Consider the following 67,627-nt stretch of genomic DNA (forward strand, 5'->3'; position numbering starts at 1 on the left):
AATTTTCAAAATAGAAACAAAATGTAATTCGGTATTACCTTTTCATACTAGAATTTCTAAAATAAGTCTTCGAGAATATATGTAACACATCTCAGAATGGATTTTTCAGAACGAATTTTCTGAAATAAGCTTTTAACGTTTTAAATTGAATTTCTTAACTAACTTTCAGAAACACATAAAAACGTTTTAAAATGAATTTTCGTTAACAGATTTCTTTTAATTTTTATTTTATTTTTTCAGACCGAACTTACTCTGTTGTTAATATGAGGTGCATTTAGTAATAATGGGCTGAATGAAGAAAAGCCCAATTCAAATAAAGATTTTAGGTAATTTCCCTTTAGTCTTTGTACTTTCAACTTACATATATTAGCTGTGATAGGTTTGTAATATTAAACCCCCTTTGAATTCATATCCTTTTAGAGTAAAAAATTAACAGCAGCTAGTATCAACGTAACTAAAGAAGACAAATATTAACAATCTAATCTTTAACATGATATTTTTAATATAATCTTCATTATTAATTAAAATTTATTAGCATAACTCATTGTAATTTAATGAACATCATTGAGATTCTATTTTGGTGATTTATTTCATTTTAACTTATTAGAAATTTGTTTGTTTGTCCTCTCTTCTCCATCTCCTGCACCTTGCGAATGCTAAACCATGGCGTCAAAGAACTCAAAAAAAAAATATATATATGACAGATACACAGTTCAAAGTTTTGGCAAGTAATAAACTTCAGAAGTCTGTGAGTGACAATTGAAAGACGAAAGAGCGGAAAAATGAAAAGGGCACAATGTATGGTTTGATGGTAGCTTAACTACGTACTAGAATGCTATGTACTAAACATTGTTTTTAAGGTTGTCATCATCATCTTCATCATCATCACTGATAAAAATGTTCCTGAATTAGTAGTACAGATACTAAGAATGAGTGATTTATGGTGAGATAAGTTTTGGTAACCCAATAATGATTCATTCACCCCATCATATACATATCTCTTAACTTATTTTCTCTCTATCTTTTTTTTTCTTTTTGTTACCACATCACATAACCGTTTGATATTCATCTCTCTCTACCCAAGGTGTGTGAGCCAAACCATTCTTTTTCCAGAAGTTAAAAAGAGGAAGGTGAAGTCTTCGAGCATGTGTGTATGTGTAGTCTTCAAAAGCAGCACTTGTTCCCGCCACAGGAAGTTAACATTTGGCGCAACGATTTTGACTTTGCTTGTGCTTTGGATTTGGATTTGGATTTTGATTTTCTTCTGCTACAAGTATGCCTCATTCTGAAATAAATTAATAATCTCTTGCCATCAGTAAGGGAAAATCTTTCCTCCTCAGGTTGAACTGCGCGGCATCATCATCAATGTCCCACGAACAACCATTTAATCTAACCATAAATAATGTAAAATCTTCCATTTTCTTATCATTATTATTACTGTGATTCACTGTTTTCTGCTAAAGAACGTGTGTTTCTATTTCTTTGACGTTTGCATTTTAGTTTTGACGTTTCCATTATGAGAAAGAAAAAGGGGCGATACATCATCTGATAAAGATGATATTTTTCACATCACTAGCTTTGCATTGCATTGCATTGCAAGATGGTCATCACAAACAATCATGGTATTAACAGTATAAGTCACTCACATGTTGTAAAAGCACAAATTTTGCAACCAATTGTTCGAGGTTCATAGTAGTAACCCAAAAAAGATGACAAGTGAAGTACAAATGCATGGTGAAGCTACTAAAACAAGGGACACAGCACACAAGTAGAAGAAGTAGTAGAAGTAGAAACACTAATGAGCAATAGCAATTAAATAAGAGCAAACAAACCCGACCAACAAAAACTAATGACCCCAAATGAAGTTGTTTGTCCTAATGAAAATAGAATTCTCATCAAAACTTATCTGCCCTGTCCTTTTTCTGTTCATGTGCTTTTCAAATTTTTTTGTTATGGTTGGTTGGTCCTCACTTGGCCATCATGACTTTGACAAACTCCTCATAGTTGATCTGACCGTCGCCGTCCACGTCGGCCTCGCGGATCATCTCGTCCACCTCCTCGTCGGTCAGCTTCTCCCCGAGGTTGGTCATCACGTGGCGGAGCTCCGCCGCAGAGATGAAACCGTTCTGATCCTTGTCGAACACGCGGAACGCCTCCTTCAGCTCCTCCTCCGAATCAGTGTCCTTCATCTTCCTCGCCATTAGGTTCAGGAATTCTGGGAAATCTATGGTTCCATTCCCATCAGCATCAACCTCATTTATCATGTCCTGCAGCTCAGCCTCGGTTGGGTTTTGCCCCAGTGACCGCATCACGGTCCCAAGTTCCTTCGTCGTAATACAACCTTTCAACACAAACAAAACAAATCTTCTTAGCTTAGCCCAAAAGCACGAAAACTATAAGAATTTTCTGGTTGAACATGAAAAAACACATCAACAATGTGCAGCCTAACATGCTGTATCATATGATGAACACTCAGATCTAAAATTTTGCTTTTCTGCTCAATTTACAATCCCCGGTTTTGATCAAAAGGTTTCAAGCACACATCAACAATCGTGGCAAGAATGTGCACTTGGAGGGTATAAATTTTATCATTTGCGTATAATCTATTGCCATACAAGACTCACACAACAAGCACTATGAGGGGTAAAAGAATTCCCTCCATTCATTATAACCACACACAACTCAACAATGGTAATCAAGAAGAGCATCAACACTTGATCAATCATAAATCCCAGTTTCCAATCCTTCTCAGAGATACACGTACCATGCAATTGCTATTTGATTCTCTCGGATACATTTTGAAAATCAAATAAAAGGAACCAAAAATGAACTCAACAAATAATAAAGGGGTCAATCCTGTATGAACAATTATAAACATACACTCTCACATATCTATTTTTTTTTTCCCTGTTAGATCAGTTATCACATCAATCACTTTCCTTCTCTCTGTCCTCTAAATCCACCTAAAATGGGGGTGGATCATGGATGTTTACTTTTTTCCATCCTATGTTGTGTTATTTACAAATCCAAATGTCACATCCACACAAGCAATTCCGACAGAGAAATCAAACACCCAGAAACCAAATCTCAACTCACACACGACCGAAAACACCCATGCCAACCAACCCCAAAAACCAATCACATCACATGCAATATCAGCAAAGGACAAAACGGGAAAAAAAAGGGGGAAAATTTCAACGAAAATGCAAATCCAATTCACTGCCACACCCACATAAATCAAGACGCGAAAAACGAAAGGAGAAGCAACCCAAAGAGGAAAAGACTACAAATTTATCAAAAAGAATCCAAAGGGTATGAAAAAACAGAGGAATTGAAATGAGATCTAATCCAAGCGAAAGAAAAAATAAATTAATTAAAAAAAAAGGGATCTGAGAAAAGAGACCATCGCCGTCCTTGTCGAAGAGGCTGAAGGCTTCCTTGAACTCGGAGATCTGCTCGTCGGTGAGTTGATCGGCCATTGGATTGAAGAGAAGAGAAGATGATGATACGATGGATCTATGCGCGTTGTGTATTATGTGATGTGGAAAAGGAGAGAAGAGGACTATGCTATTTATATGCTCTCACAAACGCCAACGAATAAGGGCTTCTCTTTCTTTTTGTGGTACTTAATTCCTTAATTCAAACATAATCAATCATTCTACAACCTCAATTATATGCAAGAAAAAGAAAAAAAAAAAAAACCAAACCTATCTCTAATTAATGCATTATTCTCTAACAATGCTACCATGTTCTACCAGATAAAACAAATGAAATCAATAAAGTTGACGATTTATTTCAAAAGATTTTGCTGATAATTTTTTAGATAATTTTGTTTTTCATTTAATTGTGTTTTAGCTTATTATGTCTTCTAATTCGAATTTAAAATTTTATTTGGATAAATAGAGAGTTTTATTTTAATATATATGAGAAATTGTTAAAAATAAACGAGGAAAATATATTTTGTATTAATAGTTGTAAATTTGTGCATTCATTCATCTAACGTTATTGAAACAGATTTCGATAACACGTTTATAGAAATATTGATATGTAACGTTTTGAAAATAAAATTATTTTTTGCATTTCGTTTTTTCCTCAATTTTCAGACAAACACCACTCAATTTACGTGGTCGTTTAAGATTCAAAGGTTCGATTATGATTGGATGTATCAAATATTTTCAAGACACATAATTTACGTTAAAAAAAACAAAAATAGAATATCATTTCTTAAGATTTTAATATTTTTTTATCAGTCCTGCGTATTTATTTATTTAATCTTTCTTATCCTTGACCAGATTTTTACTTTTGTTTCTTTAAAAAAACATTATATAATTTATTTGAACAATAGTATATTAATTTATGGATTTTATACTAAAATAACTCATTTCTAAAACTTTATATTTAATTAGTGTATAGTTAGGTCCTTTTACATATGAATATATATGACCAACCATGTTTGATAATGGAAAGACACATAATAATATTACTCATTTTGGTGATCATCAAATCTTTACTCATTTTCTCAGTTTGTTGGTTTTTACACACAACATGTTTTTAATACAATTTTTTTTCTCACTTATCCACTTAATCATGTTTATTCGTAAATAACCTCAATACCACCACTAAGTACATCCATAAAACTACAAAAAACCCTAACCAAACACTAATAACTTCAACCTAACCCAAATAACTTCTAGCAAAATCCAAATAACCTTATAAATGTTTAAACTAATCCAAAAACACTCATACAAATTCATAAAAATCCAAGAGCAACACAAAATTTAACAATGTTGAAAAATCATATATACAACTTCTATTAAGATTGCTTTTTTCTTTCACATAAAACACTATTTATTTTAACCATGAAACCCTAAACTCTAGCACAGTATCTGAAAACAACATTGCTTCAAAGAATGTTTACTTACACATCATAAAGACAAACATTAGAAACAATATCATGTTGAAGAAGTGTTTGCTTATTCAATGTTCAGAGTTAATCTTTTCTTCTGTTGAGTAGTTTTGCCGATTCCACAATTTCTTCCAAACCCCCAAAGCTACGTGGAGGTTCCTCATACTCAGGAGGAAGAAGAAGATCTTCTGGAAGAGGAACATCAAGGATCTCCGGTTCTTCAATTCTTGGTTTTTTCAGAAACATGGCATGCTCCAAATATTCATTACGAGTCGGAGATGGATTCAGCAGATCATGAAATGGATCAATGATTGGTTGTTTTACGGGGACGCTTCATGGAAAAAATAAAAGTCAAGAACATTTTCAGATGCAGTAATGAAAAGGGTGAAAGAGAATGACATGAATAATAGAGTGAAGAAGAACTATTTTGCAGCATTTGTGTATGATTTCAGAATCATCACCTCCATGGTTCTGCTGCACTTGGATTCTTTTCGCTGGTAAAACCGAAAAAGAAGAACAATGAAGAAGTTGAAGATTACAATGTATATATATGAAGAACATGAGAAAAATGATAAATGAATTCATGCAAGAACTGTATATGTTTTTCTAAAGAGACTTTAAAGAATCACATTATATATAGTGTCAGTGGTGAAACAGAAAAGAAGACAAAAACAAGAATGGTCAAAATTATGTACAACAGCTTCAGAAAACTGGTTTTGTTTGCACCATGTGTGTGTGATTTCAGAATCATAACCTCGATGGTTCTGCTGCACTGTCTTTTGGAATCTTTTTTGGTTTTTTGGGAGACTTGAAAAAGAATCAACAATGAGGTTCAAGATATGGAAAATGAATTCATATGCAAGAACAAGAACAGTGTTTTTCTAAAAATGACAGTGAAAAATCACCTTATGTAGTTTCAGTGGTGAAAGAGAAAAGAAGATGAAAACAAGAATAAAGGATGAAAAGAAGGAAAAAACTGAAAGGGTCAAAAAGATTAGAGTTCATGCATGAAAATGGTTTTTTTTTCTTCTTCTTCTTTGTAGAGATGAACCTCACCTCTTTGATGCATCATCTTTGCCTTTTGGAGACATCTCTTTGGTTGAAGCAGAAAGAGAGAAAAATGTAAAAGAATGAGTTGCAAGATTACGAATAATGCATGAAAGATTTCAGAAGATGGAAATGCAGTAATATAGGAAGAAGGTTCAGCCAGATTTAATCTTTTTTTTTCCTCCATGCAAAGTTGGTTTGAGTCTCTTTTGTATGATGTAATTACTTTTTTTCTAACATTTCTAAATTTTTATTTTTAATATTAATTTACTAGAAATAAATTTCACTTTTTAATTTTTTTTCTAAATCTTTTTGGCAAAAAATTTCTCCAAATATGCTCTTAATATTTGGACTTTTTTCATTGTAAAATTTATTAAAATAACCTGTAGAGTCTGAAGCCACAAGCAAAAACCTACTTCTGTCAGAAGTTTGTGTCAGTTGGTGTAATTATATTTGTTTGCAATATTTATTCATAATATGAAAAAAAATTATGAAAATATGCAATTTTGATTATATATATATATATATAACTTAAAACTTTGAAAATGTAACTATTTAGTAATTTTAGTTAAATGATATCAATTTTAGTTAAACAATATAATTAGTTAAATAATATCAATTTAGTTTCTATACACTAATAATGTTGTGAAAAAATTTTATATTATGATTGAACGGTAGATAAGATTTTTATGATAATTTATTACAAGATAAATTTATCATTTATATCAATTTTTTATTACACAAAAGTGTAAAAAACTATTTGTACTATCAATAAATATATACCGTTTTCAAATTATAAGTTTTGAAAAAAAATTAAATTAAATTTTTATACATTTTTAAATCATTAACTAATTAGAAATCACAATAAATTGAAAGAAAAATAAAAAAAATAGCGTAGAAATTAAAATTGATAATTTTTAAATATAAGTTACTTTCTCACAATATAGATGCACATGTTTCACTAATAATTAAAATATATCTAGAACACGTGTTAAAAAATTTGAGAAAGAATGACATTTGTCACATCAGTCTTATCTTAGCAATTACAACTCCATAATTATTATTTGATATAACATTATTATTTTGACTTGAATATAATATTTTATTATTAAAAATAGTTGTCGAAGTATAAATAGAAAGTGAGTGTCAATATAATATTTTTCATTTAAGAAATATTAATAAATAATTGAACTTCCAAGTATCTGATGTTTTGTAAGCATGCAATAACCATTACGGTAATATATATTTTAATTTAACACTAAAATAATGTTATTTTACTTTCACAAAAAATAATATGATTTCTATGTAAACTTTTTTTAGCTATTTTTTTTATCACAAGCTATTTTTAGCTATTACTCTTAATTGCTAAACAAACTTCATAAAAGTTTATAGATTTTGTTTGATTACTGCTAGATTTTTATTTATTCATTATTATTAGATTTTTTATTGATTACGTACAATATATATATATATATATATATATATATATATATATATATATATGAACGTTGTATTTTTTTTTTCTGTTTAATCATAAATTTTAATGAAGTTTTTTAGTTAAATTTGAAGCTGAAACTTCTTCTCTCTTCATTTATTTTTGACAGCGCCAAAGTTGAAGAGTTTGAAGTACAGAAGGAGAGAAAAAAAAAAATGGAGAACCTCGCAAATTCGTTTTCAGTGTTAGAACTCGACGCCGGCGATAGTCACGTTCCCACCACTGCAGGTATTTCTTTTCTCTTTTCTCTCTTTCATTCAATTTTCACTTTTTAGATTATTATTATTATTATGACTTTTTAATTTTGAAGCGTAGTTGATGAATTTTGGGTTAGGGTTTCACATGTTCTTATTGATCTGGGCATCTCGGAGAGAATCCAATGTTCTTTGAGAACTGTTTTTGCTGATGAATTTATGGAAATTATTTTTGTTCAATTTTTTGATGAAGTGTTTTCCTTGCATGTTGGCTGTTTAGTGCACTGTTTCAATGCTGGAGTAAGATTTTTTCATATGAAGTGAAATAACGAAGAATCAGTTCTGATTTATAGTGTCTTCATTTCTTCACTAGAGTGCTGCTGCAACAACATTAAAACACATTAAATATTTAAAACATCCATTTCATGCATTTGAAGCAAATGAAGATACATGCTTAGCTTCAAATGACCAAAATCAGTTGAATTTCACAAATCCTGGAGGATTATGGACATTATGATTCGCAATTTTCTTTCTTTTCCTGGTAGTAGTTCCAGTGCTCTTCCCGTTAAATTTTGTATGCATCAATCCAAAGTGTTTCTGGATCTTCAATCTAAACAAGAGACTCCACACTATTGAATGAGGAAGAGGTTGTGGATCTGGCTCCATGAAAAGGAGTCAAGTCATGCTTTCTTTTTGCCAACCACAATTTCAAGCACGAGTGGCTTGTAGTCAGCAGATTTGTAGTAATTGGCATTGTGATATAAAAGGGAGTTACTGTGAGCAGCACTCATGTTTGTTTGGAGAAGATGTAGAATTAGGCACGAAGAGACCATTTAGATTAGAATTGATTAGTTTTTTTTGTAAAATTGAGAAAAATATGTTTTTGGCCTCTCTAAAATATCTAAAGTTTAGTTTTTAGTCCTACATTTTTTTGTCCACTTTTGGTACCTTTAATTTGGAAATGTAGCATTTTTGGTCTTCCAAGTGCTTTATACAACATTTTGTAGAGGAAATGAAGAAAATTGATTTAGATAGTGCTCAAGGACCAATATTATACATGTAGCTAAGCTCTCTTAGTGGGATAAGGTTGTTGTCGTTATTGTTTTATTTGGAGGTCAGGTTGGTACTTTACTAGCTGAGATATTAGCTAATGCTGATATCTTCGTTAGTCATCTTGTTGCTCCCCATTTTTATCTTAACTTCATGGTTACATAAATTTCTCGGATGGATGCTTTCTAGTGGAAATATTATGTTAATTACTTTGTGAGTGAACTTGCAGCTATGTACTTTCATGGTGCAGGTAATAGTGACAAGGGAGTTAATCCTGACATTGGCGTTATACCAGTGAAGAACAAGAAACAAGATCAAGAAAATGCAGTGTTTCCTTCATGTGAATACAAGTTACCTCTGGTGTGGATTGACTTGGAAATGACTGGTACGCTTGTAGAAAAACAAGGAGGGTGCTTTACTTGTTTGTGATTGAAATTGCAAAACTAATTTAAAAAAGTATTTTTCGTTGTGGCTTTTTTTATGTTTGATCTGTATTGTTTACAAACCTCCAAATCTTTCAGCCACAAAGCTCTACATTTTTTATATGGTACCCATAATCTTAATAAATACTTGTCATAGATTAGTTAAGATGCTTCCCTTCATGGCTGTAAATCTACAGTTGAATTTGAGTAACTTAACTCAAATGAGCCTTTTTCCTAGCAATTTGGATAAGCTTTGTATTCTAGAAACATGTGCTTAGCGAAGGTGAATTTTTGTTTAGTATTCTATCTTTCCTAGGATTATTTTCTTTAAGAACCTGCTTTCCAGAGAGTAGTTCCTCTCTTTTCTAAATGAGCCTATAGAGTGTGGACAAACCTTATAATATACTTCAAGTTTATCCATGTAACATTTACTCTTTTTGGATTTACTAACTGGACTCCTTTTACCTTCTAGAAACATGTCCTTTCTTGTTTGAGCGAATGTCAGCCTAAGATCTGAACGTTATTCGGATTCATTTTCACCCTCCTGATTTGTTTATTATTATATTTCACAGCTTGGTATCATTTCTCTGTGTTTTAGATTTTATTGAGTAGAATGCACTGGCCTCTTACATTTGATTATATATTATTTTGTGGTATTTAATTGTGCTCACCAAGTACACTATATTTTTTAGTCACAAACTGTGTAGTCTGTTCTTGGACAACATAAGAATTGTTTAGTGCCAGATGATTTTTTTTTCTATTGTTTTATTTATCAATAATTGCAATAACAGCAATATATAAACTGTTTTGTGCAGGTTTAAATATTGAAGTGGACAGAATACTGGAGATTGCTTGTATAATTACAGATGGATATTTAACCAAAACAGTGGAGGTACTTAATTCAATGTAACAATTTCCATGTTCGATTCTGTTTGTTTTGTTGTTGTTTCCATGCATCACTGTATTTTGAATGAGTTTCTACATTCTCTGCATAATAACATTTGTCTTTTTTACTTTTTTCCTCTCTGTTTATATGTTAGGAAAAACTTGCTTATTCCATAGACTTTCACATGTTTGCCATAACTGTTTTCTAGGGAAATAATTACTTTTCTCTTGGAATGCTCTCCCTAGGAGTGGGTAATAAAAAGATGGTTCCTTCAAAAGTGTTAATGGATTTTATGCCATTAAATAATCCTTAGCTTTCCTGTGCTTTCTTTTCGTTGTTTTGGATATGCCCTTTAGCTCTATCAACTACTTCATTGGGTACTTTGGTGGCTTTTCACCCTTTTCACTTTTATTCAAAGGAGGGGAAATGCTATTTAATCTATTTGTTAGGAATTAACAGAGGAATTCCAACCCCACATTAAGCATTTTCTTAAGTATCTTTGCCAAATAAATTATTTGTCTTTGTCCTACTCTTTTTTGGCAAAGGATGAAATGTTGATTGCATTTGGTGAAATGTTTTGTATGATCCCTTTAGTGTGTGTATGAAAGAAAGTGTCTGCCATTTTTAGGGTCCCGATTTGGTCATCCATCAAACTAAGGAGTGCCTTGACAGGATGGGGGAATGGTGTCAGAATCATCATGCATCTAGTGGTAAGCGGTGGATGCTATATTTTGATACTTTACTTTTTATTCATAGAAAAAAGTTATTGGAAAGATGTCCGTGGGGAGTCTAAGATATCCTTCAAAACAGATAAAATAATTCATTATGTTATGGAATATGAAGACATCTGAGACTCAAATACTGTATTATTCATGAGTTACTGATTGGTTGTTTTTTCATTACTTTATTTGGTCCTTTCTCTATTTCTGTTGAATCGGATTTTAAATGGCAGACTAACCATTTTCAATGAATTTAGGATTAACAAAAAAGGTGCTACAGAGTACCATTAGTGAAGGAGAAGCTGAAAAGCAGGTTTGTGGTAATTATACTATGTGGCAAGCTCTCTCTTTTGTAGGAACTTACTTTCTATTAATTATCATATTAAATGGATACTGTATTTTTATACATATTCAATGAAGTTGAAATAATGTTATCCCTTTCGTATTGACAGATAAAATAGTTAAACTTGTCTATCAGGATTAGAGTGACAGAACATGACAACCTTCTATTAAATATGAGTATCATATAAAGAATAAGGAAAATTATGTGTAATAGTTTGTTGGGTCAGCTGTAAGTTTTTTGAGCTGAGACTATTAGCAGGGGAAGTTTGTAGTAGTTGGCAGGAAAGTTGTATAATTTTTGTGTGCGAGGGTTCAGGTTTCACAAAAGACTTGAGTCTAATTCAATCGAGAACTGTTTCTGAGTGAGGAGTTCTTTATGATCAATAAAGACATTCTTGTTTCTCTAGTCATTGTTTCTGGATCCAAATTCGATCCCAGTTCCATCAGAGTCTTAGTGTGCAAAAGGAAATTAAATTTCTTATTGTCCTTCACAAATTTCATTAAAAGTATAGGTAGTCCATGCCCGGAAACTTTTGGCTGCTGTGATTTTTTTCCCTACCAGAAAACCTATTATCTATCCTCAGATAATTCTTGATATTGGCACGAATAGCTGAATAAATGCATTCTAATTTTACTATAAGCAGTCTATGATCTGGTCATTAAGTAATTTATGATTTATTTAAGTAGTTCTAATGCTATACAGTAATCAGCAGAGTTCCGTTGTTGCCATTCTTCTAGGTTGGTGATAAATAGGACAAATGGTTTCTTCTGTTGTGTTGTCCATGCCGTGATGTATGTAATATTACAGGACAAATTTAGGTTAGAATTATCAAGCGATAATTCTTTTCTCTACAGAATGGCCTATCCTGTACTTACCCTTTTAAAAGCATTGGTGGAACCACGCCACAATTATAGTAGTTGAAAAGCCCAATGCCCTACAAATCCGATACTTCCGAGGTGGGATTCAAGTCCCATACCTTGCAATTGGATCCGAGCAAACAATAAGTATGCTAGAGACAAAACCAGTTGGCATTTGGCATCCTACTCCTGCATCAAGGCAATGATATCACTTCGAGTCATATGGGAGTATTCATGATGGATCCCCCATGTGATATTTGCTTGTTGTGTTGGAAGTGTCTGTAAACTCATCTTTTTTTATTTCTTCTGTGTATTGCCACTTTTATCTGTGACAAATTGAAGTACTACCTTTGGTCTTTACTGGAATGCAATGACCGAATGTCTTTTTCTTTCTTTGTTTTATTAATTCTTTCAAGTTGTGATGACAATTTGTAATATTTTGCAAAACTGCAGGTTATTGAATTTGTAAGGAGACATATTAAAGTTGATTCGTACACGCCTCTCTTGGCAGGAAATTCAATATATGTTGATTTTCAATTTCTAAAGGTATTGGTTCTGCCATTGTAACTTATAGATAGAAGCTGAAGTATCATTAATTTCTAAATTGTAATTGCCATGTTTTTCTTTAAAGATTATGATGTATTCTGTATGCCTTGGATTTTATTTATTTTTTTTGTAAATTTCTGGTGTAAACTATTAGTACACTGTCAAATTTAAACTTTTTAAATAACAAAATATTGCAATGCCCAAATATATTGGGTATTATTAGTATATGGTGCTTGCCAAGTCATGGTAATTAATTATGTTGATCAAAATAATACATCAGAGCACTTATGAAGCTTGCACATCTGGTAAAAGACCGAGTTTAGATGCCACCTGAAATTATCATCTGAGTATATTATTGAAAGCATATAGTGCTGTTTTTATTTGGTATGTCTTTATGTTCTATTTTTCCTCTTGGAAATATTCCGTTAACTGTCATAAGTGGATCAACTTTTGCAGAAATACATGCCAAAATTGGCGAGTCTATTCTCTCATGTACTTGTTGATGTTAGTAGTGTTAAAGCTCTCTGCATTCGCTGGTATCCCAAAGGTGAGAAATGATACAATTAATATATAATGAAAATTTATTTTATATTAGTGCTTAAATCATACTGAGTTTTTTTTTGTTTTTTTTTTTTGTATTTGTTATGAATTATCAGTAGTTTCTTGACCCCCGTAAAAATAAGGCATTGTAAAATATAGATTCCATGCTGAGTTAAAATCCGTGAATTTAGAAATATTATGTTATAGCGTAAAGGTGCTTAGAAACTTTGCAAGGTAACTAATGCAAGTGCATGTAGATTAGATATTTTTTTGTTGCTTTAACTTTGAAGTTTGGAATCTCACCAGCTATCCCTTTTGCTTTTGGGTTTGATTTGATCGTAGCTTGTTACTTTGTTTTAGTTATGACTATTCTTTGCCTCCAGTTGTAATCTTAAATGGTTTGCATGTTTTTCAGTTTCACAGTTTTAATCATACTAATTACGTCATTTATGTTTTCTAAGCGGAGTTGTGGAGTAATTACTATTATTAATCAATGAGAGCTGAGAAAGAATCTAGGACTTACGAACTATAAAAAGGTTTGTCATTTGTGCAGATCAGAAGAGAGCACCTTCAAAAGAAAATAGACACAGAGCCATGGATGACATTAGAGAAAGCATTGAGGAACTTAGATACTACAAGGCAAATATTTTTAAGCCTAAGTCCAGAAAGTGATCGGGTTCCGGAGAACCACCGTGTGAATGGTTATGGGCTACCTTCCAGTTCAAGTGTAAATGGCTCGACATTTTCGATAGATTGTACTTTTGGTAGTTACTGCAAAATCGCATTTAAATCTTTATCGGAAACCCTCATGTTTTCAACAACTCTTTCAAAATGGAACTGTGATTGTCAATTACCATGCCCAAAGAAATGTAAAATAAGTTTTACGTTTTTACATGGATTAAAATGCCAATAAATAGATCTTATATTAAAATAATCTGGTAAAAATTAATATTTTACTGATTGAATGAGTATGGACATTGAGTTCAGAGGTAACAACAAACTGCACGTTTATATGAAGTTCAAGGTAACAAATTATAGTGTCGGAAGTCACAATGGCTTTAGAAAACTCGACAAATATAACCTCTTGTACCATCACTTAGCTCTATAATTAACAGGAGATATCTTCATCAACCAGAACCACTTTGAATGTGCCATGACCTCGTAACCAGTTGCAGTTGATGTAAACCATGTTCGCAATACTATTATTACCTGTAATTCTCTACTTCCTATCTTCATGTTTTGACTTCATAATAGCCTGCTGAGATTGTTGATAAGCAATTTCAAATTCTTTTTGGTAGTCTCGTCCCCAGTAAAACCCACAATATCCTTGCTAATATACTGTAGTGATACAGCCAAAGATCAAATAATTAGATTGGCAAGTACTATTCATAACAATTAGATTTTGAACATTAGTGTCTTACCTCGATGTTCTTCAAGGTAAAACTAATTGTGTTTATGGACTTATGAACCAGTGCTGTGTTCTCAGGGGTCATAATGGATGAATGTACCCTTCTGCATACACAAAGCATGATTTCTGTGAGCCATTATATTTGGATAATGTTTGGAGTGTAAAATAAGAATACAAAGAATTTTGGAATCAGTCCAATTTTGTGCAGTTATTATTACAAATTGGTGATCAACTAGAGCCGTAGAAGTTTAGGCAATTAACCTCAAATCCTCAGAAGCTTGGGCAAGGTTTTGGGTTAAATTCTCAAGTTCCTTCAACAGGCCACTGTCACGGACATCAGCTAACAAAGGATGAACATCTTCAGCCATGGCTTTGATCTGAGGCATTACTACATCAAAATGAAACTATGGCCATGAGAATGCATGACAGAACAATTGAACAACAAAAAAGAAAGAAAGAAACACCTACTGCATCTGATAAATGAATTCATAAAAGTACAACAGATGCTTATTCACCACACTTATTTTATGTTTTGGAGATGGAAGAAACTGAAATTTCATTCACCATCATCAAACACTAATCAATTTGTCTGTTCAAGAGCACCAAACCTGTTTGAGAAGAGGTTTTGCTTCTTCAATGATGGAAAGTACTCGTTCTACCAATGAATAGCTATTGCTGATACCAATTTCCTCTAATGCACGCCCAAGGCGAGTGCATATCCGAACCAATGTATCCAAACTTGTTCCTTGCTGGCCATTGATCTTTTCACGATCACACACAATAACACCTTCCTTAGAACACTCTTCATCAAGAGGACCAACAGAAGGTGCTGGAATTGGATCACGAGGAGTGATGTCAATTTTTGTTTCCATCAAAAGACCTGACTGGTTTACCTCAATCACTGAATTCCGTGGTATGATTGTCTTAACATCACCAACCTGCAAATTCAAACTCCTGGTTTAATCTAACTCAACAATTAAGCTTCTTTTAATCAAAGATTATCAAATTTTGATGCAGAAATACTATGGTGTTGAAAGAGACCTCAACAACTGCTTCAATACACTTCAAAGAAGGATTAACACCAATGACATTGCCAACAGTGGCTCCTCTTATTCTCACAGGTGTTCCTTTGCTTATGCCACAAGCTTGAGCAAACAGAATCGCCACTGTGTACTTCCTGAATTTGGATCTTATTTGGAATCCCCTTAACCATGCCAAACTAAGAACAAATAGAACAGCACCAGACACTAGAAACAGTCCAACCCCACCTTCCCAGATGCTTCTATCGCTGAAACCAAAATCACTTAATGGCTTCAATGTTTTCCTCCAAACAGTGTGTGGAATCTTCAACAAAGCTGAATCAGAAGATGACCTTTGGCCATGACCTGCATCAGAAGATGTTGTAGCTCTTGTTCTGTTGATTTGTATTTGGTGTCTCATTGGAAGAAGCTTGAAACTGGGAGAATCTCTTGGTTGAGTAATCAGACATGAAGAAGAAGAAGAAGTTGGCAATGATGAAACAATGATTGCAATGTTCCCAACCATCTTCTTAACAACCTCTTAGCCCTGAAGTTCTATCATCCACACACAAGTTTTCACCTACAACAATCTCATTGAACTAGAATCAAAATCATATGAATCTAATAAACAATCAATGCAAAAATTAAGTGGCAAAATGAAAAGAAGATCAAAAATAGAAAGAGGTACACAGAACCGAATCCAACAGACCAAAGTCTCAAGAAATAGCTGTATTATTCCAAACGTAGGATAGAAACACAAACACAAAAACAAAAACTTTTGACTTACCATTCTATAATGAGAATATTATTGCAGAAATGGAAAGTTAGTCATTCAAGGGTAGCATAATATTGGGTTTTTCTTGGTTATACCATAATCCCAAACAAAATGAAATCCCGGGAACACAGAAAAGTGCTTTCAATTATATTCAGCGCCAAAAGATACCATTTTGCACCGAACAAGCAAGTTAAATAGGTTCAAGGATGAAAATTTTTCAGGTGAATTAAATACCCAGTAAAAATCCTCATTGGTGAAAATTGAAAAATGTGGGTGATGTTAGGAATGCAAAATACCAGTTTTAGTTTAGAGAACAGTGACACTGCTGTCGTCATCGAAAAACAAGAGACATTGCAGAGAGAAGAGACAAAAACCTATGCACCATCAAGAATCATGGACATCATCGAAGAGTGAGCCATCTCAGTTTTCACTTCAATAAATTTTTATAAATATTGTATTAAAACCCGTGCAGCTTATTTTTCCAAATAATTGTTTAATATGTTATATAGTTAATTTTGTATTAATTAATCGTATCAATGATAATTTTTAATTGGTTTGCCAACATAGAAATTACACTTATTTTTTTAAAAAGTCTTAATTGGGTAATTAATTATGATTACTATACTTAATTTGCTTAAAATAATAATAGTTTATAACTCTACTTTATCAGCAATCATTTCTCTAACGTTTGCACACCTAATTCATCACGTTCTTGTTCTTTTCATGACTCAGTGAGTGTGCTTCATGATGATGATGCCCACTGAACCAGACAACTAAAAAATGATTTTGAGTTGTCTCTTTTTCACTTGACATTTTATTGTACTTAAAGAATATTTCAGTTATACTTTTATTCTTGATATAGATGTGTGAGATTTTAATTGCTACAGTTAAGTTATTAGATATTAATCAGTAAGTTTAATTTTAGCTTGGAAGTAGTTTGTGCTTTACATTGTAACTTGCTTGAAATTATTATTACTGAATAAATATTCACACAAATAAAATTACTGGCTAAATAAATTAAGGAAGTCAAATATTACACAGTTATAAAGAAGGATCAAATATTGTATTAATAAAAATAGAAAACTGTTCAAACATAAAAATATACAAATGTTGTAGTGAAATATATTAGTCATCTCTCTTCTTAAGTCTTCTGTTTTTAGTGAATTTCACCATCTTTGTTTTTCATATTTTATTCATAGTTTTCTCAACAGAGTGTAATTCTTGAACGAGAATCCTAATTGATATATATATTTTTTCTACAATTTCATCTGTTTTTCTCTAAAACAATCATGATTAAATTTTAAATCACCCAAAAATCAAGATTACAATCTAATTTACTCTATTATATTTCAAACATAGTTTGATTATATATATATATATATATATATATATATATATATATATATATATCCTTTTTCCTTCTTTCTCTCTTAATCATCTGTTTTGAGTTTCCAGTCACTGCAATGAGCTTACCATGTTGCTGGACAGAGATGAGAGAAAGAAAGTGACAGCAAACGAAAGATAAATAGATAGGTATATACAATATTCAAATTTTCTTACAATTTTTGTTTCATGAACATAAGTGAAAGTGTTGATGAGTAAAATTCTTACATGAACTCTGCATGCTTTCCAAAAATAATAGCATGGTACAACATACATTATGAGTACTATGGAAAGTCCAAACAAACCTACAGGAAGAAACCTTAGAAGAAATAAGAATGAAGAAATTGGAAAATAGTAGAACTTCAGAAATGAAGAAAATTACACTTGATAATAATAATAATAATAATATCAATATCAATTTGTTTCTCTCATTTGCATATCATCTTCTGTTTTCCAAACAACATCATCCAGGCTTGTTGAAAGCTTCTTGTAGAACTGCAGAAGATCAACCAAACAATTTCAATTAGATTCTTTTCCAGCAGAGCCTTACCTTGCCATTCAAGAACAAGAAAAGATCTACATCCTTTTCTTAATTCAACAACAACTTCATGATGAGGATATAAGAAGCTTGATTCAAGTTTTTCTTTTCTTTTCTTTTACAAATATTTGATTATAAGCTAGGCAGAAAAAATTCTTACTGGTACAAATATAAGCAGAGAATATGTAAAGCAATTAAGCAGAGAAGAAGACAGAAGAACACCTTGTGGAACTCCAATGTGTCTCCTTTTGCCTTCCGTACCTCAACCATGTGAAGAGAAGGTGCCACTTGAAATATCTGTTTATGATGAGCACTTTTAAGTTTCTGTACAATAATGTGACAAATAGTGTTCCACATCACCAAATAACAATCATATACCTCAGTGGCAACATTAAGGTTTCCTTTTCTTCCAGCTTTCACATTTGCAAGCCTCATCTGCAGGTGATGGTTTATTAATTTCAAAAACTAAAGCTATAGACATAGTAGAGAAGCTCATCATAAGTTGTTGGACAAGAAGGACTTGCCTTGTAATTTTTCTTCTGCACATCAAAGCCAAGAGGTTTTGCAGCTTCCTCAATCTTGTTGATTATCTCATCTGCAGGTGATTTTGATGTGAATCTTGTTTCCCTTTTGAACCCCTGATGACAATGACATTAGAATGAAGAAATATGGTAAATTTAGCAAGGTATCTCAGAATATGCACAAATTTCACTTGAAAACAAAGTTCTCACCCGAATTAAGTTCAAGTTTCAACATAAATAACTTGGTTTTATAAATAAAGTAGTTTAAGCCAAAATTGTAGTGTCTTGCATGTTTTCCCTGTATTTGGATTCTACATGTGCATCACAATAATGAAATAATTTAAAAAGCATCTTATCATGTGAAGCTGTGAACCTGCTCTGTGTCAAACAAGTTTTCAAGGTTCAGCCCTTTGGACATGGAAATTAACTCAAACGCATTCATGGATGTTGGCTGCTCTTCTTTCTTCTCTGTCACATGGTGCTCCTGAATACGCAAGCAAAACTCTTTATGAGAAAAGATTCCAGAACTCAGAAAATGAATACAAAAATCATATCTAGTAAGTAATCTTCAACTTACTTCAGAATCTTTAAAGACAGCTTCAACGTCATCAAGGTTGATTTCCCCATTCTCCTCAAAAACTGGAGGCTTGTAATCTTTCTTGAACCATTCATCATCCAAAATCTCAGGTATAGTGATACGCTGCCATACAGTCAGAGTAAATCAGAAATGAAGAACAAAATTTAACTGTTACAGAAAAAATAGCCATGATACTGTATATTGAGGACCAGTTATCTTCTCTATATCAATTTTATTATGGTGCAGGGGACTAGTTACTTAAATGTGATTCTAGAAGAACCATTATCCTCATTTGTTAATTATGAAATCAAACTGATGTAGACGATACCAAGTCAAAAACCTGGTCCTTAGAGATTATTGGAAGCTACCAAGTTGGTTAAGAGTAAAATTGTCTTTTACTTTCAGAACAAACATGCAATTTTACATGGCAAAAATTAAGCACATGATCACATGTTGCTCCTTACAGTTGTGGGATCAGGATCCAAGATTCGTGTAATCAATTTCCTGGCACTAAAAGAAAGCCACGGGGGGCAAGTAAATTCAGCAGCTGAGATCTGTGGATCAAGAAATAAAATGTAACAGAGAGAAAACAATGGGAAGAGTAAAATTGTACAGTAAATTTTGAATGGTGCTCACTTTCTTATACAGGTTCATAAGATTAGGGTCATCAAAAGGTAAGTAACCCGCAACCAATACAAAGAGAATCACCCCACATGACCACAAATCTGCAGTTGCCCCATCATAGCCTCTATCATTAAGGACCTATATATAACAAGAGTATAAGAGTTAGAAGAGTGACTCAAAAATGTATGAACTTTGGTATACAATACAACTCAATTAAGTAGCATGACATTTGTCTGTACCTCTGGAGCAACATAGTTTGGTGTCCCACATGTAGTATGGAGAAGCCCATCATCCTATTAAGAACAAACAAATAAATAAATCCTCTTCAAATGCAAGAAAACTGTCAACTTTTCATTAACATTATAGAATAAGTTCAAATTTATAGCAATTGACAGGCTGGAAAGAGAGAGCAGTGTCTTAGACAGGATCGGAGTATAAAATGTATAAAACTGTGTCCTTCTCTGTTATGAATGTGAGTAAAAGGATTTAAATATTTATGAGTGATGCGTGAATGATTGAATATAATTTTCGATGCTGTTGGCTCTTGTTTGTTCCAACTTCAATAATGCCACACTCTTAATGCTATTATGCTTTCTCTTCCTAAATCATAACTAATTACTTGCATAATCTCCTGATTCAAGACAAATCAAATCATGTCTCTGGTCAAAATAAATATAAAAAGGTTAAAAGGTTGTTGGAAGTTGTATCTTTCTGTGTTTCATAGATCTCCCTTCTGCAATTGCTGAACATATATTTTACAATCACCTGAATTAGATAGCATTTTCCCCTTTTCTCACACACATGTTCATACTTTCTATTTGTTTTATTTTATGTTCTTCTATGACATCAATAATTGGGTCATAGTTTTACTTCAAAAAGCAAGATCAATCAATTTACTGAACAAAGATAAACACGAAACAAAAGTGAAACTCAGGAGGCAATGAAATTCATGATTACCCTAACTTGCTGGGAGAGGGCACTCAATCCAAAGTCGGAAACTTTAAGGTTCCCATAAGTATCTAAGAGCAAATTCTCTGGCTGCAGAAAGCATGTGAATAGGCATTAATTGTAAGAGGTTATTTCTTATTATATCAAACTCAAAAATATTTTTGTGACACCTGCACATGTGCGTGTGTGAGTAAAAGAAGCCTTACCTTCAGATCTCTGTGGTAGACACCCCTGCTGTGGCAATAATCAACAGCATTTATAAGCTGTTGGAAATATCTACGTGCTTCATTTTCACTCATACGTCCATGGTTTACCTTCACAACAAAATGTCCATTGGAACATATACAACAACTTTTCCATGTAATGTACTATCTAATTCTAAGACAATCCAAGACACAACAGCACAGTGAATGATGATAATGTGTTGAATGAATGAACAAGGATCATGTTCTCGTGATCCAACACTAGTCCAGTATCATAAGATAAATAGGATTGGTTGACTGTAAATATATGTTAAAGAGTCACCATTTTGATCCTTTTTTGCCCCAAAATTGTAGAATAAATTGAAAATGAAAGGAAACCAACAATATTATACACTCACAATTTTGTCAAAGAGCTCCCCACCAGTCACAAACTCCAAAACAATGTATATTTTTGTCTTGCTTCCCATCACCTGTCAACAAAAATGTTAAATTAGAAACAGACAGAGTTATGCAACAAAGTAAACTGTGTTGAGAATTATTTTGATTTCTAATTGCATGTATACTTCCCAAGAAAATCATTTCTGTTTAGGTACGAATCTTGATGATAGACATACAAAAACAGCACCATCAGCAAATTAATTATCAGACAGACTGAGAATGGTGAGTTAAAGAGTGAAATAACATTGAAAGAGAAATGTATTTCACACGTACTTGTTACAACTCACAACTTTTTCTTTCTGCATATACAAGAAAGTTCTTTTCATAATAAAGATTCAAGCATTCAAAATATTTAGAACTTTCCCTACGTTTGGCAGGGTGGGAAGAAAATGAGAGTGAAGATAAAAGTTTAAAATTTGACCCGGAGAAGAGATAAAAGTAAAAGGTTTGAATTTTATTTCTAGAAGTAAACTTTTTCTCCGATTACTTTGCACTTTCTCTTCAACTAGAGAAAAAAAATGTTATCTGTATTTTCTTTTCTCTTTATCCAAACATAACAGAATTAGATGAACAAAGTTTGTTTTTTTTTAAGAAAAAAAAACAATCTTTCAAAACATCCAATGACTTTAACTATTCATCAGGATACTTCATAAACAATTTCTGGAATGGTAGGCATTAGGAAGAATTCTCAGTGAAACAAACATGAAGGTCTAGACTCAACCACTACACTAAAAACAGAAAAACTTCAGACAAGAATAAAATAAAGAAAAAAGTCATTTAAAAAAGAGAATGGCAAATCATTGCATCATGTGTGGTCCACAGAGAGAGAAAGAGAGACCTCATACAATCGAACAACATTTGGATGCTTGATTAATTTCATTGTAGCCACCTCTCTCCTGATCTGCAAAAATACATTAAAAACATCTAAGAAACTTGACTTAATTTTGTCAGAATCTATAAAGCATCTACCAAAATAAAATAACAGTACTACGATAAGCAACATCTGAATTCTGTAACCTGCCACCTAAAAATAGTTAACGGAAAACTACACTTTCTCAACATTTTGAAAAGGTTTTGGAAAATGAGAGGAAGCATTATGTCATTACACTGTTTGTTTTCCAATTAAATGAAGTAATAAAATTAAGAACAGAGTAAGATCTGAAGTTAAGTTCCTGAGGTATTCAACCTGCTCAGCCATCTTGTGCTTGAGCACCTTCTCCTTGTCAAGAATTTTCAGAGCCACAGGTTCTCCTGTCTCAGAGTTCCTTGCAAATTTCACCTTTGCAAATGTACCTTCACCAATTGTCCTCCCCACCTCGTATATACCAACTCTGCGCTTGATCTTAGGCTGACTCATTCTTTACAAATGAACTTGACAGCACCAACGAGGAATCTACCTGGAATGCATAATAGAATTTAGTTCCTAACAAAATTTCATCCACAAGTTAAGCCACAGAACAAAAAAGAATCTTCATCCGAATCTTATTGTTTAGGAAATGCTGCAATTTTTTTATGGATTAAATTAAATCAACAGTAATAGTGTGTGTACATTGTGAAAGACTATTTACATTGGAATCAATCCAATTACAGACTATGATGGGGTTTTGATTGATTAACAGTGTAAAGTGTAAATGTAAAATGACAGCGCATAAAAATCAAATCTTATAACAAAGCAATAGTTTCAATGTCGAAGATGAAAACTAGGAAACAGTTCTCAATTCATGTTCAGCACATACACATTAAAGATTAAAGGTCCCTGTTCTAACAGGAATAATCAATCATAGATGAGGTAACCCCAGAGATCCCACTTTTCTCTAGTAATGAAGTAAAGTAGAGAGATCTTCGAGAAATTTAAAACCGATTGATGCTGGATTTAAGTTGCAGAGAGAACAGTTGTTGGGATGAGAAATAACCTCAAAGTTTGTCTTAGGCTAAAAGATAAACCCACAACCAGAATTGAGCATGAATATGAAACAAACAGGAAAGTTAACACACCACACCTCTTTGAAATCACTTTGGAGAGTAGATTTGTGAGAAAGGCACCAATGATAAAAAAGGTAAAACTGAAGATCCTAAGTTAAAACAATATACAAAGATCAATTACCCAGCACTACAGACTCAAAAACCTTAGCCAGAAAGGGCTAATTTGTTCAGCAACAAAACTTATTGGTAGAAGAAAAGGGGGCATTCATAATTTTGGGATCCACCCACCAAAAAGCTTCAAATCAGAGACCCAGCAACACAAATGGAAATCCCAATCAGTTCTTTAATTTCTGTGTCCCCAATTGAAAAAAAAAAAAAAAAAAAAAAAAAAAAAAAAAAACAAACAAACCCAGAATTTTACTTTGAAGAAAGAATGAAGAGATTTATAAAAGGAATGAAAAGACAGAAGTAACAACAACAAAAAAAAAACGAACTTTAAAATAGTTCTTCAAAGATGAGCAAAAGGACAGTTGAGGGTAACCAGTATATGACCCAAAGGGGTACTGATAATGAAATAACAAAGCAAAAGCAGATCAAGTTTCCAAAATTCAAGTAACACAAAAGCTGCACAAGGTGGTATGCTATATATACGACACCTTGAGGCTCATATGAGAAGAGGATAGACATGGAGATGGAAAAAAAAATTAAAATAATAACAAAATAACGTGGAAAGTGGAGACATAGATAGATATATATAGAGAGAGAGAGAGAGAGGAGAAGAAATACTTCAATCCAATGTATGGAGATAAGAATAACTGAAATTTTGCAGTGGAACCAAGCAAGGTTGGGTTGATGATTAGCTTGATGAACAGTGTGTTGGCTTTTGATTATGGCCAAAGGGCAAGAGATTTTTGTGACAACAACCAACCAATGTTATGCAATCGGACAGAACTCAAGAGAGTGTGTAGTTTTGCATTTTCTGCTATTTATTCTGGGAACACCAACTTCGAACAGTTACTCATCAATGCTTATCTGTTTCCATGGAATGTATGTCTAGTAATAATAATAAAATGTTTGTGGAAAATAAAAAAGAAGAGAGAGAATATTTCAGGGGTTGATTGGTCTGAACCACAAACTCACATCATTTTTGTTGTGGTCATAATTTCATAAATCACAGAACCACTTGGTTTGGCACATTTCCACTGCCATTAATTTCAACTTTGCAGAAATAACAGTGATGGGTTGAATTGAACAGCTTCATTTGTCCTCATCAAATTTCATATTTATTTTGTGAGGAATTTAATGATTTTTTAACGAAACGATTAGGACACGACAGCATTGGCAGTAATTCTGGTTTCTCAGTTAGTTAAGGAATTATAATAATAATAATAATTCCACTGTGAAAAGGACAAGTTTCTTCCTCTTGAGGGTGTTGCACAACGTTTGGTTATATAATTGCTATTTTAACCATTCTCGTGAAACGCATTTTTGAAAGCTTTTTTATCAAAACATGTTATTGGTATAACTGCTGAATTCATGACGTAACGTATGTTCGTGCTGTATAATTGCTTTCAGCAAGATGACAAAGGACTCAGAAATTGTAAAATTTTGAAAAGTTCAATACAAGCTCATAAAAATTTAGTTTACCGTAGGCTAATGATAATATTTTGTAAAATATATTATATATATTCTGTAAATACATGATAATAAAAAATATAACATAATCAAACTATTAAGATTTGTTATGATTATTATATATCTCAGAATATTTCTTGACCAATTTAGGTTGATGAAGACTAAATGGGTTTTGTTAGACTCATTACTTAACATATTTATTGGACTGAATAGGTACACTATATATTTTTAATTATACAATGATGTGAAATTATTTTATAAAACTTGTTTTCTCAAAAGAATTCTATCATAGTGATTTATTTAACACATTTTTATTAGAATTTATAATTTGGGTTGCCAAACATATATATTAAGATCATTTGAATGATAAATATTTCATTTCACTCCTCATGTTCTGAGATAAAATAAAGAGAAAACATCATAAAATGTTGCTCCTCAAATTTCATATTGGATAAGTTGACCTTGTCTAGAATTTTATTTATTAATTTTGGATTTTACGTACAAGAAAGTGTTTGTAGTAATATTTTTTGTTTTCTCGAAGTTTCTTTAATTCTTATCCAAATACCTTTCGTATTTTATTCTGAAACAGAGTTTGAGAAAAACATTATCATCACTTTGCTTATTCAGAAAATTGTTACGTTCGTGTGAACCAGAAACAAGGATATGAGTGTACGGAAAGTCAATAAATGGACCTTAACTTTTCCCATCTCAAACGCACGTTCTAGTTTTTTTTTTTTAATTTGTCAAACAATTATATATATCCAAGACAATAAAACAAAACCTAGTAAGATAAAAATGTACATATAGAGGTATAATCAAATATGGAAAGTCTTTTCTTAGAACCTAGGTATCATGTAATTATATTTATATATATATATATATATATATATATATATATATATATATATATATATATATATATATATATAAAATCTAATATCTCCATTCAATAACGTTGTTATTATTTCTCTGTTACTTTTGAAATTATTTGAAAAAAAAAATCTATGTAAGGTGAATGCATTAGAATTAGGCCACACATTTGGGAAATATATTGAACTTATCAACTATTATAATATGGATTTGAATCTTTATAATATTGGATGAGAGTATTTTTAGAAGTTGTTATTTTTCTTTTTAAATTATACGGGTTTGAAATGTTTTACACATTTGATTGTAACAATCTCTTTTTCTTAAGTAAAGAAAGGTGGTTTAAGACGAATAAATATAATTATTTTAATATTTTTTTCAATTTTGTTATATTTTTTGTAATATATATTAGATTTATCATATTTTTGAAGACAAAGAATTGACCTTTCATAGAGTTTGGCCTTGATTATCAGTTACAATATTCTTGCATTACATTTTTTAACATTTTAGTCTTTATTTTTGAATTGTGTCATTGAATTAAAATGTTATGAAGAAAAAATAATCAATATGCATGCACTATGAAAACTCGTATAAATTGTTGTATTTATTTGTTCACATCATGATGTTTTCAAATGTCATTATTTATGTGCGTGATATTTTTCAAAAACATCATAAATCTTGTAGTCACAAAATATAATATAGTATTGTAATACAAAACGTCGCAACGACCACCACTTTATATATTTGTGTAAAGTGACAATTGTTTTAAAGAGGTAAACATTGACATTTAAAAATGATGACGTTATTTAGTTATTGAAAAACAAATTCAACAAAAAATAACAACACTTAAAAACATCATAACTCACATTATATTACTATTATAAATAATTATTAAATAAAATACTTTAATATTTATTATTATCCAACTAGATTTGTAATTTCATATTTCAATATAATCGTCACAATTTAAATTATATAATGAAATAAATGTATAAGGAAAAATTTTAATAATGACAATTTAAATTATATAATGAAATAAATGTATAAGAAAAAAATTAAAAAAAGAAATGAGGGTAGTAAAATAATCACTTAAAGCCTCTTTTACCCTAGCTTATAATTGACTTACTAAAAATAATGAGGAATATGTCTACTATTCGTAGATAAAAATACTTTAAATCTTATTTGTTTCTAAGATGGATTTGAGACATTGAATTTATGTGAACTTAAATGGATTTAAAATGAAAAAGAGATGAAAATGAGTTGTTTGTATAAAGAGAAAATAAAATAACTAATAAAACTATATGATTATAATTTTACCTTTATGATTAATTTTTTATTATTATTTCACTATTGCTATTGCTATTGCTATTATTATTATTATTATTATTATTATTATTATTATTATTATTATTATTATTTTCCATGCAGTTCATCTGAATGTCATCAACAAGCACCAACTCAAACAAAATCACAATGGTAAAGTATCAACAAACACACAGAAAATGCAATTAAATAAGTGATAGACAGAGAAGAAAAAATTATTATTGTTTTATATAAGGAAGAGGAGAATTGACTACTTGAAAATATAGAAAAGAATTGATTATTATCGTTCTAGAATCGATTTCCACTCAAAATCTCTTCTCTTCCATATGATATGAGTGACCTCCATCGAAGGACAAATGTGTAACTTCTATTTAATGTAAAAATTTGACTCATCGTAAAATAACCCCTTGTTGTAATAATAGGAGACAGGACCACTTAGGTTACTCTGAAACAGTGGAATCATTCTCACTTCAAAGTTACCATCTTTTTTTATAATAATTCAATTGTTACTTTATTACTTTAAAAAAACATATACTTTTTCTCCTTCTTTATCTCACCTTTAACCCTACCATTTCAGAAAAGATCAAATATTAACCATAACAAAGACCACTCGTGGTTTATCCTCTCATCTGACACCAAATTATTTTATTTTAAGCAGATAAATAATTAGTATATAATAAAAATAAATTTTTATTTTCTATAATAATTATATCGAATTAAAATAAATTGATCCAGAAATTGTAAAAATTGCATCGTGGGTGTGACAGGGTTTTTAACTTTAAGGAGGGTGGGGTCATTAGGTGATAAGTTAAGTCAGTTTTTTGTCTTTTTGTTCAAAAGATTGATAAACGCACCAATGAGTAGCAAAAGGCAAATTCGAATCTACCTCCCTAAAGTAAACCTAACATATGCTTTTACGTTTAATATCATTTTTTTTTTCTTTTTTTTTTCTTACAACACACTTCTTTAAAAGTCAAAATACAAACTACGAAAATTGAACTCGAATCATTACTACTGTGAATAGAGTATCAAATTTCAAAAGAAATAATTAATCCCAACACTGACAAGAATGCAACAAATTTTCAAGATCTCTCAAAAGAAAAATAAGATTAAATATATATTTAGTATGATGAAATTTAAAATTAATCCTTCTTCAAAACTTAAATTTTGAGTAATAGTCTTTTATCTTTAAAAATCTGTAAATTTAATCCATTTAACTAAACTTTGTTAAATTTATCTGACGTTTCAAACATATTTTATGATAGTATTTGAATTGTTTATGTCGTTTGACATATTTTTATTTTAATGTTAACTCAAATATTATCATAAAATATATTTAAAATATTAAATAAATCTAATAAAATTTGATAAGAACGACTAAATTTACGTATTTCTAAAAATAAATAACTAAATTAATATAAAATTTAAAAAAATGAATAATAGTTGGAGATTTAACATATCAGAACAAAGTATTAAAAAAAGTGCGTAAAAACAAAAGGAAACAATTGTATTGGTGGCACCATTAGAGAAGTTGGACGGTGGCCATACTTGTACCCTCACCAAATTGCACAAAAAGAACATGATATTACAAAAACATTTAAAGCCAATAAAAATAAATCAAACTCAAAATATTGATTAAAAAAGAACAGCATTTTCAAAATATTTCAAATGGGACTGCCACTATCATTTTTTTCTTTTTATTTTCCTTTTCGCCCGCCCTCATTTTACAAAATTCTTCCTTATTTTACATTTATCTTCTTTAAAATATTATTACACCTCGCACTAATTAAAGGGAGGAGAATGTTTTTACTCGATCCTATTTTTTGAAAGAATAACTTTTTAGTTGTTATAAAAGTATTTTGTTTTCTTTTTATGATTTTGTCATCTATATTTGTAGGCTCAAATAACAAAAGTGATATTCTTAGTTTAACATATGCTATATATATATATATAGATATATATATATATATATATATATATATATATATATATATATATATATATATATATATATATATATATGATACCATGTTGTAGGTTTTTTAAGCTTAATTTTGAAAATTAATTTGAAGTAAGTATTTTAGATAAATGAATTTACTTATATTTTTAATAGAATCTTATCTAATATGAAGGTAAAGTTATGTTTTGGATTGTTATTGGATGAAAAATTGTTTAAATGCTTAAATTTAAGTGTTGTTGGGTTTGACACTGGTAGAAATAGGCCTCTTATGTTATATTATTTGTGTCTTATTATAGAGAATCAAATATTAGAAAAATATGATGACATTTTTGTAGATAAGAACAATGTTCTTTTACGTTTGATTCCTTATGGTTTGACATAAAAGGTTTTATTTACGTCAAGTCGTATATATATATTTATATATTTGATACCTTGTTCTAGGTTCTTCAAGCTTAATTTTGAAAATTAATTTGAAGTAAGTATTTTAGATAAATAAATTTACTTATATTTTTAATAAAACCTTATCTAATATGAAGGTAAAGTTGTCACAACATATTAAGTTTTATGTAGGCTTGTTATTGGATTAAATTTTGTTTAAATGCTTAAATTTAAGTGTTTTTGGGTTTGACACCGGTAAAAATAGAAATAGGTCTTTTATATTATATTATTTATGTCTTATTATATAGAATCATATCTTAGAAAACATGATGACATTTTAGTAGATAAGAACAATGTTTTTTTGTACGTTGGATTTCTTATTGTTTGATGTAAAAAGTTTCACTTAGGTCAAGTCTTACAAAGTCTTACATAAATGTATGTTAGGTGTCGGATGTAAATGGGTTTAACAAAAAGAATTCAATATAAATGAGTTTTTAAAATGTTGCGTATAACTTTTTTTCCTCACTTTTTCTTTCTAAAAACATGTGTGTGATTTATCTCTTCTCCAGTGACAACCCTGGGTTGCAATGGTGTTTTTGCAGGTCAAGTGCATCATCGAGATATACGTTGTATATCTCTATAGATCATTATTGTGTTATTGGGATTGTCATGGATGTTTAGTGATGGTTCCTCCGACTATATTTTTTTAAAGCAGCGAAAAGTTACCTTCAATATTAAGGATATGACGTAAATTTAAATGTCCTGCATGAACGTCAGAATTAAAACCAACATAAAAAGTCCAAAATAATATATGTAAAAGACCTTCATTAAGTTGGTGTGGTTTGATAAATAATTGTGTTAAAATATATTCTGAATTTGATTGATTATTTAAATTGTTTAGAAGTTGTATTATTAAAATACTTTTGAAAATATCTTTAAAAATTGATAGATTTTTTTTTTGACTGAATTTTTTGAAATTTTAGAAAAAATAAAGATGAAAGTAGCATTTCTCTCAACCATATTTTGGCTTAAGAAGTCACAACTCAACCTCTGGAATCAACAAATTTTTACTTAAACTATAAATACTTTTTATTTCTTTTCTTTTCTTCTGTTTGTACCTTAAACGGATTTTGAATGATTATTATAAATGTAAAATAAATATTAATTTGTTTATGTAATTGATTTGCGATTTTATTTTAGTGAATTATGTTGTATGGAAATGATTATTAAGAATGGTAAAATTTATATAAATTTTTGGTCACATATCTCACATATGCGACCATGATATATAAATTATTGTTTGATTTATGTATTAAATATTGACATTTATGTTGTGACAAAGATCTCTTGTTTGATCGATGGTCTAATTTACATAAATTAATATTTTAGGTGGTGAGAAAGGATAATGAAACTCTTACATATGGTGGTCTATATAAATATGCGGCATGAATTGTAATAAATTTATCTTACTCTTATGATTATTGATTTGCTTGTGAATCAAAGTTTTTGATTACATAAGATGGTAGTATATTGTAAGACATACTTAGAAATATTCAAGAAGATATTAATTGATATTTTTCTTGTTAAATATTTTTTATGTATAAATTCATTTGTTGTTTGTGTGGTTCTTATATGTTGAATTTTGAATGAAAGTAAATTATTGTAACTTGTTAATTAAAATGTATCTTTTTATCTATATTTTGCTCAAATTAAAATTTATTTTCAAATAAAGTTACGTTAAATATAAGTTAAACTTTGTTTTAATAACTTATCCTTTGTTTGTAAACTACAATGATTATATTATGTAAACAAATAAATATAGGTACAAGTGTAGAAAGATAATTTGAAATATAATAGATATATATTATTTATAATATAACTATCCCTGTATAAATATTTATATTTATATTTATATATATATATATATATATATATATATATATATATATATATATATATATATATATATTGTTTATTTTAGGTTGTATTAATTATTGTTATAAATTTGTACAAACCCTTTCATGATTTTGTAGTATAGTGGATAGTTTAATTTTTAGGGATTTATATCAAATAGTAAATTATTGTGTATGTACCTCCAACTAGAAGGAGTAAATTATGTGATATCAATCGATAATATTGGTCGGGAAAAAGTTGACATTATATTTTAATCAACAACTTAAACAAGATTCTTAACTTAATCAATTTTATCACAAATTATTTTTTAATTTAATTTTATACAAATTAATTTTTAAAACTAATGTGAAATTTAAAACTTATAAATAAATATTCTATCATTGTTGCGATCATATATACGACTGCTATTGCAAGATTAATTAATCTTGAAAAATGATTTACACCTTCTTCTTTTTTTATTAAAACGTATTTTAAATTAATTAAGAATCGTGTTTAAATTTCAAATAATTTAGGCAAAAGCACAATTGTTTTCACCATTCAGGTGTCGAATTCTTACTTGACAGAACTATAATTTACGTGTAATAGCCCCTACACTGTGTGTGAGCTGTATGATCAATAACAAGTTGTAAAACTATATGATCGATAATACTTTTAAACATGATTTAAAATACTAATTATGAACTTATATATATATATATATATATATATATATATATATATATATATATATATATATATATATATATATATATATATATATATATATATATATATTTCAGTTAGAACTGTTAAAATGGGTTGGAATCCGCAAGCCAACCTGGTTTATCACGGATTCGGGTCAGATTGGGTTGAAATATTTTTTACAAATTTCAATACGGGATGATTTTTGACTCGGTTCATTTAGAACTTGACTCATCCAGGTTGAACCTGCTGGCTCACCAACCCGCAAATAAAAGGATTACACAAGTGTTTTTTATTAAGTTGAGCTTTGCATTTGAGTTATGTTAGGTTTTTTTTAACCAACACATAAATAATTTGTATTTTTTTATTTTAGTTTGTATTTAGATTGTATTAAAGTTCATTTAGGTTTTAATTAAAATTATAATTTAGTTTTGACTTAAAATAAAATAAAAAAATTATATATTTTTTTAATTAAGTGAATCCGTGAGTCAACCCCGTTTAACCCGTCAACTCGTGATGAGTCGGGCTGGGTTCAAATTTTTTAACACGCTAAAAAGTAAACCAAATTAGATTGGTTCACTAAATCATTAACCCGTGATGGGTCGAGCCGGATCAAGTCGGATTAGAGCTCTAACTTCAGTTATTAGTTGAAAGTTCTATTCTCAAATCAATCATATTTTAAATTAATCTCTTTCTTCTCTCCAATTACTTAGGAACCAAGTCTGACTATATTGCTCTTATTGGCGTGATTAATTAGCACTCATTATTAAAATTGAATGCACATTTGAAGGGAATATATTACTCACAATTATTCTTAATATTTTATGAAAAAATAATTTCAATATTTAAAAATGTAAAATACACTTAATATTTTTCATAAAAACAAAAAACAGAGTAATAAAAAATATGTGGAGGAGTATTTAAAATTATTATTTTGAAATTATTGTGGCTTGTTGAACATTTGTTGATGGAAACCTAACTTGTACTTTCTACACTATTACGCACTACCACTCATTAAATTGACCTCTTCAATGAGTGAGACTTGTATGGACAAATAACAATGATCAAATTTTTTTTTAACACTAATATATTAAATAAGAGTCACATCCCATGCATTATTGTTCGTCGACGTTATTATTAATATTAAGAAAATAACGTCATTTAGAATTGAATAAATTCTATTTTTTTTTCTTTACAAAGGCAAAGCCATGATACTAATTGTTATATTATATTATTCATTATGTTGGTAAATATATATATATCGTGCATTATAAAAGTTTTCAATAATTACTTCCCTATCTTAATTTTTTATTTTCAATAATCAATTGTTTTACACTAGTATTAAAATTGGATTAATATCATATTATTGTTATAAATTTAAGTACAAGTAAAAATTCATGTTAAATGTAACTGTTTTTAATATTTCATATTTCATTAATGGTGAATGTTTCGAGTGCGGAAGTGGTAGACAAGACAAGTATGTTATGGTCTGATAAATAGTTTAAATGGTTGAAATGTTTCTATTTCAACAAATAAATTAGTACATTATTATTTTTTAAAATCATAATAGCATTAATTAGAAAATGAAGTGTTTGTTGAAAGGTTTCGTTATCATCGAAATATCAAAAACTGACTTGGTGAAAAGAACACCTCGTTAAGCCTCTTTCAGATCTTCAAACCAATGAAGAAAAAAAATCCTGATCCACAAAATATCTAACAATCATTATCATTTTTTTATATAGTCCAGGCATTTTTCATAGAATAAAATCTAATTCAAGTAACCGATAAAAAGTTAAAAACTTACCAATATAGATAACTTAAGTACAAAAATTAAATATATATAGTTAAATATGTTTTTTTTTCAGTAAAAATTGTAACTCCCTTCTTAAAATTTGATTATATTTAGTCTCATAAATTTAGAAATATGTTAGTTTTTTAATTTTTTAACTAAATTCTTTTAAATGTTTTTTTTTATGTTTGATGATGATTTTTAAATTAATATTAAAGTGAAAATATGACAAGCAGGACAAATAATTTAAATATTATTATAAAACGTGTTTCTCGATTAACATTAAAACTTAAAATAAAAATGTGTCAGTATGAACAACTCAAAAATAATATCATAAAATGAATTTAAAACGTCAAATAAACTTAATAAAATTTAGTTAAAATTATTATATCTATACATTTATAAAATTAGAAGACAAAATTGGACCAAAGTTTAAAAAATATACTAATTCTAATTTTCACTTTTAAGTTAAACAATAAAAATATGTTTAATCCTATATTTTAAATTAACTAAAAAATACTGAGAAACAAAATAAATAAATTAATTTTTTTATATTATTTTATAAATTGTAGTTCACACTATTATGAATTTTAAAAGTTAAATCAATATGATTGTTCAGTTTGGATTTTTTTTTATAATTTAAATTTAAAATATGAATTTATTTCCATTCAAATATATTTTAAGGTTTTGGCAATGGAAAAATAGTAGGCACCAAGTAGCAGTCATGTCAGTTTATATGCTTAAAAGAAAAACACGTTAGCATATCAGAAAAAAAAAAAAAAAAACTGGCAAATTCCTGTTCTCTGTTTGGTTGTGTTTTTATGGTCCACACTATAAATCCATGGACCCCACACACGTGAACACAACACCCATGTTCTACCCAAAATTCTAGAAACAACATCACGAAAATAATTAACTTTACTTACACGTAGGAGAAAAAACATCACTGTCTTACAATATTAGGGTTTCTTTTTAAGTCAAATTACGTTTTTCATTCACAAAATAACATTACAAACATGTGAAGACACTGTAAGAAAAAAATTATGCATAAACGTTTCTGTTTCAGAGACAGTAATTGGATGTCCCAATTTTTTTCTAATTTAATTAATTCTTGTACACAAATTTGGTATTTTTGTGGTGATTTTTACACTCACAAAAGGTGATATAAGAATTAAACTCGTGTAATACGTAATACGTAATATTAGTTTATTTTCTTTCATAAATGAACTTTAAATATGATTTAACTATATCAAAATATCTATAAAATAAAATAAGGTTTTCATTTACTGATATATTAAATTTTGTTTTTACTAAATATAAGATTTAATAATACATATCTCTAGTTGTGTAATAACGGTTTAATAACATGTAATAACGATTTAATAAAATGTAATACGTTAAATCTAACAAATAAAAAATATGTCACTGAGATAATCTTGGTATAATTTTATATATATATATATATATATATATATATATATATATATTATAAATTTACATATAATTTTAAAAATTGAATTTTGTGTTTAATTCAGTCTATCAAACTAGTTTGTAAAATTAAATTTTTACATCCACTTACATATATTATAAATTCACTTGATTTCTAAATGACGTAAGATATGTAATATTTTTATTTTTCAAATTTAATATTTAGTGACAATTTTTTGGACTAGAATTCATATAATATTTTAGTTTTTCTGAAAACTAATAAATAAATTTTTAAAATACAGGAAGTAAAACCAGACAAAATAACATTAACTAAAAAAACATGTTTAATAACCTGATACTTAGGTGATGGTATGATATGGGTCAATTGGTCATTTACATGATGATTACTTAAGGATCAAGTTTAGGAAAATAATTAATCAACAAAATTAGTATGCATGTGGAACACGTACGTTGAACAGTTTATAGCGACAGATTAAAAAAATTATTTAACTTAATCATTCTTATATTTGACTGTAGTTAAGATGCATCGAATTGCGCGTATGTTAATTAATTCATCTCAATGATTAGGATTATATTATTTATATATTTTTCACATCGAAAACATAAAACAAAACAAATCACAAAAAGAATCTAGACCAGCAAATGAGTCACTTCCACTGTACGAGATTTAACAACAAAAATATGAGATTAATTTCTAACCCACCAAATTAGAAAAATAATATGACGCAAAAAAACAAAAAACTATTTAAATAGTTTTCAATTAATATATTTAGATAGTTCGAAATGATAAAATTTAGAGGGAAAAATGCTTTTTTATTTAATTTATTTTTCTAATTTTAAAATACATCACTTTTGTTCCCAAAATGATTTAGATAATATTTTATAAATAAACATAAATTTATTCGCATATCACTTGAAATACTAAAAGGTGTACATTTCAAAATTAAAACATGGACACAATAAGCCTACTTTTAAAGAAACTAAACCCAAAACTTTAAATTCTAAAAGAATAAAAATATATATTTTATTCTAAATAGATAAGTGTTTAATCTATCATTAAGCTTTTCTTCAATTTTCTGTAAGCTCTCTCTCTCTCTCTCTCTCTCTCTCTCTCTCTCTCTCTATATATATATATATATATATATATATATATATATATATATATATATATATAATCGTTAAATTTATTATTATTTTGTGTGTGTAAACGTAATATTCTCTCATTGAAAATAATTGATGTTTACATGTCATATAAAAACATATTTTCGCATTCACATGCACTTCAGCTCAATTTTAATATATTAAAAAAAATCAATTAACCATTCATCACATTTGAAATATGTTGATAAAATATAATAATTTAGTGAAATATAAATAATTTAATATTTAAAAAGTATCTCAGCGTGCGACTTCCTTGGCAAACAACTATTTCATAACCAAGTAAATAAAAGTGATGGATTTTGACTACAATGTATTTCTCTTAGTTTTTAAAATAAATGAATTTTGTCCAACGACTACTGCTATGTAAAAACCAGTTATGCAGAATTACAGAGACTCTGCCAAATTGATGGAGTAATGTTCTAGTTCATCTTTTATTTTATATATATATATATATATATATATAACTTTTTTTTCTAAATGACCATCTTAAACTAATTTTACCCACTTGCAAAATTCACATTTTGAATTTTATTTAAGTAAATATAATTCGAAACATGCTAAGGACATGTATTTGGCTCAAACATTATTCTTGTTTGGAATAATAAAGAAAATCATCCTCAATTTCACCTTTTATCAACATATTTCACCATTTTATCAACATATTATGGCATATTAGAAATCATTTATGTTTGCTTTGTATTAGATAATTTAAGAAAGTAATTCATTTGTTTAAAGAATTTAATTTTTTTTAAGAAAATGACATATTTGGATGAGGAAAATAAAAGGAAATTTAAATTGAGAATTTTAAAAAGGTATTTCAGATAACTAAAATAATATAATTTGAAATTCACTTTAAAAAATAAGGAAATTAGAAATTTCCAAGTTGTGGAATTGTTTATTGCTTAGGTCGAAAGTTGAGTAGAGTCGGTTCGGATCGAAGGTTGAGTCGACCTGGGTTGAAAGTCGAGCCAAGTCGACCCTCATGAAGGTCGAGATGAGATGGATTTAAGCCGAGTTGACTTGAACTGAATGTCAAGCTAGGTCGATTTTGGCCAAATGTCGAGCTGAGTTGGTCATGGCCGAAGGTTGACACAAGATGGCTCTGAATCGAGTCGATTTGAGTTGAAGGTTGAGCATAGTCACCCGTATCACAAGTCGAACTGAGTCAACCCAAGCCAAAGGTCGAATAGAGTTGGCTGGGACTGAAGTTAGAGTCGAGTTGCCTTAAGCCGAAGGTGTAGACGAGATGATTTTAAGCTTAATCGGCTCTTGCCGAAGTTCAGGGCAGGTCGGCCCGAGCTGAAAATCAACTAGACATAAGGTTTAAACCAATCTACCTTAGTTGAAAATTAAGTCGAATCAACTCAAGACGAATCGATTGAGGTTGAATCAATTCAAATTATGTCGAGGTCAAATTAATTCGAATTGACCTAGGTCGATATGGTTGAGATCAAACTAAATTAAGTTAAACTCAGAAATAAAATTAAGTTAGCCGTAAAATAAAAATTAAATTGTTTTATTCAAATAATAAAATTAAAATACAAGACATTCGATTACTTGATCCAAATTAATTATTTTAAAAATAAGAAAAATTCAATTACAAATAATTTAATTACAAGATATATATTTCAATTTTTTAAAATGATTGAAATCTCTCTTTACAAACGCTAAAGTTTCACACAAAAAAAACTCTTTAACATCATATTCATCACTTCTATTAATTTCAAATATCTGATTTATACAATATATTACTAGTTAGAAATATCAAGAAAAATAATAGTATTACAAATATATAATAAGTATCACAATTTCTAAAAGAAATTCCTATACAAAACTAAAGAACATTGTGATCAAGTTCCATTTACAGTCCAGATCATGTACTTTAAAATTATAAAAAATGAACTAGTATTCCTTCCCTAAAAACATATCCAGCTACTCCAAACAACTTTTGTTTTTAACAAAAAATTCAAACCTGCTTATAAACAAAATTGATTATCAAACTAAAGATATCATTACATTGTAGAAACTAATCTTTATCCATAACAAGAAAAAAAAAACTTGATTATCAAACTAAAAGTATATAGTTATGACTATAAATTGGTATAAATTCATATTTATCCATCAAACTCCACATACAAATATCTATTCTCATGCATGTAACCATCTTAAAAAAAAAAAAAAAAAACTTACCTTAAACTAGATTTTAACCAACATATTATTTCTCCTCTGTATTTGTATCGTAAAACAAGTCCAAGTCTTGACAACAATATATAAATCACAAAAACTTTAAAAAGTAGAAGTGTTAGAAGTCCTACATCGACTATAAATAATGTCAATTAATAATATATAAGTCAGGTTAAATTAGGCTTTAAAGCCCATTTTTAACATGACATTAGAGTCAAACAAGAATCCATCCTAGATAATTTTATTGGACATTCTGTTACCCGCTATCGAATAGGCCAATTTACAATAATAAAATTTAGATAACAATTATTTTATTTATTTTGTGATAATACGTTATCAAAATATGTTATCATGATTAATATATGGTTATTCTTTCTTTTAATTTTGGCTTCTCCTCTTTTATTTAATTTGTTTATACGGCCTTTGTCGAATGTTTAATTATTGTTTTCCAAAATTTTGGAATACAATAATATCTTAATCAATTTACTCGATTTTGTTAATGGTTTTGTATAAAAGAAAAAATTATTTGGTTGGACCACGCAGAATTATTTGAGTGGGACCATTGGTGATTAAGATGTGCATGCATAACCCAAAATAAACACTGTTCGTACAATTTTTCTTCGACCATTATCTGTTTCTGCTTAAAAAGGGAATTTCATTTTGAATTCTGTTTCACTTTTTATATTATTATTATTTCAACGAATTTTATATACTTTCAGAATATACTTTTTCTCAAGAATATTCCCTATTCCTTTTTCTACAGAAAACAAAAACAATTCAGTTTTCAAATATTTGTAGCTTTCTCTTCTTTTGGCACAAAATCAATAACTATATACATTCTTGTATAAACTAGATTAACTAATAAGTAATTAACACCTCTACTTTATAGTAAGTGAATGAAAATTTACATTTTCATTATTTTTTTAAAGAGATATGTTGTTTCTTTATTTCTTGATTTACGAGTTTAATCTCCCTACTTTTTTCGTCCAGACTCTATTTTCTATATTTAAAAAAAAAATTAACTTGGTCTGATATTTAATTTTGCCTGCATTTTATTTTTGTGAATTATGTATTTTAATTAATTAAATTATTTTTTATCTAATAATATATAAAGAGATTTCTTTTTTTATCCACATCTCAAAATATCAATTTTATCCTTTAAAATATAATTATTTATTAAATTTTTGAAAATTGACTGCTAGTTTTATAATTTTTTTTATAAAACCGTCTATCTCTATTTTTTTCTATTTATCAACCATTATTCTCTCATCTTTATTAATATATTTCACTTTATTTTTAATAAATATAATTTTAATATATATAATTTAATAATATTATATTATCGTCACTATCTAATATAATTTCATATATATTTTAAAAATTTGTATAAATCGAAACTAGTGATATTAAAAAACGTGTTCAATTAGAAAGAACAAATAAGTCCGTACTTATGATTTTTTCGGTCTGTCTTTTCAAATTACTCAAATACTTTTAATTTACTTTGAAATTTTATTTTAAGATGTATATAATTATTCTTTTTGGTAATTATTTATATTAAAAAGTTAACTATATATAATCTTTTAGTATTAAACATTAATATTATCATACTTTTTAAAAAGTACTTAATAAAAATTATATTCAAAACAGAAGAGAATGCGACACAATTCTATGACAATTAAATATGAAAAACAAGATAAATGTACCTTTTTTTTTTCAATTCAGAACAATGAAATATATATTCAAATTAAAGCATCTGGATCTTCAATTAATAAAGAATAACAAAAGCAAGTGTTACTTATTTTTATTAGTTCAAACTACACAACTTGATAATTATATTTGCACTGAAATTATCCATTCAAATTGCGCAAAAGATTAGTACAGTGGTTAAATTTTTTATGCCTAGGCAAAAATTAATCTTCTATTAGAAATGAAAAACTGATATTTTTATTAAATTAATGTTGGAGAAAATTATGAAAAAAATATACAATGACATCTCTAGTACATTATAGTAATTTTATTAGTCGTTTGCAAGAGAAACATAATTAAATAGTATTGGGCCATAGTTTAGATTAATTTCTTCATGGCATGTAAATAAATATATGATGCAGAAATTGATTGAGACAATACATAGATTGCAGTTCTAAATTATCTAATCATTTATATTTTAAAAGGCCCAGAACACGACCCTAACTTTTTTCTTGCTGCACCTCTATAATTTGTAAAAGGACCATTTCACTTTTTGTAAAATATATTTGTAAAATATATTTGAATTACCTGTCTGAGATTTTTTCTAAAAAGAAAATTTTTAGAATTTCCAAAATATGATTTTTGAAATAGAATTTCCAAAACAATTTTTTTAAATATGATTTCTGTAACTTTTTTTTTTCTTTTACTCTGCAATGGAGAACAGAGGTACAATAGAGATGACGCAGCGGAGAAGACGATTATAGTGGCAGTGAAATCGGTTGCATGATTTATTAAAATAGGGTATTTAGTAATTTTAATTAGTAAATGGTGCAATTAGAAATAGGGGGTACAGTTAGTGATAAAGTGGCTGCAGGGGAAAAAATACCCATAACACTTCATATAAGGCCCACATTCCATTCATCTGTCCAGGTATCCAAAATACATAATCCTAACTTTTATTTTTCTTACAATTCAAACTTCAGAGTAGAATAAAATGAAGCAGATTTTACAAAATGAATTTCATTTAATAGACTAAAAAATGCAATTACAAATTTTATCATGTCACAACGTGATAGCAAAGGTTCGAATTCTCGTTGAAAAAGAGTCCAGATTCTCTATTGAATTGTTTTGGTGTTGTTCTTTGCCTGAACATTAAGAATACATTATGTTTATATTTTAAATATTTTTTAATATATTTTAAAACATCAAAATTAGTGATAATCAGTATATTATAAATATTCAGTATAAGAACAATACAAAAAAAAAATTAACAGAGCATCCAAATTCGTTGAGAAAGATTCTCATGATTAATGTTTGATATGGTCTTAAACCAAAACTCAAATTATGTCACAAAATCCTTTCTCGACAATTGGAACATTGTAGATGCATATGAAGTAGTACAATGTTAAACCTAAGTAGAAAGTGAAAATAATATATATCATAAAGAATAAAAATGAAATAACTTAAGAAAAAAGGCATAAATTTTACACTTTTTAATTATGTTATTTGTTTGGCTTTGTTAAAAAAACCTATTTTCTCTCATTTTCATTATGGAAAAAGGTTTTATTATCTCTTATTGACGTATTTGAAGGAGTTGATGCTTTTGGTCTTTATTTGTTCTAACAAGTTGGTGAAGAACAGATAAAGTTTTGATTAGGTAAAACAAATATAGCCGAAAATATACTATTATTTTCCTTTTTAAACCCTTGTCTACGTACCACAAGTACAACAATTCTTGTATGTTATCATTATATTCTCACTCACAGAAACTTCAACAATAGAATAATAATAATATTTTTTTTAACTTTAACTATTATTGTCAATTTCTAGACTACTTCAACCAAGAAAAATACTTAATTTTTCAATTCTTAAATGGGAAACCTTAAAGGTTTGGTTTGGCGCATTTGTCTTTTTTTACGACCTTCCTTTCGGATAGAGTTGAAGTCACAATATGACATAGTCTTCTTTAAAGCTACCCTTTTTACCACTTCACCTTAGGAATAATGCAAACCAGGTTAAATATATTTTTTACTTCAAATTTTGGTTAAAATTAGAATTATTTCTTTTTAAAAAATTTAAACTAATTTAATATTTTATTTAAAAAAATTGTGAATTTAGTACTTTGAATCAAATTTTATTAAATTTATTTGATATTTTAAACATATTTTACTACAATATTTTAGTTTGTTGACACCGTTTGACATATTTTCTTTTCAATGTTAGCTGAGAAATGTAAAATAAAAGGTAAATAAATTTAATAAAATTTAATTAAGATGACTAAATTCACGGAATTAGAGAGTTAAAGAACTAAATTGGTTCAAAAATTTTAAAAGAGATTAATTTCAATTTTCACTCAAAATTAAAAAATCAAAAATATATTTAACCCTCTGTCTATATAAACTGTTCATGTATTTTTTTTTCTTTTTCCCTTGGATGATAATTAACCACGTTTTTTGAAAGATAAGGTTGTGTGTGAATTGTGTTTTGCTTCTTTTCATGACTTAGAATGTTCTTGACATTCATCCATGGTTCACGAAGCAGAATGGGGAAAACCTGCATTCTCGTGGGAACAAACACAAACGAAGTACTAAGCAATTATTGGCAACGTGATTTCTTTTCCCATCATGTATCTTGAATATACAAGTTATGAAGTTCTAAGAATTCTTTCTTGTACAGAAACAAAAAGTTATTAGTTTGAAATTCACCAACTTGCATGTTCGTCCTTTTTGTAAGAACAACGTGCTTTCAATATGCAACTATTCATATGGCTTTATGACACTTTGAAACCTGATACGGTTGAAGGAAACATCACATGACTAACTCTTCATCCATGGCACATGATCATCACATGTTTTGGTCACCAAAAGGCACAACACAATAACGAATTCAGACATATTTGACTGACAAAGAAAACCACGATAAGAAAACACACAGACACACACATATTATTATATTTACATATGTCTGTGTGTGAAGAAACAGATAACTAGATGGATGGATGAAACACTACATGATAAGGTTTATTTAGATAACCTCAAATGGTTATCAAACAACATATCAAGATTTTCAAATGAAAGTCTATGAACACCACTTCCAAAGTTTTTACCAGAACAGAATAACCTGATACTTTGAAAAAATTGAATATACAGTGTGTTGGCAAGACAAGAAGAAAAGCATTTGAAGTTTTCAGCAATAATGACAACAACAGTGCTTGACCAGGTCAGGTAGTTGGGAAGATGGTAATTAAATAGAGTCCCGACAATAAATGTTGTCATGTTATTTTCAACATTTCTATTTTATTTGATTTAGAAACTACAAAATTAAAGTAGCGATTTATTAAACTATAAATTAATTATTGACTTACACTACTTCATGCTTATAAATAAACTTTAATCGATAATAAAATGTGCAGAAGACATTTAAATTTGCAGAGATTAAGATTTTACGAGTATTGCTCTGAAATGTAACAGTTGACATTCTTTTTTCAACTCTGATGTCACCTTAGCAGCTTAAGGAAGCTGTCGTGTTCATGAACATACGAGTCAAAATGTCAGCTATAATTATTAAAGAAAAAAACACGTATGATGCAGAGCCTGTTTTGGGGTGCTTAGCCCTTATCACACTTCAATCTTTGAAGAGTCAAAGTGAGCAAACAAGTTATGTTTACATTGGTTCAGCGATTAACAATTTTTTCCTCTCATTGACTACGCTGTTTCCTCTGTTAGCCTTTGCTTCCACTTCTTTATCTAAGCTCATACACTGCACATTTTCTTCTTTCTTCTTGTAGATCTTTTCTTTCAAACCCTGTTCACCATTGGTGCTGTTGTTCTCTCCTCAGAAACAAAAAGATTAAAACTTTGATCATGGGAAACTGCTGCAGAAAACCAGTGGCTCATGTGTCTTCCACAAGTTTCTTTGGTCAGTTTTAATTTGGTTCTTTTAATCGTGTGTGTGTGTTTTTGTTTGTGTTTGTGTTTGTGTTTGCCCTCATTTTTTCTTTTCTTTAGTGCAAAATATAAATAAACCTTGAGTTATTTTTCTTCTGCTTTGATGTTATCACAACTTGGGACCGCTCGTGTCACTAGGTTGATGCATGATGATGCTTTGAATTTTAATATTTGTTTGTCATGGTGGATGGTTCCATTTTTGTGTCTTTGGTTTCCACGGAGAGAAGAAGAAGGCGATGGTTTCCAAAGGGTAAGAGTTAAAACAATAGTTCACAGGCTGTAACCTGAAAGATTATAGGACTAGCTGTATTTTAATGAACTTTCTTCTTCTATTTTCTTGTTTTTTAGTGTTCTCAAGTCCTTGGTTTCGTAGAACTTGATGGAATTTTCTGTATTTTTGTTAACTTAAATATAAGCCTCCACAGATTGTGTTGGTATTGGTATGAAAATGATGGAAATTATGAGGCTTCTTCGCTTTGATTCAGGTTGTAAATAATGTTGAATGATTTTCTCCTTTTCTTTCTTCTTAGATGCAGTGACTGGTATGAATTAACATTGCCTTTCAACTCTTTGATTTCATCAAACTCAAAGAGTGACAATATTTGTGTATATACATGTGTGTTTGGCTATATGTTTCAAATTAATTGACAGTGCAATGTTCTGTACAAGAATATAGAAAAGTTACTGTGGTGGCTGACTGTAACTTGCATTTCATCTACTCTCAGGAGGCTCAAAGTCTCGAAGTAAGACAAAAGAGAACTCAAAATCTAGTGAAGGAAAAGCTCCTTTAAAAACTTCAGGATCAAATGTTGACAAACCCATCTCCAGTAACCTAAAGTCTTTCACCTTCAATGAACTAAAAGAGGCCACTAAGAATTTCAGGCAAGAAAACTTGATTGGAGAAGGAGGGTTTGGGTTTGTATACAAGGGATGGATAGATGAGAACACTTATGCTCCCACAAGACCAGGGACTGGAATTGTTGTGGCCATCAAAAAACTTAAACCAGAAAGTTTTCAAGGCCACAGAGAATGGCTGGTATGTCCAAGTTCTGTACAAAATCTTTATAAACTGAACTGCTTGTGTTGCTAGGCCTTGACTGATTTTCTACCCATTATGTTTGCAGGCAGAAGTCAATTATCTAAGCCAGCTTCACCATGAAAATCTGGTGAAACTTATTGGTTACTGTTCAGATGGTAAAAACAGGCTTCTAGTTTATGAGTTTATGCATAAAGGAAGTTTGGAAAATCATTTATTCAGAAGTAAGTAAAACATTTACTCTTCAACATATTTATTCTGAAATGATGCATTGGCTACCATTGTACAAAGGAGTAGAAATAGGCAAGACTAAGCTTTTGAGGTAGGCCTGAACCTAACCTGTTCTAGTTTGAGTTTAGACCTACTACCAAAGCTTAGTCTTGAAGAACAAAGGAAGTTTGGAAAATCATTTATTCAGAAGTTGTGCATTCACTCCTCAACATATTTAGTCTCCATTAATCCATTACTCCTCAACATATTTAGACTTAAACCTAGCGTAATTCATAATTGCAAAATCTGAGTCTGATCTGATTATCTATTACATGTCAATGTTTAAGTCTTAACTTTGCCTGTTTGAAGGCTCTGCTTAACCTCAAAACCTACTTACATGACCTGTTTTATATAAAGCCTATAAGTCTAGATACACTCTTATGTGCAACATGTTGTTTTTGAACTGAACCATAGTTTCCTCTTGATTCATAATACCTTAAATTTTGTTTTCTGTTTCTGCAGGAGGTGTTCAGCCTATTCCCTGGACTATCCGGATCAACATTGCAGTTGCTGTTGCAAGAGGATTAACATTTTTACATACCCTCGATGCAAATGTTATATACCGTGATTTAAAGGCAGCCAACATCCTACTTGATTCGGTATTTAACACTGAAAGTTAGGCTTGTGAATTTGTCAAGAAAAACAACACCTGTTGTTTGCATGTAAGTCTCCATTCTGAAAGAGTAGCACTATGATATATGCAGGATTTCAACCCAAAGCTTTCGGATTTTGGCTTGGCAAGAGATGGTCCTACAGGAGACAACACTCATGTTTCAACCAGAGTTATTGGTACTCATGGTTATGCTGCACCAGAGTATGTAGCTACAGGTAAATTAGCCTTTCCATTTTTCTATTACCCTTTTATGAAAAATTTTAGGTTCTTAGCTTTTAGATGTTTAGATTAACAGTACCAAAAAAAGAAGCAAGGAACAATTGAGACACAAAAAGATGCAATAGAACACTGTTATTACTGTTACTGAACACTTGAGACTTACAAAACTCTAGAGAGTCTTGGAAATACTAATTAGTATTCCGGTCAAGAAGTGAACTTAAGTCTAAGTCAACCTTACAAAATTGACTTGTAAGATGAGATTTATACTGACTAATATATTATAGAATCATTTTATCTCTGGTCAATGTAGATCAGTTTTATATACTGTGATGTTATGTGCGTGATTTGTAAAGTTTTTGAGGCTATGTTTTGGTAATGATAATAACTTGGCCTTTTGACTAAACAAACAGGTCATTTGACCCCAAGGAGTGATGTATACAGTTTTGGAGTTGTGTTGTTGGAGTTACTTACAGGAAGGCGTGTAGTCGAAGATGAAAGACCTGGATTTTCAGAAGAAACATTGGTGGATTGGGCAAGGCCATTCCTGAGTGATAGCAGAAGAATTTTGAGAATCATGGACACAAGATTAGGTGGCCAATACTCCAAGAGAGGAGCACAAGCCGCAGCAACACTTGCACTACAATGTCTAAATGCAGATCCAAAACACAGACCAACTATGGTGAATGTTCTAGCAGCATTGGAAGCACTAAGTTCCTCAAATTCATTTCCAAGGACCCCAAAATCTGGAACTGAGAATCATACAACAAAGCATTCTAGTCATTCTCAAAAATCAGCTGTAAATAATAACAGACTATGAGCTGTTTTTCCTCCCTCTGTTAATAATGCTTCTGGATCCCAGCTAGAAGTTTGTTCTTTCCATTTTTGGTGCTAAGTTTAAATAAAATTTGTTAGAAACACTTTTAGGAAGAGAAAACATGTATAAAGGAAAGATAGAATATTTTTTTTCTAGAAACTAAAAGTAGTTAAATTCTAATTTTTAAATAAATTAGTATAAAGATTTTTTTACTAAAACAATGATTACTTAAATTAGTATATCAATGCTGTTATGACTTTTAAGCTTAAAAAAAAATCTCTAAAATTTGATTTAAACACTGTAATATCCACTGTTGATGTAATCAATGATATATATTGAGTTTTTGTTAAATAAAAAATGATTTTAAGATAATATATAATTTTGGATTGTTTAGAAAAATACTTTTCATAGCAACGAAAAGAAGTATAAATTTATTTGCATTTGTATTAATTAGTTGGGCATTCAAAATAACCAACTAATGTAAGGTTAATATTAGTATATGGATGCTTTGTAGGTAACAACAATAACTTTAGGTTGGAACAATTGTAGAAAGTATAACCTGTGACACTACGAATTCCAATTATCCACGATTAAAAATAAGAGAAAACATGTCTTCATCGATAGTTTCAATTAAGCCAGAGGTTTATTTATTGTTTATGAAGCAAAGAGCAAAATACAACATTTGAACCTAGTGCATTCTTGAGTGGGTGGGTGGCTGGGTGGAGTGAACTAAGTGCATTATAATTATTTTAAAAAATAACAAAAAATAATCAATTATTTATAAATGTGTTGTAACATTTTCTAATGTTTTAAATCTGCTCCGACATTATAATAGGAAATAAGATATAAAGCAGAATGTACTAAGTTAAGTAATTCTATCAGTGGAGTAAACCTCTATTATTACAATGCTGTAATTCAAGAAAATAAAATGAAATAATGGCAATAATTAGAAAGTAGAAACTAGCTCCTCACATGACGAACAATATAAAAACAAATGACAGAATTCCACATGTTGAAATTTGTTTACTTCTTCCACAATCTATCGAAATTCATTAATTTCAGTTCCCTACCCCACCACTACCATAACCATCCATATTGAGTCTATTTATTTATTTATTTATTACTACATATTGTGGCTGTCATAATAAAGTATAAAACTAACAAAAAGTTGTACAAGGAAGTATCCTGAAAAGAATATCAGTAAGCAGCTGTTTGTAACACATTTGAAATATGCTGCTATCGTCCATACATAATGCACAGGATTCAATGAGTATAGAGAAAAAAAAAAACTAAAAAATCGGAGGTTCACTCTTCTTTCGTGGAGCCCTTATGATTAGGAGCACCAAACATTACTGAAGGTGCATGCACGCATCACAAAGGTTTCCAGGTACTTAATGAGAATAGTATATCTCAATAGTATACAAACCATAGAGGTCAGATCTCATATCTTCTTCTAAATAACTTGATCCATTAATAGTCCGATCTGTCTCAAATTTATCAGGGTATTGCCAAATCATAGTGCAAATACTGATCATCGTAAGAAAGTATATTTACTGCTGCCAACCATACTGCTGTTGATTGCGGTTTCCACCCATCATGTTTGAGCCACGACCAGCTGCCGAACCCCCATATGGACCACCTTGTTGGGGATAATTTGGAGCTCCAACTCCATAGCCACTGCCCCCGCCGCCACCACCACCACCGCCACCACGGGGACCACCACTAGGCATGTTATTGGACCCATAAGGTGCACCCCGCCCTTGGGGAGGATAAGGTCCCGTGCCATAACCACCACCTTGACCTCCTCGATTTGGGTGATTGTATCCTCCGCCTTGGTTTCCATTGGGAGGATATCTTCCTGGTCCACCAGATGGACCTCTAGGCTTGCCATAATGATGAGTAGGTCCTGCAGCAACTGGGGGTTGAGAGCCATGAATCTGTTGGTTTGGTCCTGACCGCATTTGACCATGTTGTCCGGGCTGCTGAATGGGGGGAAGACGACTGTGCTGCTGTGGGTGCTGCATTTTCTGACGCTTAGCCATTTCTTCATTTTGCCGTTGTTGTTGGCGCTTTTTCTTTGTCTGAAACTCATGTGATGACTCGTACTTGGGTAAACTAAGCCGTAGAGAAGAGTAGGAAGTTGAAAAGTATGGACCAGAAAACGATTAGTCGAGAAGAAACAATAAAGTAAAAAGGAAAATGAAAGGAGTGAATGAGAAGATATTTATTCCTATTAAGATGACATAGTTTCACGCAAAAAAGTAGTATTCTGAAAATAAGTAACTAAAGTACATGGAAGGTCTCTTACCTCTTGGGGTCACATGGTAATGGATCTGTCCAGAAATACTCAGCATCAAGTGCATCTTTCGCAGTAATTCTCTGAAGAAATCAAATCGACAAACAAATTTTAGAAAAGGGATCACAAACAAAATTAATCGTCATAAAATCACATAAACAGGTGGAAAATAATTACTTTACAATAAATTTTCAGGTTACGCCAACACAACTTCATATTTATCAATTACAGCACAGATAATTACTTTACAGAATTAGTCTCAACTAGCAAGCAATGTGGCATTGATGTTTTTCCGTTTTTCACAAAGGAAAAAAACAGACGCATAGCACTTTCTCTTAAGTTTACTAAGATTTTTGTCAACATCCATGATATAATATAACAAACCAGCTATTCTAGACACAGTTAACCATGTCCAAATAAAATAGATGGAGTGGTAAAAAATAAAACTGGGAAAAACAAGTATTTGAACCCTGTAAAATAAAAATTCAAGATCATTAATTAATAAATCAGACTTATAAGTGAAGAAATGATACCTGTGCTGGATCAAGTGTCAACATCTTCTCCAACAACTCGAGAGCATGATGATCAAAACTGTAAGTCATAGGGAAACAAGCTATTTAGATATAAAAAAATCCTAGAAAATGAACTACAGGTTAGCTTTTCTGGTGGAAAGAAAAACATGTATATTTTGATACTTACTGCCGGAAAACTTCCCTCAAACGTCTTTTCATTGGCCTTGTTGGCATAAATTTATTATAATAAGGTATCTTAGAAACCCCAGGCCAGTTGATTTCAGTTGGTGCTCCACACAGCTCATATATTTTATTTAATTGTTCTGGCTACAATGGTCACAAAAAAAAGCCGGCATTACATTTAAGCTGGAAAAAAATTTATCACGAGGATGTACAGTAATGTCATATATCTTAAAAGAAAGATCAGGAGCGAGTGTAATGCAACGCAATGACTAAATTTCCAAAGTATTGAGCAGGTTAAATCCAGCAATGTACACAAACACCATCATTAGCATTTCATCTTTTCTTGATGATAAAAATATAAATCCGGTAAAAATTTAGACTCAAGACCTAACACTTGTCCATTTCAGTTTCTGCAGCGAAACACTCTACATTTGAGTCCCTACATGAAAAGTATTTACAAATGAAAAACCCGGCTATTTAATTGGTAGTAAATTTGTAATCTATATTAGATACTTTATTTTGTTCTAATTCTTATACAAAAAATACACTTTGTTTTGATCCCTCATGAGAAAAAAAAAAACCTAAATATTGATATCTACACCTGACACAACATTTTTTTTGTTGTCCCTCAATAAAAACAAATATCTAACACTTGTATTAACTTTAGCAAACTGAAGAGACCAATTAATGTATGGAATGTAGAGCAAAATGTTGAGTTTTTACATACAGGGACTACAACAAAAACTGGTGTCACAGGTGAAGACTAAATTTTTACTTACAGGGACTACAAGAAAAACTCATGTCACAGGTGAGGACTAAATTTTTAATTTAACCTAAAATTAACTTTCAGAGAAATGCTTATATATTTAAAATCAAAAGAAATAAATCAATATTTATTTTAATGAAACAGAAAGGTAGTTTATGCTTGTGGCAAGTATCCAGACACTGAATATGATGAGCTACAATGTAAAGAATCTCTTCTTGATACCATTTATGCATAATCTCGCTGATAATAATACAAGATAAAACCATAACTAGTCCGTTGCACTCAGTATCACATCAATTAGTCACCAATTTAGCTTCTAGTTTCTCTCAACTTATCATACATAGAATATTACTAACCTCATCTTTTCCAGGAAAGATAGGCTTCCCCTGAAGAAGCTCAGCAAAAATGCACCCAACTGACCACATATCTACAGCAGGCCCATACTTTGTTGTCCCAAGCAGCAACTCAGGAGGTCTACATATATAACAAAAACAGTCAAAATATGCATCGTCCAATCAAAACTCATGACAAAAAATGACATTAATTACCTGTACCATAACTTTTTTATCAGCATTTTGGTAATTACCTGTACCATAATGTAATGACACGATTTGTAAGATTAGCATTTTGGTCATTAGAAAATGATCGTGCTAGTCCAAAATCTGCAAGCTTAAGGTTTCCCTCATTGTCTATAAGAAGATTTGAGCCTGCAACCGAACAAAATACATACAATAAGAATAATAAACTTTTACATTCTAAACTAAAACAATCTTTTCAATATACAGACCTTTGATATCACGATGGAGTACTTGATTTACATGACAATAGTGAAGCCCCGTCAACAGTTGTCTCATGTAACACTTACGAAAGGAAGTGAAACACAATTCAGACAATAAAACAAGCAACTATTAATATATGAAATAAAACTTGGTATTAAAAGTAATACTTTAATTTGGGGAACTGTAAATCTCATCCCAGGTCGGTCAGCAAGGCCAGTTAAATCGTGGTCCATGTATTCAAAGACCATATAGATGCCACCTCTATATTTGTTACCATCTGCAATCCCAAAACAAGAATGAAAAGCGGACAAACTAAGTTTAGTATGCTAACCCAAAGCAAATTGATGGAAATATTCACACACTAGAACTATAAAGCATAGTATATGCTACTGTCAAGCAGTCGGGCTTATAAAACAAGAATAAATGACTTGCCTGGCCTCCCCTGTTCATCTTTCTCAGGACCTGAAAGAAAAAAAAAATAACAACATTTTAGATGTATAAATAAAACAAACTTTTAAATCCTAAGTCGTCTCAATTTGATAACAAAGCTAATTTAGATCTTGAAAAAGGGTACCTGGAGAAGTCACAATTTCTTTCAGCTTGATCACATTTTCATGATGTAGTTTCTTAAGAATTTTGATTTCTCGTATAGCAGTTATAGGAAACTGCAATGGAAAAATTAACAACACAGTTCAGAGGAAAAATTGTAGCAACAGAACGTGACTGTAACTTCTGATTTAGGTCCACTGTATGGAATGTGATACATTATGAAATTTTGTAATCAAAGATATACCCCCTCTCTCTCATTGTCCATACGTATTTTCTTCAGAGCAACAATTTCACCAGTTTTGATCTCTTTAGCCATGTAAACCTGACTGCAAGCATAAATGTATGAAGGTACAGATCAATTCACTTTAGAATGCATCAGAAAGGAAGCGGATAACATTGATATGAACAATGCTAGAACTAGATGACATTTTATGTGTGATGAAGTTGGAAGCTATGTCCAAAGAAGAAATTAATGCGGCAAAAAACACCTACTTCACATAGACAAGAGAGCAAGGGAAAATAAAAAAAGAAATTGAACAAGAGTAACACCCAACAAAACCATAGAAAATGGATCGAGGTTTTAATAAAAGTTTCTGTAACCGTGATCGTAGCCACAAACATCAAGGCTCTAAAGTCCTTGCAACCACGTTGCAACTGAAATGCGGCCCCATCAGCCTCATTTTTTCAAAATTTCACACAACATCAAGGATTGCCAACAAAACTAAAACGGTGGTCACAATTTTAAACCATAGAACCAATAAATAAATTAAAAAAAAGAAGAAGGATATATTACAATTAAACCCAAAGCATCCAACAATAAATAACTATAAAGATTTCTTCACTCTAAAACATTCTGATTGATAAGAGATACATGATCAGGATCAAGACCCTAAAAGTTCAGGTTTAAGTTGCTTTCAATTTCAGCCCAGCTCAACAAAATCTACCGGATTATTCCAATAGAGTGTTGCATAGCAAACACGCTTTGTTATAATTGAGAACATACATTTTCAACTTCCATGTTCAAAAAGACAGCCCAAAAAAATGCAAAGCTTAAGCAGTACACAAATTGAAACCAACCCATATGTGCCTTCGCCAATTTGCTCCAGTTTCTCGAAGCAATCGACACTTCTGGATCCACAAGTGGGCGATTCATTAACGTTCAATTGCCCTGGAGCTGCAATAGCCATTGCTCCCTAATCTTCGAAGTTCCAAATTCGGATTCAACAGCGAATCGGACGAATCAGGGTTCCGCTTAGGGTTTCTCGCGCGCGAAATTTTCACGAAAATTACCCACAAATCAAATAATAAAGCCTTTAAAGAAAAAATTCTGATATAGGAGTTGTAAAGATATGAGTAATTTTCTAAAGAGTATATCTTTAACTTTGATTTTATTGTTCAAGTCTATTTTCCATTTAATAAAACAATCAAATAATATATATTAGTATGACTTAACTATTACTATTATTAGTTTGATTATAATATATATATATATATATATATATATATATATATATATATCATTTTTAGACTAGAAAAATTACAATTGTAATATTTCATACATGTCTTTTAATGTATTTTACTCTTTATATCAATATATCAATCTCACTGTTACATGAGAGTTGATAAGAAAAAAATATCAATACTGTTTTATAACCCATTATACATTTTTTATCAACGTTTGAAAAGTAGTATAACATTTTATTTAAAAAATATTTTGTATTTATAAATTAATCTATGTTAATATCAATAGTATAAGATTTTATTAGAAAAATATGTTTTTGGATTAATTATACTTATCTATTAAATTATTATAAATAGTTGTAATTAAATATAAAATGTTATCCTTTGAAAACTAATTTATGTCAATTAATAAAGTAACGCAAATTAATTTCTAATCAAACAGTATTGATATGCATTTAAATATGTAGAATGGGTTTTTTCATAAAATTTTAGAATAGAAAATAATTTAGGATGGTAAATAATATAAATTTAACTTTTATATTTTAAAAAATTCTAAACTTATTAATATTGTATTATTTTTTAAATATATATAATATTATATTAATAAGTGATTATATTATAATATTATTAAATTAATATATAAAGTAAATTTATATTTATTAAGAACAAAATAAAATAAAATAAAAAGAATTATTGTTAAATGAAAAAAGTAACTGTTTGAATAATTTTATAAAAGACAATAAATCTTTAAAAAATAATAAATAATTATATAACAAAAGATAAAATAAAAGTAAATAATTAAGAGGTCTTTTATATATAAATATAAATAATTTAAAAATTATATAAGAAAAACATACTGTTTCAATTTTTCAAAATAAGAGGTTATTTTAAATTATTAGTTGTAAAATTATGTTATTTTCTAATAAATATATTTTTGGATGGTAAAGAAACAAGAAATAAGTTATATTCATTAATTTCTAAAAGATAATTAACATTATTTAATTATAGTGATGAAATCTAATTGGAAAGACAAAATGGGAACAAAAATATTTGTAGTTGTAATTTATTAGTTTTTATTTTCTAAAATCTGAACTATTTAATATTATTTTATTAAATAAGGAAAATCTTTTGAAAAGATATATATGTTCAAAAGTCGCATCATTAAAATTAAACACAATGAATGTTTAAAATAATATACTTTCTTGTTTTATGCTTTTAAGACGATAATATATCATTCTTTTACCAACGCATTTGCATTTTATCATCTTTTAAATAAGAGTTTGATAAACTCTCATCATTGATATAGAAATTAAAAATGGTAAAATACTAAAATCAAATATTTATGTTTTTATTGATATTTCATAAAAAAAAAAAGCAAAATATAAAGACCATGTAGGTCATTGTTATATTTCATATATAAAATTAACATTAAATTTTCAAAATCCCCTAGGTGCTACAATTTAAATTTCACAACCAATTGGATCCAACAAATAAAAATATGATCTTTTTTTTTTCAGTTTTGAGTTATTTTTATTGATATTAAGTTATACTTGATCTTTAATCTTAGTTATTATATTAAAATTCATCAATATGGTGAATATATTTTTTAGTAATTATTTGTAAGTGTCATATGGTAAAAAGTGACCCTGAAATATTTGAGATTATATTAAATAATTGGTAATCAAACATTTAATTAACTTATAAATAAATTTTCCAAATTTAAAGAGAATAACTTGTATTGTGATGTTAAGATCAAAGGATTATTCAATGATAGATAATTGTCATTGAACTAGTAAATTATATGATTGAAATTGACACTTATGGCTTAAAGAAAATATTGATAATATGATCTACATCCTCAGAATATTTATACCCCTCAATTTCTGAAATTATTTTCTTATAATTTTTTATTATGTAATAGCAATTGATAGATCACAATTACATTTTTATTTTATAATCTTATCCAATTTGCTACCAAAGTTACTGCACTACATGTTTTCTAAATATAAATTTCGAATATAAAATTATTATTAAGATACCATCGTATTTGGAATGTGCAAGTTTTGTTTTTTTAACGTCTAAATAAGTGAAAATTCTTATTTTATTTGACTTTCTTTGTAAGTAATATCTTAATTTTTTATATATTAGTTATTAAATTAAATGATACATTAATACATGTATATAATTGACATAATCTTTTAGTGTGCTATTCATATAATTTTATTATATAAAATTATTATTCTTTAATAAATAAATTATATTATTTGTTAGTATTAATTATATTGCAAATAGTTATTAATTTATTTATTTTATGACTAATACATAAATTTAGATTCTATTATAGGTTTGATTATTGACTTGACATACGTTATTAGTTATTAGTCAGTTTACTTGTTGAGAAGGTTGGATCTCTGCAGGTAAAGATATAATATAATTAACTCAAAGTAAGTAAGATAAAATATAATTAATATAATTGTTCATTTTTAAAACATGTGTGTATCATAATTTTATTAAGGGTTCATTGACCAAGCATGAAAAATTGAGGATCTTAAATTTCTAAATTAGGATTCAAAAAATAATAAAGAGGTTCAATTACTTCTTTATCATTGGTCTTATCTAATTTGATTAATATAATAAAAATTTCAAAAGAATCCTAATCAGGATTAAAACCCCATTTTTTTGGAAAATCACCTAGTTGGGAATTTTTTTTATGTTTTGAAACATAAATTATAAATTTCCAATTAAAAATTCAGACAACAAATATAGCAGAGTTCAAAGACCTCTCAATAGATATTAGCAACCAGGGACTTCTCAACAAAGAGACCTTTTAGCATAGATTAGGGACCTCTCAATAAGTAACCAAGGATCTCACCAAGAGACTAGACACCTCTCACCTCTTAGCAGATGATTTCTTATTAAGTGACTATGAATCTCTCAGCAAAGACCAGAAACCTCTTAACAGAAATTAGGGACCTCTTAGCAAGTGATGAGGACCTCTCATAATAGACCAGGGACCTCTCAACAAGTGACAAATGACCTCTCAGCAAGTGACTAATGACCTCTCAGCAAGTAACTAGGAACCTCTCAGCAAGTGATCAGAAACCTCTTTGCAATTGAATAGGAACCTTTCAGGAAGTGACTAAGGACCTCCCAACAAAGACTAGGGACATCTCAGTTAAGACCAAACACCTCTCAGCAAAGACCACAAACATACCTCTTAGTAGGTGACTAGGAACCTCTCAGCAAAGACCAAGGACCTCCCAACAAAGACAAGAGAGATTTTTTAGCAAGTGACCAAGGACCTCTTAGCAAAAGACCAGGGACCTCTCAGCAGAGACCAGGAACCTCTCAGTAGAGACCACAAACCTCTCAGAGACCATGAACCTCTCAGCATGTGACAAGAGACCCTCCAAAGATAAGAGACCTCTCAACGGAGACCAAGAATTTCTAAGCATGTGATCGGGACCTCTCAACAAGTGACTAAAGACCTCTCAACAAAGACCAAGGACCTTTCAACAAAGACCAAGGACCTCTTAGCAAGTGACCAATGACCTCTCAACAAGTGTCCATGGACCTCTTAACAAGTGATCGGGAACCTTTCAACAAGTGATTAGGGACTTCTCAACAAAGACCAAGGACCTCTCAACACCTCTCAACAGGTGAGCAGGAACCTTGTTATGACTCTGGCAAGTGTACCAAGTCGTGCAAGTAGTAATCGGTAAGACCGGGATATCGTTTCCCAAGAGACTCGTGTATACTAAATATTTGCGTAATTTGTGACTAATTTAAACTAACGAATAAATCCATATTTTGAGTTTTAATGTATGAAATTAAACTTTGCATAAATAATTAAAATTGAACTTTGGAAGTTAAAGGCACTTAGTGAATGGAAAAGATTAGAAATGATATGACTTGATATTGCCGGGGTTAGAATTCACCAACTATGCTCTCATGCAACTACAATTTAACATCCTCTTCATTAATATGCTAATGCCAACCCACAATATTACTCAAACCCTAATTCCTTAATAGATTGAGCCTAAATTTCCTTATTAAAAGTCAATTTCTTGAACTCTTAATAAGCAAATTTGCTTTATGCACAAAGGCTTAAGACAACCAATGGGTCAAGCCCCATTCCTAGGTACAAGCTCCATTGAGTTCTCTTATTCCAAATCTAGGTTTCAAAAGATATTTTCACACCCGATGAACCAAAAATCATGCAAGAGATGGCTAAATCAATGCAAGCTTTAAGTGAAGAAATAAGAAGACTAGCAATTAATGAAAGAGTCATATATATAATCAAAACATTTGCATTTACACAAGAGTTACGTGGCTACATCTAACCCCAACAAAAATGGGTTTAGCTCTCCATTGCCATGGAGAGCTCAAGCTTAAAAATGGAAGAGAAAGAGATACAAAGAGGAAGATGGAGCTGTTCCCACAAGCCCTAGCACTCCTCCAAGCTCTCCAAATGTGTTCTTCGTGCCTCCAAAATGCCAAAAGATCCTTTTCCCCTCGCGAAAACAGAAGAAAAGGAGCCAACTTGCCACATCAGCGAACAATGGCGCCTGGCGGCAGGGTCTCACCGCCAGGCGGTATCGGGCAAACAGGGGGCAAAACTGGCAGCTACCGCCCGGCGGTGTCCAGTTACCGCCAGGCGGTTCGTAACAGGGGTGCCTGGCTGGCGCTTGGCTGGCGCTTGACTGGCGGTCTGTTCCGCCTGGCGCTTGCTTCGTGTCGCCAAGCGCTTCCTGTTGACATTTTTCTTCTTCTCCTTGCTATTTCGGGTCACTCATTAATCTGGATTTTTGAATAAAGCTTCCCATCTACAAAAAAGGACACAAAAAATGGGGATTAGTGGTATATGTAGATAAATGTAACCCAAAATGTATTTATTTACAAAAGTAAGGTAAAATTGAGGATTAAGTAGATTAAAAGCTTTGGAAGAGATGATTTTGCTAATGAAATATAGCTTGGATAATGGTAAAAATTAACATTATCAAACCTCCCTCGCAACAAGTGACCAGGAACCTCGCAGCAAGGACCTCTCAGCAGAGACCAAAGACCTCCCTACAAAGACCAAGGACCTCCCGACAAAGACAAGAGGGATTTAAAGACGAGGGACATCTCAACAAGTGATCTTAGACCTCTCAGCAAGTGACCAAATGACCAAGGACCTCTCAACAGAGACCATGAACATCTTAGCATGTGACTAGAGAACCCTCATAAAAGGCCAGAGACCTTTCAATGGAGACCAGGAATTTCTTAGCATGTGATCAAGACCTCTCAACAAAGACTAGAGACCTTTCAGCAAGTGACCATGGACCTCTCAGCAAGTGTTTAGGGACCTCTCAGCAAATGACCGGGACCTCTCAGCAAAGACAATTGACCTATCAACGAGTGACCAGGGACCTCTCAATAAGTGACTAGGAACCTCTCAAAATGGACGAAAGACCTCTTAGCAGACAGTAGGGATCTCTCAACAAGAGACCAGGAACCTCTTAGCATCAACCAGGGACCTCTCAATAAGTGACCTCAATAAGTTATCAAGGATCTCAATAAGTCTAGGGACAACTCAGTAGTAATTGAACATAGACCTCTCACTAAGTGAACTGAAGGGACCCTTGATCATAAATCCAATTAAAAATTATGTATTATCCATAAAATTAATAATCATGTGTAATATAATTGATACTAATAAGATTATTATTCTCTATTCTATATATTCTTTATTAGTATGGATTAACATTAATCAATAAGTATCAATTATGTTATGTTACACATGTTATTAATTTTATGTATAATACATAATTAATTTTATGGATAATACATCATATTGTGTTTCTCATTAACGGCTCATGATGGGTTTAGGTTTGATTGATAAGTGGCTATTCAAAGGTGTTATTCATTGAGAAGAAGATTCCTGATATCTGCTGGCGGCTAAGAATATATAATTAATAATACAAGCACACTTTTGACATATGTCCTAAACTTACCTAGAGTATCATCTCACATACATTTTTGTACATTCATGGATCTTTCATTAATCCCTCGTACACAAATCTCTTCAACTCATACTTTAATATATTATATTTTTGTATGTTATATTGTTTTCCTTGTCAATTGATTGTCTTGTTATCTTGTAATTTTAACTAATATTATTGAGTCCTTAGAGTTTGTATCGTCTTTTATCGATTTCAAGTATCACTGTAATAAATATTTGCGTGATTTTTTTAAATAATTTTATTAGAAACTAAAAGACTTCACAACGAACCACTTATATAAGTTACATTTCTTTTTAAAAAAATTATACTCGACTTATAAGTTATTCTTATTATCTAAAACAAGCTAATATTATTATATACTATTCAATTACAATTTTAATCAAACTTATTTTACTTATCATTAAATTGAAAGGTTTTTTATTTTATATAAATATTTTTTTTGTACTGTCAATTTTGTAAGTGTGCATTAAAAGTACAAAATAGAAAGTAAAAAAAAAACCTATCAACTCCTACATATATCCAAATTACTATGGATGACAATGAGACAAAATGATTAAGAGTTTGATTGTCTCGTCACATTCTTAAAGTAAAAATTATTTTTTATATCCAACTAATATAAACTTTTATTACATATTCATCTCATAATTTCGTATCTCTTTATATTTTTACTCATTCTTTCCTATTTCAAATATTGGTTCAATATTTTTTGTACAAATAAAATAAAAATCACCAAAACATGGTATTATCAGATAATAGTTGAATGTTAAATAATTGTAGAAAGGAATAAAACATATTAATATTATAAAAATTAAATTAATATAAGTTTTTTATGTTATTAATAAATTAAAAACATTTTAACATTTTAAAATAAAAATGAATGTAAAGATCGAAATATTAATACCTATGTAAAATAATAATTAGTATTTTAACATATACATATTCATCATGTCTCAGTATCTAATTTAAAAAATTAGATATTCCACACTCAAACAATATAAAAAATTCTTATTAGAATCGAAATGAATTTGAATAATCCTTACATAAACGAGTAGATTAATGTATGCAAAAGTTTAATTGTTAAACAATAATTGATAAAGAAAACACATTATATGTTATTCATTTACAATTTTAATCAAACTTATTTTACTAATCATTAAATTAAATTGAAAGATTTTAAAAAACAAAAATTATATAAGCTAATAATATTTTACTTTACATCTCATTGTAATGCATTAGAACCTAAATCTACTCTTATATGCTCACATTTAAACAAATTCCAAAAGAAAATAACTTCATTTGTCCAACATGAATCATATTAAGAATTTATAGATTAATATAAGATACACACTTTTAACATTTATCATCTATAATAATAAAGTTTTTGTCACGTATTGTTCATCTTTTCCTCCATTGATTTGACCACCTTCTTCATCACTACCACAAATTTCATCACCACCCACCAACCCACTACAAACATTTCTTTTATCAATTATAAGATCATATATGATACACAAAACAATGTCACATATTTGTAAATAATATACAAACAACCATAGTAAATAACATAAAAACGTTATTTTTTATTTTTTTGTATTATCAAAAGAATTAAAACAAACTACAATCACGCGTATAAAGATTTTCAAGTACAAACTATAATAAAATAAACTATTTATAAAAGAAAAAACATAAAAGGAAGAAAGAAAAAAAAGAGAGAGAGGGAAAGTTAATAATAATAAATAATGATAAAACAACGGATACACAAGAATAAAATTATATTTATTTTGATATTTTCAAATATATTAAAATATTTTAGTTTATGAAAATCAATGTATTTTATTAGAGATACATTAAAGAATAATACAAAATAATTAGTGATGAATTTAGACTCGACTACATACATGCTGCCTATAAAAATGTTGATTAAACTACCAATCATTTTTTCTCATATTTATATTACGAAAATTTACTAATTTGAATTTTCTGAAAATTTGTTAATTACATGAATATATAGTAGTTTTATAAATTAATTTGAATAAATCAACTTTGAGAGTTCATCTACAATAAACATACTAATCACATTTACCTTAATTAATATAATTATACTTTTTTATTCATTAATAATAAAAATGAATATAACAATGCATTATGAATTTTATAAATTATACATGTAATTATAAAAGTTACTTTAAGTAGTATACTTATTGTTTTTTAAATTAAAAAAATCAGTGACATCCCAACGTAAAAGAATAAACGCGATGATCATATATAATGTGTAATTCAACTATGAAAAAGTTGTATAATATACCTATAACCTATAAAGAAAAAAAAAACAATATATATAATAATATAATTGGAAAACTTAACAGAATAACCACATTAACATAATGATAGTTATACATATAATAAAAATAACTTTTAATTATAAATTTCACGTATCACTGAAAAAACTTAAAAATATATTTAAGTTTTAGGGTGGTTAAAACAATGTGAATATTGTTTTTAAGGACATATTTAGCATATTTGAAATTTTACAAACATATTTTATCCTATTGTTTATAACAACATTATAACGAATAAATAAATTTATGTATGATATGACAATCAATATTTGCATATAATAAATTATTAAGTATAAATAAATAATAAAATAAAAATTCTGACAATGTTTAAATTTTAAAATGATATTACTACAAAACTCAAACATGATCGAGTAGTGCTTTAAAAATTCCCAATTTAGAAAAATAATATTTTGATATTTTTTTACCTCCCATTTATTTATAAGATGATTTGTTTTAAAGTCTAAACCCCACCAATACAATTCATGATATGAATACTTCAACTATTGTGTTTAGTGAAGATAGTTGACTTTGACTCTGAAACTTAATTCCCATTTGTTTTAAGGTGATTATAAACTAATTTAATTTGCAAAGAAAGATAATGGAAGAAAAACCATGATTGTTGTCTGTATTCATGAGTTTAAAGTAAAACATAATTGAAAAAGTTGAAAGACTAAAATAATGCACTATGAATTGAGTGCAATCCTATAAAGTCACATGGGCCAGTGGAAGAAAGAAGATAATGTAGATAAATCTTCAATATTTTATTTCATAAAGTTATTTCACTTTCTTCCTACAAAAACTATGCTATAATTCCCTCAGCTGTGGTGATAATGTTGCCACAAAATATATTTTAATTTAATCACTAATATTCTATAATCTATCATTTTCTGGGTCAACCACTTTTTCTCTTCTCAATTCATCTAGAATAATATAGATTAATGTTAAACCATATCAATAGGGTTTATGTTAAAATATGTTGAAACTAGTGGAGGAGAGAAGTATCATGCATGTACACAAATAAAAATATATATACTTAGTGGTCTCAAGAAAATGATCCAATGGAGCATATCAAACCCTTGCATTTAAGAGGTTACAAATTTGAATGGATCAATTCTTTTTTTAGTAAATATATTTATGTTTAATTTAATTTTACAAAACAAGATGATGTTCATATTTATATACTATATTTATATACTATATGCTAATCATAGAAAAATTCAACCATGAATATAAGTTATTAGTAAAAACGAAGATAATTATAAATTTAAGGATTAATTTAGTCTCTAACTTTAGAAACACGTGAATTTAGTCTTTTTAACTAAAAATTTGTTAAGTTTATTTGACGTTTCAAACATGTTTGATGATAATTACTAAGCTAATATTAAAGAGAGAATATGTTGTAAATGATTCAAATACTATCATGAAAGCATTCCAACATTTCAAACGTTAAATAATTTTAATAAAATTTGATTGAAATTAAAAGAACTAAATCCATAAAATTCTAAAGTTGGAGGATTAAATTGGATAAAATTTTTGAATATGAACTAATTTTAATTTAAAAAATATATATATTTAATCCTAAAATTAAATATTCATAAATTCGTTATTTTAAAGTTTTAGATATAGTATTATTATTTTTAGGTAGACTAGATTCAAGTATAAAAATAATCAAAACTCGAATAAAATAACCTCTGAATTATTTTGATACTACTTTACTAAATAAAATTATGTTTAATTCAATTTATAAATAGACTATTGTAAGGTGTAATTTATAAGCAGTATCTAATTGATTGGTAATTTGTGTCGTCTAAATTTAGACAAGTCCACGAAAATAAATCAAATTATGAAACCAATATATTTTAAATAACATTTTATTTAAGAATACCTTTCATAATTATTTTGTGGGTTCTAATATGAATTAGCTTCCTTCCATTCATGTGGATAAAAGATGACACGTGAATTGTTTATGGCATTATTCTTGAATTGTCATTTTTCTTTGTTGTGACAGTTTGTTTTATTAGCACCTTAAAAACTTTTGAATTTTAGTGTTTAACTTTTGTGAAAAATATTTTAGTGCAATCGCTTCGTTCTCTCGCAAATGATTATAATGTTCATCATAGTTGTTTTGATTCTTATCCAAAAAAAGTTATAGCTTTTGTGTTAACCCCTTACAATTCATTCATTCAAAACATTCAATCATGGTTGACAAAGAACATATATTTTTTCTTCTTCCCTTGTAAATTTTGTTAGAAATAGGTTTTAGGTTCAAGAAAGTTCGTTAAGATACGTTCTAACTTGATTCTGATATCATGTTAGAAGTGAATTTTAGTTCTAATTCAATCACATAAAACCCGACTTGTAAGGTGAGATTTGTATCTCATATATATATTATGAAATTGTCTTATCTCTAATTGATGTAGAACTTCCAACAAATTTTGTTTAAGAATTTGTAAAATCACCATTTTTTCTTAATTATAGTATATTTATTTTTTAAAGTTAACTACTTCGTATTAATTTCAATAATAAATTTGGGATTGTTCATTGGATCAATTACATCCACTAAAATTTCATGACTAGTTATGATTAAAAACTCAATCTATAGCAAATGGAACTCCTATTTGATGAATATCTACGCAAACATAGGAAAATCCCTATGTTAGAGTCAAAACATTTTAAGCAATTGGAAGATTTTTAAGAATTTCGATCATTTGAAGGATTTGTATTTTGTTTCGTGTCCTTATTTCTTATCGAGTCCAGATTCTTTACTAATTTTTTGGTGTTGTCTTCTGTGAACATTAAAAATATACTGTATTAGTATCTTAAATATTTTTTTAATATATTTTAAAACGTCAAAATTAGTGATAATAAATATATTATGGAAGTACAGGAGATTAACAACAAAAAAAACTCAACAAAAAATCTAAATTTTTTTATCATACAACATAGTATCAAAATTTAAGTATAATTTACGATTTATTTATTTATTAAAACATGTGTGGTAGGTGGATCACTATTTTATGAACACATATTAATTTAATTAAGAAAAAGAAAAAAATGTGATTTTTTAATGGACTACCGAGTTCATTGTGCAACTTAAAGAAATAAATTGATGTGAGTTTTGTCTCTATTTCTCATTTTTATTATCTTTTCAATATATATAGATAACTTTGAAAAAAAAAAATGTCACATTAATAATCCAAGTTACTTGTTGAGTTAAAACTCCAATTTTAATAAAAAATAGCAACAAAATAGGAAAGGTGTTATCTCAGTTTCATCCAAAACCATGAAGGAGACCCACAAAATTAAATATCGAATTTAATAAAAAATAAAAACTGGTGCTTATCAAAGGACATGGCATTATCCTTAGTTGCTCCCCAATGTGATAAACTTGCTGCTAAAAGCAGTTGTTGGTCATAATTGTTCTTCCGTGACCAACTTGTAAATTTTTAACTTCTTCTCCAAACAGAAAAAATGACGAAGCATTATAAGCAACACTGAAAAATTGCACAAAAATTATTTTTTTAATCAACATCATTGGATTTGCTTGATGTAGTTCATACAACAGAAAAGATATGCATGCCATGCATATCCTTACATTTTCATACTATGAACAAACAAATTATATTATATCGACTAAATATAAAATTTTATTACTCTTTTATTTGTTTTTGTTTTAAAAAATATCAAATTAGTTCTCTAATTTTTTTAATCTCAATTTAATTTTATATTTAAAAAATTAATACAATTTAATTTTTCTTAAATTTATTTTCTAAACAGAATAAAGATTTCGATCAAAAATATTATAATTATATTAGTTACACAAAAAAAATCATATTCATTAACTACTCTAGTTTTATTAAAGAATTTTGATCAATTTCAAAAAATTTATCTCAAAAGATTAAATTAAATTGTATCAATTTTGCAAAAATCAACACAAACTTAAAATTAAAAAAGACGGTTCGACATCTTTAAATAATAACAAAGATTAAAGAAGTAATTAAATCAATTATAATATATAATTAAGTTAAGATATTTGCTTTAAAGGAATTTTTAGTTTTATGAAATCGGATTTAATCTCTCACAAACATAAATTTGTAGCGTCTCATATCCAAAGTTTTGAATAATAAAAAAAATTTATAATCAATTTTATGAGGTTAAATTCGACGTAAATTCCATAAACTCTGTTTTAAGGCAAGAATGTCAGTGCCTTAAATCCTAGACAGAACAAAGTTTCTGGTTTATAAAAGAAACTCCATATTTTACTTTCTTGCCTGAGAACTAGAAACTTGAAATGCAGTAACTGAGGGAGGTGTAGGTGAATTTGTACTGTTAGACAATGAGGGTTGGTGCATGATGAAGGAGTTGAAGGCAATTAATTAGGTCAATGGAATAAGCTAAGTAAAGAGGAATGAAATAAATGGAAGGTTGGTGGTGGTGTCAACTTTAGCATGAAAACGTTTTTAGTACAATCATGCACTACCCTTATGGTTGTGATGAGTTGACTTATTACATATATGATCGTGGATCATGCAAGTCCACATTTTTTACAAATCCAACTATTGGGTGAAGAAGAAAACTATGAGGGAATAAACAAGAGTGAATGGCTTGTGTCAGAAGTATACTTTTAAGTTTAACTCAATCCCACATTCTGATATCATGTTAGAAGTGGGCTTTAAACCTAACTCAACTCTATAAAATCAGCTTGTAAGATGAGGAATGCACCCACTTATATATTGTGAATTAGTCTTATTTTTAATCGATGTGAAACTTTCAATTGCTTAATTAGGTGTTGTGTGTGCAAGTAATCATGATTTAGTTTTAGCACAGTACTTATCATATCTTGGACTAAATAGAAGTCACATGACTCACAGAGCATTAGTTGAAATGAGTCAAGTTTCAAACACTGGTTAGATAACTAAGGAGGCATAATAATACACTGCATATTTTGCTTAATGATAATGCAGTTGCTGTAGTTGCTTTTTGATCAAGGTTAATCATGTGTGCATTTTTATTTATCTTCACAACAAGTTGATAAGGCTTCTCTAGTGGAGGAATAGTACTCATTGACATACCCCCCACATGGGTCTGCATCACATTTTGGCACCGGTATATTGACTCTCTTCATTTGTGGGGAACCCAAAAACTTTGCATTATTCTCATCAATTGCTCTTCTAATAAACAACCCATGTCAATCCTTGTACAAAGATCACTCATCCATCCATGGTTAAGATTCTCTACTGAGGTTTCTAACCCAATGATTGATTTATAATATGTTTGAAATTGCAGTCCAATTACATAAGAGATTGACACCATTTTCAATCCAGAACTTTAAAACAATGTTTAAGATTCTTTCTGTAAGGTTTGTAACCTCATCTTATAAGATACTGATACCACTCTTTATCTATATAAAAAGGAAGTTTAACGGAGAGATAAAACACTAATGAAACCT

General features: G+C 29.4%; 6 protein-coding genes across 14 annotated transcripts; 2 read left to right on the forward strand and 4 right to left on the reverse strand.

Annotated features, from left to right (window-relative positions):
* Positions 1-1,604: 1,604 nt before the first annotated feature.
* On the reverse strand, positions 1,605-3,654 carry LOC114194323 (calmodulin). Its single transcript, XM_028084465.1, has 2 exons — positions 3,404-3,654; positions 1,605-2,341 (listed from the first exon to the last, which is right to left on the reverse strand). The coding sequence occupies exons 1-2, from the start codon at positions 3,477-3,479 to the stop codon at positions 1,968-1,970; spliced, it is 450 nt and encodes a 149-aa protein (XP_027940266.1). The 5' UTR covers positions 3,480-3,654; the 3' UTR covers positions 1,605-1,967.
* Positions 3,655-7,514: 3,860 nt separating this feature from the next.
* LOC114195580 (oligoribonuclease) lies at positions 7,515-13,899 on the forward strand. Its single transcript, XM_028086099.1, has 8 exons — positions 7,515-7,676; positions 8,943-9,077; positions 9,930-10,006; positions 10,629-10,710; positions 10,977-11,032; positions 12,373-12,465; positions 12,922-13,012; positions 13,559-13,899. The coding sequence occupies exons 1-8, from the start codon at positions 7,604-7,606 to the stop codon at positions 13,675-13,677; spliced, it is 726 nt and encodes a 241-aa protein (XP_027941900.1). The 5' UTR covers positions 7,515-7,603; the 3' UTR covers positions 13,678-13,899.
* Positions 13,900-13,987: 88 nt separating this feature from the next.
* LOC114195579 (protein TRIGALACTOSYLDIACYLGLYCEROL 2, chloroplastic-like) lies at positions 13,988-16,621 on the reverse strand. 5 transcript variants are annotated; one of them, XM_028086096.1, is made up of 6 exons: positions 16,504-16,621; positions 15,455-16,012; positions 15,022-15,351; positions 14,675-14,790; positions 14,427-14,517; positions 13,988-14,343 (listed from the first exon to the last, which is right to left on the reverse strand). In XM_028086096.1, exons 2-6 carry the CDS (start codon positions 15,956-15,958, stop codon positions 14,251-14,253), a joined length of 1,134 nt encoding a protein of 377 aa, XP_027941897.1. In that variant the 5' UTR covers positions 15,959-16,012; positions 16,504-16,621; the 3' UTR covers positions 13,988-14,250. The 5 variants fall into 5 exon arrangements, 4 of the variants coding, with proteins under 4 accessions (XP_027941897.1, XP_027941898.1, XP_027941896.1 ...); XM_028086097.1 differs by lacking the exon at positions 16,504-16,621 and adding an exon at positions 16,303-16,460; XM_028086095.1 differs by lacking the exon at positions 16,504-16,621 and adding an exon at positions 16,220-16,459.
* A 1,099-nt stretch (positions 16,622-17,720) lies between these two features.
* LOC114193764 (CBL-interacting serine/threonine-protein kinase 3-like) lies at positions 17,721-24,439 on the reverse strand. Of its 5 annotated transcripts, XM_028083697.1 has the most exons (15): positions 24,149-24,438; positions 22,626-22,836; positions 22,278-22,340; positions 21,400-21,471; positions 21,005-21,112; positions 20,808-20,888; positions 20,090-20,143; positions 19,863-19,988; positions 19,691-19,780; positions 19,227-19,349; positions 19,023-19,133; positions 18,653-18,766; positions 18,507-18,563; positions 18,351-18,425; positions 17,721-18,085 (listed from the first exon to the last, which is right to left on the reverse strand). In XM_028083697.1, exons 2-15 carry the CDS (start codon positions 22,794-22,796, stop codon positions 18,005-18,007), a joined length of 1,326 nt encoding a protein of 441 aa, XP_027939498.1. In that variant the 5' UTR covers positions 22,797-22,836; positions 24,149-24,438; the 3' UTR covers positions 17,721-18,004. The 5 variants fall into 5 exon arrangements, with proteins under 5 accessions (XP_027939498.1, XP_027939494.1, XP_027939496.1 ...); XM_028083693.1 differs by having other exon boundaries at positions 18,351-18,563; positions 24,149-24,439; XM_028083695.1 differs by lacking the exon at positions 24,149-24,438 and adding an exon at positions 24,019-24,137 and having other exon boundaries at positions 18,351-18,563.
* A 19,531-nt stretch (positions 24,440-43,970) lies between these two features.
* Positions 43,971-47,418, forward strand: LOC114194612 (probable serine/threonine-protein kinase PBL2). Its single transcript, XM_028084949.1, has 7 exons — positions 43,971-44,033; positions 44,177-44,307; positions 45,062-45,372; positions 45,461-45,596; positions 46,105-46,241; positions 46,347-46,470; positions 46,885-47,418. The coding sequence occupies exons 2-7, from the start codon at positions 44,253-44,255 to the stop codon at positions 47,289-47,291; spliced, it is 1,170 nt and encodes a 389-aa protein (XP_027940750.1). The 5' UTR covers positions 43,971-44,033; positions 44,177-44,252; the 3' UTR covers positions 47,292-47,418.
* Positions 47,419-48,459: 1,041 nt separating this feature from the next.
* On the reverse strand, positions 48,460-53,560 carry LOC114194610 (cyclin-dependent kinase C-2-like). The gene is made up of 12 exons (XM_028084948.1): positions 53,451-53,560; positions 52,618-52,699; positions 52,399-52,489; positions 52,257-52,286; positions 51,992-52,101; positions 51,833-51,905; positions 51,632-51,752; positions 51,402-51,519; positions 50,284-50,423; positions 50,118-50,175; positions 49,597-49,667; positions 48,460-49,403 (listed from the first exon to the last, which is right to left on the reverse strand). The coding sequence occupies exons 1-12, from the start codon at positions 53,558-53,560 to the stop codon at positions 48,839-48,841; spliced, it is 1,569 nt and encodes a 522-aa protein (XP_027940749.1). The 3' UTR covers positions 48,460-48,838.
* Positions 53,561-67,627: the final 14,067 nt, after the last annotated feature.

This window comes from Vigna unguiculata, chromosome 8 (genome assembly GCF_004118075.2).
Source record: "Vigna unguiculata cultivar IT97K-499-35 chromosome 8, ASM411807v1, whole genome shotgun sequence".
Lineage (NCBI taxonomy): Eukaryota > Viridiplantae > Streptophyta > Magnoliopsida > Fabales > Fabaceae > Vigna > Vigna unguiculata.

Bases quoted from the DNA above. Each gene is read 5' to 3' on its own strand.
- LOC114194323 (XM_028084465.1), bottom strand. From the start codon at position 3,479: ATGGCCGATCAACTCACCGACGAGCAGATCTCCGAGTTCAAGGAAGCC. The intron at 2,342-3,403 runs GTCTCTTTTCTC...TTGTGTTGAAAG, and splicing joins CTTCGACAAGGACGGCGATG to GTTGTATTACGACGAAGGAA.
- LOC114195580 (XM_028086099.1), top strand. From the start codon at position 7,604: ATGGAGAACCTCGCAAATTCGTTTTCAGTGTTAGAACTCGACGCCGGC. The intron at 10,711-10,976 runs GTAAGCGGTGGA...CAATGAATTTAG, and splicing joins GAATCATCATGCATCTAGTG to GATTAACAAAAAAGGTGCTA. The intron at 11,033-12,372 runs GTTTGTGGTAAT...GCAAAACTGCAG, and splicing joins AAGGAGAAGCTGAAAAGCAG to GTTATTGAATTTGTAAGGAG.
- LOC114195579 (XM_028086096.1), bottom strand. From the start codon at position 15,958: ATGGTTGGGAACATTGCAATCATTGTTTCATCATTGCCAACTTCTTCT. The intron at 15,352-15,454 runs GTCTCTTTCAAC...TTGAATTTGCAG, and splicing joins GTATTGAAGCAGTTGTTGAG to GTTGGTGATGTTAAGACAAT. The intron at 14,791-15,021 runs GTTTGGTGCTCT...GTAATGCCTCAG, and splicing joins CAAAACCTCTTCTCAAACAG to ATCAAAGCCATGGCTGAAGA.
- LOC114193764 (XM_028083693.1), bottom strand. From the start codon at position 22,796: ATGAGTCAGCCTAAGATCAAGCGCAGAGTTGGTATATACGAGGTGGGG. The intron at 19,989-20,089 runs GTACAGACAAAT...TGTTATATATAG, and splicing joins CAAACTATGTTGCTCCAGAG to GTCCTTAATGATAGAGGCTA. The intron at 18,767-19,022 runs GTTCACAGCTTC...CATTGTCATCAG, and splicing joins ACTTGTTTGACACAGAGCAG to GGGTTCAAAAGGGAAACAAG.
- LOC114194612 (XM_028084949.1), top strand. From the start codon at position 44,253: ATGGGAAACTGCTGCAGAAAACCAGTGGCTCATGTGTCTTCCACAAGT. The intron at 45,597-46,104 runs GTAAGTAAAACA...CTGTTTCTGCAG, and splicing joins GGAAAATCATTTATTCAGAA to GAGGTGTTCAGCCTATTCCC. The intron at 46,242-46,346 runs GTATTTAACACT...TGATATATGCAG, and splicing joins CCAACATCCTACTTGATTCG to GATTTCAACCCAAAGCTTTC.
- LOC114194610 (XM_028084948.1), bottom strand. From the start codon at position 53,560: ATGGCTATTGCAGCTCCAGGGCAATTGAACGTTAATGAATCGCCCACT. The intron at 52,700-53,450 runs GTTGGTTTCAAT...TTATGCTTGCAG, and splicing joins ATTGGCGAAGGCACATATGG to TCAGGTTTACATGGCTAAAG. The intron at 50,424-51,401 runs GTTAGTAATATT...TGACCATTGTAG, and splicing joins TCTTTCCTGGAAAAGATGAG to CCAGAACAATTAAATAAAAT.